This window comes from Gymnoscopelus microlampas, assembly GCF_963454915.1.
Source record: "Gymnoscopelus microlampas genome assembly, chromosome: 3".
Classification (NCBI taxonomy): Eukaryota; Metazoa; Chordata; class Actinopteri; order Myctophiformes; family Myctophidae; genus Gymnoscopelus; species Gymnoscopelus microlampas.
The window spans coordinates 58,573,910-58,645,998 of record NC_139940.1 but is presented as its reverse complement, the minus strand read 5'-3'; the positions used below and the strand labels follow the sequence as shown (position 1 = coordinate 58,645,998).

The following is a 72,089-nucleotide window of genomic DNA, read 5'->3' as shown; positions in this document are numbered from 1 at the left end:
AACACTCACTGTGCAAGGCACATGTTGGCCAGCAGGGGTCCTGTGTTCAGATTAGGACCAGAGTTGGCAACGAGTGGAAGTGTTTCTCTAATGTGCATTTGTCTGTATGTTTACAGGTGAGAAATGATGAGATAAAGTGTATAAAAGTGATAGTGAACATGTTAAATGAAGGTATAAAAAGAGAAGAGTATCTGTGAAGCAAATGTGTGTGTGGAATGCACATTAGATGTCATTAGAAATGCTTACATGTTAATATACCTACTGTGACCTGTAGTTGGGCTAAGAAGCTCATCTGTTAGCCTGGAATGAATGAGATGTGAATGGTGTATTGTGTAAAACGTTTCATTATGGTTCTAGCAACCAGAGTAATGTAATGCAGCTAATATATTTCGTTTTGGGGAACACAAGTATTATTTCTGTAATGTGAGAGTTATGCTAAAGATCTTTATTTTGTTTACAAGGGGAAAAACGTTACTGTTGTTAATGTGAGATTTGATGCATTTACTAGATGTGATTATTTTGGTACAAGAGAGGGATTTCTGTATACTGTTTACCAGTAAGAGTGAGAGTATTGACTGTTGTAGTGTCAGATGCAAATAAGAAGATGCACCTTATTGATATTATTGATATTGTGATATGATGGTGTTCAGATTAGGACCAGAGTTGGCAACGAGTGGAAGTGTTGCTCTAATGTGCATTTGTATATGTTTACAGAGATAAATAAACCACCTAAATTCCTGCACACTGGAAAATGATCATTCCTAACCAAGTGTGTAACACTCACTTCACACTGGGTGTGATTTTTCTCTTCCATTCCACTCTCACTCACTTCCTCCTTTTCTCCCCTATTCCCAACGCCCAGGCAAAATTTATAAATACAATCCATAAGAAACGCTCAGAGGCGTCAATTAGGTATGGCAGGGTATTGCAGCTGCCATACCTAATGGGGGGGGGGTGTACTTAAAAATAAATCCATGAATGTCTCTGTCTATCTGCGTTGATAGCCTATGATGCAGGTGTAAGTAAGACCATTGTGTTATAGGTATAATGCAAAGTTGTCTCCGCCAGGCCGAAAGGCATGGCGAGAGAGTATGTTTTCCACCCCGTCCGTCCGTCCGTGTGTCCGTCCGTGTGTGTGTCCGCCCGTCCGTCCGTCCGTCCGTCCGTCTGTGAGCAGCTAATCTCCGGCACCGTTGGCTTGATCGCAGGGACACTGTGCACACACACTCCCTGGATGCCAATTCAGAACCAAAACACATTTTTTGACAGTACTCCTACAGATTTTGTCCAAACGTCATGCAAATCGGTACACAGTATCTCTATAGTCATTAAACGAAACGGATCTTTCAGATTTCTCATATTCCATCCTGATTGGCTAAAAATGGCTTCCAAAGTTTGCAGGAGTGCTCCGTTTTGAACAAAATGCCTCAAATCATGAACACAGCATGCAATTTCCGTGAAATTTTGCACGCACATTCCCATTGGGCCGAGGAAGAAATGCCACTTGAAGTTTTTCAAATCAGCCTCATGGTGGCGCTATAACAGGCCAGTTTGTGTTTTTACCTATAACTGCACCGATCTGTGTAAAACTTTGTATGCACACTCCCTAGAGGTTAAGGAAAAACTTTTGCCCTGCATTTTTCACATCTGCCTTTTATAGTGCCACCAGGAGGCCGACTTATGTAAAACACATGATGTGATCACGACGGATGTGTTTGATTTTTCATACTGACTGGCTAATATTTACATCTAAAGTTTGCATTATTGGCTTGTTTTGAACAAAATTCCGCAAATCATGAACGCACCGTCCGATTGCGGTCATACTTTGCACGCACATTCACACTATGTTGAGGAACAAATGCCACCCTTTTAACATTGGCCTGTTATAGCGCCACCAGCAGGTCTAATTTAGCAAAACAAATGTTTTTAACAAAATGCCTCAAATCATGAATGCAGTCAGTGTCCGATTGTCGTGCAAGGCCTAAGAGAAATGGCACCCTTTTCACGTTGGCCTATTATAGCGCCACCAGGAGGCCACAATAGCCTACCTGACCTGGCGGAGACCTGTGCTCCGAGGAGCACTTTTTCTAGTTTTCTATGCATTTCGGGAGTTGTTTTGGCGGGTTGATCCGCTGCGCCGCGTGCCCCGGACAATTCACCCTGCCATACCCTAGCTTTTGCTGAACTGACACCAATGAAAACGCTTAATATGATAATTAAATAAAGATAGCTAGGCCTATTCAGTGTGCTCCTTGATGTGGGACCTGAGACGCGTGGCTGCATGACACTTATCTGGACATCTGAGAGAGAACATTGACATGCTGCATGTCAGCGCTGAAATGTTGCATGTCAGTGTTGATGCGTTGCATGTCAATGTTGCACACTCTTTTAGTCCAGGCGTTTCGGGACATATTTTGATGGAATCGTGCACTTTACGATACAAGCATGAAATTTGGCACACAGTTAGAGCATGCCATAAGGAACATTTTTGGCTATAGGGCCATCGCAGATTTGTCCATTCCAAAATGGCCTCCATCTGCTGTTATTTTACCAATAACTCAGGTGCTAGACCACCTAAGATCTTGATTCTGGTGACTAATCCTACATTTTCAAGTATGAGGAATACAGTGGTACTATTTAGAATTGTGCTGTGGTAACCATGGCAGCCATCTTTCAAAATGGCCACCACCTGCTGTAATTTTACCAATAACTCAGGTGCTAGACCACCTAGGATCTTGATTCTGGTGACTAATCCTACATTTTCAAGGATGAGGAATACAGCGGTACTATTTACAACATGCTACTACCTAACTACATATATCTGGCATTCAGTTAATTAAATCATAGTAAACCCATCAAAATATGTAATGGTGTAGTACAGTACATGTTTTCAAACTGACACGTGAGAGTCAAGAATGCAGTACTTCACTGTTTCTTTTATTCGTAGTAGTATTGCATAATTATTTTCAATGGACTATAAGACACAACAAAGGCAGAGTACTCATGAGTGATAGCCTAATGGCATATAGACCAATTATTTGTTTACCAACATTGAGACTGGACGCACAGGTGATTGTTTCACGCAATCAATTCTCAACCTGTTGTTTTGGGGTGCGGTGATTTCAGCACACCCCAACCCCCTCTTGTGTGTTGGCTAGTGAGGAGCGTCCTAGCGAGACCTGATAGAATGGGTTTCATTGCGCGCATACTGGTTCCGTGCAGACTGGTTCTTATCAGTGTGATGTCTGTTAAGGGGTCTATTCAATAAAGCCAGATAATTTACACAATGTTAGTTGCACAGTCCACCACAGTAGCAAAGGGCAGTACACTGAAGTGCTGCCTTAACACATCTGCATTGTCCACTGCATCCCTTTTTGCAACCACAGCGGAGGAGTTCCCGAAAGGCCAGGCTCGCTTCTGTGTGGTCCAGTGCACTTCCCATCCTCCTGTCAAAATTAGAATCAGCTTTATTGTCAGATCACAGGTTTACAAGTGTAAAGAAGTCGATTCAATTATTTGTATTCACCTGTCTCCTTCCTCTTCCACCCCCATTCAGCTAGGGATGAGAGTTCAGGGGATGCAACCATCGCCTGTCCCCATCAGTGGCCAGCTTGGTGGCTGCCCTCTTTGTATGTTGAATCAGTGCAGCTCATGTTGGGGGGAGTCCATCAATTGTTCTGCCCTTCTGGGTGAATAGCTGCTTCCGTGCCCGTTCACTGATGCCTGGCCGCTAGTGCGGTCATAGAGCAATACCACAAATCGCTCCAGAGGCTCCATCCAGTCATCTATTTTGTCTGGGATGGCTGCTAAGGAACTGAAGGCACGTGTGACGTCACCATAGTTTTTCCAGGTCTCCCATGCCGTCTTCTTGCCTCTGCCTCCAAAAGATGACACTGTGTCACATCCAGTAAAGGCATGGAACATGGGTAAGGCTAAGCATCGATCTGAGCCTAATGCCCTTGCCATCTCATGAGCTGCTAAGTTACGGAAACTTTTCCCAGTTCCAAAAGCAACCCACAGCTCAGTCAAGTGGAGGCGTTGGGCAGACGTTACTGCCAGGACCAGCACATCCGTGTCTACTGTAGTTAGTTAGGTAATTACTAGCATGTTGTGAATAGTACCACTGTATTCCTCATCCTTGAAAATGTAGGATTAGTCACCAGAATCAAGATCCTAGGTGGTCTAGCACCTGAGTTATTGGTAAGATGACAGCAGGTGGTGGCCATTTTGAAAGATGGCTGCCATGGTTACCACAGCACAATTCTAAATAGTACCACTGTATTCCTCATACTTGAAAATGTAGGATTAGTCACCAGAATCAAGATCCTAGGGCGGTCTAGCACCTGAGTTATTGGTAAAATAACAGCAGATGGAGGCCATTTTGGAAAATGGCTGCCATGGTTACCACAGGACAAATCTGCGATGGCCCTATAGCCAAACATGTTCCTTATGGCATGCTCTAACTGTGTGCCAAATGTCATGCTTGTATCGTAAAGTGCACGATTCCATCAAAATATGTCCCGAAACGCCTGGACTATTTGCATTTTGCTGAAATATAAACTACTACCAGGCTGAAATAGGCCTACTAAGAAAAAATGTATACAATAACAAAAATAATAATGTCACACCCCTTTCTGTTGTGACGTGATATAAATAAATATAATACATAAATAAATAGACTTATAACATCACACACCTTGGTCTACACCTCAGTCTTCTATTTCATCAAATTCAGCTCAGCTGCTTGTATGACCTGTCCCCTTGTTATCATGTGTCCTCTCTATTCTAATGTTTGTCTCTTGTTTTGTCTCTGTCTGTCTCTCTGGTCTCACCTCTGTTGTGTGTTTGAATATGGCAGCTTGTTCCAGTGAACTCGGTATAAAGAATGACCTGGTGCCGGACGACAACATGACAGCCTCCACTGCGTATAAGTCATGGTTCGAGTGGGGCACTAAATGGTACCCCTACTTTGGCCGCCTGGACGAAGGAGGCCGAAGAAATGCCTGGTCTGCTGAAACCAATAATATCTGTCAGTGGTTACAGGTAATGATAGGTCTCAGTGGGGTAGGGAAGGATGGACCACACGGAGAATTGTGAAAATGGTTGATGAAAATAGTATCTACTAATGCTTTTCAGGGGCAAATTAAATAAAAATGCCTATAGGGACAGTTATATGTTCATTATAACAACTGTAAGATTTGATATAATAATAATAATAATAATAAGGGTAATAATAATAATAATAATGATCGGATGTATAAAACACACTATCAAACAAACTTTACAAAGTGCTTTACGTACAACTGTAAAAATAAACTAAATGAAATAATGACTCAGTGGTTCTCAACGTTTTGTATGCAGGTGGATCTGGGGTGGTCTATGACTATCACAGGCATCATCACCCAAGGAGGCGGACGTGGTTTAACATCATATTATGTCACATCCTTCAAAGTGTCCCACAGTGATGATGGACAGTCCTGGACTGTCATCACAGATGCCAACGGATCACATAAGGTCAGAGCTGGAGTTTATTAGTTGTTGCTGAAGTGTATTCTTGTGGTTTGCAGCTCTGTCTGTCTGTCTGTCTGTCTGTCTGTCTGTCTGTCTGTCTGTCTGTCTGTCTGTCTGTCTGTCTGTCTGTCTGTCTGTCTGTCTGTCTGTCTGTCCGTCCGTCTGTCTGTCCGTCTGTCCGTCCGTCCGTCCGTCCGTCCGTCCGTCCGTCCGTCCGTCCGTCCGTCCGTCCGTCCGTCCGTCCGTCCGTCCGTCCGTCTGTCTGTAACTTTCTGCGTTCTGATTGGCTGCCATTCTGTGCCCTTGTCCAGATCTTCGATGGCAACAGTGACAAAAACACCCACAAGGAGAACAAGTTTGAGTCCCCCATCACCAGCCGGTATGTGCGTGTTCTGCCATGGACGTGGAAAGAACATATCACCATGAGAATAGAGCTGCTGGGCTGTGAGGCCACCCCATAGTGTTCATATTTAAGCTAAGACTCAGTTATTTAACCCATTGAGACCTGAAGCTGATTCTACATGTCTCCTAAATCTCAACAGTATTCTGAAAAGTCAAGTCAAGGACCCCCAAAATGATATGTATTTGGCCGCCGACCCCATCAAAATATCTTGTTCCAGGGACCCCCAGAAGCAAAGATTTGAGTTGAAAATGTTCGCTTTAAAAATATATATATTCAAAGATTTGCACACATTTTCACGATTTTTCAAAAATAGCAGATCTACAAGCTCATAGCGCGGCACTTGGTGCCGCGCTATGAGCTTGTAGATCTGCTATTTTTGAATATTTTTTTAAAATAATGCTTTTTTAGCTCAAATCTAAAAATGACACAGTTCCAGGTCTTAATGGGTTAAACTGCAAAAAAAATCAGAAGAATATGAATAATCTGATTTCAGATCACCACTGAGTGCATTTCAATCCATGCCCGTCCATCTACATGTGACACACGTCATAGATATGTGTTTTCATCTACATGTGACACATGTTCTTCTCTGCAACCCTGTTTATGCATTTATTTCATATTTACATGTTGATTTAAGCTCTGACATTTATGTCAGACATACTCTAGTATGTGAAGAGTCTAACTTGGCTATCAGCCCATTTTGGATAAAAACAATATTTTATGCTTTTCTGAACAATGGCTTTTAGCGAGAAGACTGTCTCTCCTTCATATCCAGTCACATTTTGTTAACCACTTTCAAACTGGCATTCCTATTTTGGGCATGTCAACATAGGCGGACATTTTCAAACAATGTATCTCTTTTCCGCCCCAAAAAATACCAAAAATAGTGGATCCACAAGCTCAGTACGGGTTACAACGCAACATGTTATGAGCTTGTAGATCCACTATTGGTGGTATTTTTAAAATGGGACTTAACGCCCCATTCCCCCTCTCCCCAGCCTTGAAGGGTGGTGGGGAGGGTCAGCTTCACATCAGCTCTGGCTCGAAGGTCCCATGGTTGAGTTGATCTTACACACTTCGTCTATTCATTCATTTTATGAACCAACCAGTAAATTAATACAACAAATAAATCCATACATTTGTTGTATCAGTCCATCTTTCATATATATGATTGCTTTAGGGAGGAAAGACAGACGCAGATGTCATATTTCATAACAGATATTTTATCATTATCAGTGTGGAAAACAATGTTGTACTTAAAATAGATCTCCCTAAAACCAAGCAACATGGTCAGTCCAGATTTTGCTAGATCTCTAATCATGTATTGTTCTCAATAATAAATACTATACATATTTATATATACACATGATCACACACACACACACACACACACACACACACACACACACACACACACACACACACACACACACACACACACACAGCCTTCAGCGAATTTAAAGGCACATTTTTTAACCTGTATGACGTATGAACCTGGAGGTGCCACAGTTATAGTGAGGGGAGGGGGAAGAGGGGCTCCCTCATTGTACTCCTACTGGCCTACTCGCAAAAGATCCATTTAACCGTTAACTTTACAGTGTACACTTTCTATGTCACCCATACCTGTTAAACCCTTAAATGACTCTTACGAGACAATCTTGTCAAGATGAAACCATGTACTGCAATGATTTATTGCGAACTGTTAATAAAGTATGCAATCAATCAATCAAAAGCATGTTGCAGACTCTGAGATCACAAACCAATGTACATATGATACTAACACAGATATGAACCACGTTACATGATACTAACACAGATATGAACCACGTTACATGATACTAACACAGATATGAACCATGTCACATGGACATGATACTAATACACATTATGAACCATGTCACATGGACATGATATAATACTATATGAACCATGATGTCACATGGACATACTGATACAGATCTATCTGTCTAATACTCATATGAACCACTCATAATGGCAGAATGGCTACATACTGTCAGATAGTATAGTAAAATAACATGATAGAATACATAAGAACCTGCACTGAATGACATGCTGACATAATGTAACCTAGATGTTGTAACTGGAGGAGGCTGGGGAGGTGGATGGAGTTAGATGTTACTACAGGAGGAGGTGGAGGGAGTTAGTTACTACAAGAGGAGGTGGAGGGAGTTAAATGTTAGAGGTCACCAAAATCCACGTATGAAACGTTGCCTTTCTAGAAACTCCTCTTGATATGAATTGCTGTAATCATAATAGGTTTGCTCTATAATAAAATAAAACAAGTTCATCTTGTTAACTTATTCATCAAAGTTACGACAGACTACGACGAGTTATAATTTACATATCAGTTTATTCAAATAGTCAGCCAAGCAAAGCCAATTACAAGCGATACCGCGGCAGGTCTGCTAAGGATCTGACATGATTCAGGTTGTTTTTATACAGGAGTTACAGGTCAAATCACGTCTTGGTCAGTGTTTATGTCCTTATTTGTTGGTCTTCTTTTGGTTCTGACCTTTCTGACTGGGCTGTCAGTGGTCAGCTATTGCTGTAAGATGTCCTCATAGTCACAATGGATTTTGTGATCAAGGTTTATTTAGCTCCAGGTATGGCATTCGTAGCTGGTGTGACTCGGTGAGTAGGTGTGGGGTCACAGTCCTTCAGCCTCATCTCAGCAGTGGCGGGGTGTCATTATGTTGCAATCATATCTCCTAATGAGAATATGTCATTAAGAGTAATGGTCAGTCCAGGAAACACTCATACATACTGCCAGGGACTTCCCAGGAGTAGCATGCAACCTTTATCAGAAATCTTGTCCTGAGTTGAGTTGTCGATCGCCTGACTGGTCTGATGACGGAAAGATGCTGCCTCTGACATACTGGGTCACCTTCACCCTAACTAGTCAGCCAGTAGTGCAGGGCCTTTCTTACTATCCTGTCCTATTGTGGGACAATGATCAGATAATCAATATATATATAATACATAATATATTAACAATCTGAAAACACACAAACATAAACTCGAGCATGTGTTCCACATTTATCATGAATGCTCATTACGAATTATGAATGAACTTCTGTTTATTGTTAAGTTGCCCTTAATGATTCAATTAATTGTTTTCTAGGTAGATATTGTCATGAACTGAATCACATCATGACAAAAATGGGAGACGACACACAGGATTAAGTTTAAATGTATTTATTGATAACTCAAATAATCAGAAATTAATACTTAAGTAGCGTGAGGTGTGGATAGTCAGTGGTATCAGTAGTGTAGTGCATGTCTGGATGTGTGAAAATGTAGAGTATGTGCAAAACAAAGGAGAACTAAACTCAGAAGGAACCAAAAACAAACAATGTTTCCTGTGTAGGAGAGAGAGACAGAAATGGCCCTGACCAGCCTGCTTAAAAACTCCAGCAGGTGATTGGAGTCAGTTGTGCCTCGTCGTCTAGGCATAAGATAGGAGACCAACCAGGTACTCCGTAACATTTTATTCAACTTTACAGTTCTCATCAATCATACTAATACCTGACCCATCCATCCCACCACCAGCTCACCCCCTCAGTCACCTGTAGAAACAGTATTAAGAGTGATGAGGGACAGCGTAAATAGATGGATACAGGCACCAATATCGATTAACTGTACTTTAGTCCAGTAATATTTGCACTTGACCTCCAACTAATGGCAACAAAAACAAACTCAACTGATTTTGCGTCCTAAATGTCCTGAATGAGAGGGAAAAAGTCGCAAGGAATTGCATGTAGGGAAATTTCAAAATGGCCGCCATCCACACTGTTATTACACATACAATTATATATCTTGAAAACCGAACACTGTATGAAGTCGACATTTGGCAGGTGTGTTGCTGAGGACCAAGAGAAATGCAGTATCAAGTTTGAACTTGTTTGGATGAGCGGTTCTTAAGAAAGCTGCAATTAAGTGGCCCATTCTAAACAGGCATATTAAGTATAGGTATTCTATGGATAATAGGGGGTTAACCTAGGACAAATTGCAACAGAAACTCTTTCAACTTTTTTTGTTTCATAAATATGTTAGTTATAACATATCAAAAGTCCTAAGAAATCCCAGTGGTGGAACATATTGAAAAATGCTTAAATAGGTGATGTGCTGATGTCACAATTTCCCTTTGACGCCCATGTTAAAAAAGATTTAAGCATGTTTCCTTGTCTAATTTCCACACAAAAGGTTCAATACTGTCCACTATCAATCAGAAACTGTGTTGGATGCATTACAGTGCTTGTTAAAAAAAAAGAACCTAATCTTAACCCTTCAAGTGCCATTTCTGTATGTTATGCATTATGCATTTGTATGCACTCAGTTTTCATGTTCATTTCATATACATTCTTATGTGAAGCACTGCGCATGTGATTTTGTTGATGTAAAGCACCTTTTTGTTGTGAAGATACCATCTTCTCTGTTGCGAAGATGGTATGCCGCCGACACTGTCTTGCCAATGCTGAGCTACAAACGCCACCTGCGGAGGTAGGCTACCATGGTGCCCATGTCTTGGTTGAGACCGTCTTCCATCACCTTCAATTATAATTAGACCTATTTGATCCTGTGGGAGAAATTAAGTTTCAGAAGTGTTCAGTGTATTGTCATCGGGACACATCAACAACTTGGCAGGGCCGGGAATCGAACTTGAGACCTTCTGCTTCTGAGGCTGGCTCTCTACCCATTCAGCTATGGCCATCCTGTTGGTCTTTGCTTCCGTGTTAGTCATCTCAGCATGATGGCTAAGTCGTCCACATAACCATATTTTTTTCATGTTGTAAACGGTAAATCTCAAGATGGCGGACGGGAGTGAGTAGGCACGAGAGAGGCTCCGACTCGGGAATTAAGAAACCTTGTATTAATTCTTCCTTTAGTGACTGCGACTCATAGTCCATGTTGCAACTTCAAAGTAGATATTAATAATGTCTACATTGTCTGGACGAGTCGCATCCACAACCACTCCATGGAAGGGCGGAGTAGGCCGACCAAACAATTCTAAAGATGCCAACACGCAACCAACAGGACATGGAGCAACTACAAGAGCTGATGAAAGATGTGGCTGAATCAAATAAACAACTTGCCAAGCAAGTGTCTTTGCTGTCCACAAAAGTCGACAAAATAGACCTGCTTTCGGCGAAGATTGATTCGATGGAAAAAAAGATTGGCTCTTGGACACTACAATGGAGAAGGCGGGGGCCGATTTGCATGACCAAGGCATTGAACTTGACCATCAAGACAAAAGAATTAAGGCCTTGGAATCCAAACTTGAAGACGCAATGAATGAAATTGACAGTCTTGAGAATCATTCGAGGCTTAATAATTTATTGCTGTTTAATGTACCAGAGAAAAGCGAAAACGCCAATATGTTTTCATACCTGGCAACCCTGCTTTCCGAAAATCTCCAGATCCAGATCCAGGAGAGGGATTTCCAGGCCGCACACCGCGTTGGTGTGGTGAGGCAGACGGGGAAACCAAGGAGGATTATCTTCAAAACGTATCGATTCCAAAAGAAGTTGGACATCCTGAAGGCTGCAAATTCAGTTGAAATCAGAGTCGAAGACCAGCTTTTAAAAATCAAACCGGATAAGTCTGCAAGGCTGAGACGACGTGAGCAAGAATACTGGCCTTTAAGAGAGCCGCTCCACAAAAAGGGAATCAAAACCAAGATTCGCCATCCAGGAATATTACAGCTGTGGATAGAGTCAGAGCTGTTTACGTTCAAGGATCCAGAAGAGGCCAAGAAAGCAATGAAAATAAAATTCCCCGATTTGGAAATTGGCTGATCAGACGCATATTGGCATGCCACTGTCAGGGGGTTTCTCCCTCACTCGAGGTGGTAAGCCCTACTTTATTTAATTAGCATGACTGACTGGGTTATAAACTGACGGTTAGGCCTATGCCCTATGATTTATACATTTCAACTGGAACATTATGGTACGGATATTTTCCGCGGGTCAGCGCCCCCTCTTTCTTTATTTTCCTCCCCTCCCTTGCTCTGTTTGACGTTTAACTTTACTCGTTTTTCTTTTATGAATAAGGAGGAGCTGGAAGCTTCATGTGACTCTTTGTTTTTTGTCTTTCTTTTCATACTGACGCTGTCTCTCACCGACATTGGTGGTGCGCGATCATACAGTCTATGTGCGCGATGCGCGATTTTTGTTTCTTTGTTTTGTTCTCCCCTGTTTTAGCCTTACTTAAAATAATTTAACAATTTAACTTGAATTGAGGATAAGGGCTATCCTTTTTTTTCCCTACCCCCTGTTAGTTTATGGTTCCTGTTTTTATTTATTTATACCTATCTTTTATTTTTGGTGATAAACTGACGACGGTGGGATTTGATTAGTAACTTATAGGTTATTTAGCCCCATGTTTTTGTTTGGTTGTCTGCTTTTTCCTCCTTTTTTTTTTCTTTTATTATACATGCCAATCTCTTATGATGTGGGTTCTGGGTGTCGGTCCCAAACTGGGAGTATATGTAACCAAATGGACCCTTACGGCCCGTTTGGTTGCATATACGCACTCTTATAGTTATAAATAATTAAACCAACACCTGCCCTCAGTGTGCTGAATGTATTGTATGTCTATTTCGGTCAATGATGATAGTAAAAACGAATATCCACAGTGATTATTATTTACTCATTCACTTTTTTTTTTTTTAAGGAGTTCAGGCTTTAGTTTGCTATTATTAAATGGTATTATTATTAGTATGTTTATTTCGATTTATGATGATAGTTAAAACGAATATCCAACATCTCAAATTCCTTTGAGATGGATAAACAATGATTATTATTATTTTTTAGTTTATTTCTTCATTTTTCTGGAGTTCAGATTTTAGTTTATCATTACTAAATGCTGTTATTATTATTATTATTATTATTATCATGTCTTTTTCGATTAATGATGACGTTAAAACGAATATCCAGCATTTCAAACTCCTGTGAGATGGACAAATAATGATTATTATTATTATTTTTTTGTTTCTGAAATTCAGGCTTTAGTTTGTCACTACTAAATGTTGCTATTGTTATTATTATTGTCTATTTCGATTAATGAAGATAGTTAAAACGAATATCCAGCACTTCAAACTCATGTGAGATGGTTAAACAATGATTATTGATTTTTTTTTTCGTTTTTAATTTATACAATCTTTCAATTATATTTTTTTCTGAAGTTCAGACTTTAATTTGTCATTACTAAATGGTGTTGTTATTATTGTCTATTCCGATTAATGAAGATAGTTAAAATGAATATAGCACTTCAGACTCCTGTGAGATGGATAAATAATGATTATTATTATTATTTATTTATTTATTCGTCTTTAATTTATTCAATCTTTCAATTTTTTGGAGCGCAAGCTTTAGTTTATGATTAAATGTTGATTAAATTATTATTAGTACTATCTCAAATTCTTCCTTATAAAAAAAAAAAAGAGAAAAAGGAAAAAAAGAAAAAAAAAGGCTCCTTTTTGAAGGACAGGTTCTGGCATTAACATTACATACTTTAGGCTATGTTTATTTAGAGACCAGGAACATGGAACTCAGAAGAGGGAAAAATTGACCACAAACAAGATTCTCATGTATATCAAATACTTCAACTGCCTTATGGAGTGCTATTAAGCACACATCGATGTGCTTCAGAGATTAAAACAGGGTTTCTTTCTCCCCTTCCCGGGTACTGAGACAAAGCCCCTTTGAGCGATTTGTGTTTTCATGGTGCCTTTTGACACCATAAATTATTGTATGTCTGCGTGTTTATGTTGTGTAGGTTTAGTGTTTTTGTTTAGTGTTTTGTTTGCTATTACTCACTACCCCAAACTCGTTTTGTACTTATGTTTTTTCAAGTGGTATCGCTATGAATATAGAAGTAAATATTACATGTGTGTGCTTCAGGTGGGTGTCAATAATGACCAATTTTATTCTTACTATGTAGCTGCAAAATTAAACTTTACTCCAAGCATATGGATAACTTAAACATAATATCCTGGAATGTTAGAGGCTTGGGTCAGTCCATCAAGCGCAGAACAGTTCTAACGCATCTCAAAAAAAATAAAGCCTCTATAGCCTTATTACAGGAAACTCATTTGACTTCAACAGAGCACTTAAAACTCAAACAGGGCTGGGTTGGGCAAGTTTTCTCCTCTTCATTTACATCTAACAGTAAAGGAGTCGCTATTCTTATTGATAAACAAATTCCCTTCATATTTGAAAACCAAATACTCGACTCGGAGGGCAGATACATTTTAATCACTGGTTCACTGTTTGGTCAACATATGACATTGTTAAATGTATACGCACCTAATGAGGACTGTCCTGAGTTTATGGCTGAGATGATTACACTGTTTACTTATCACTGTAAAGGTGTGGGCTTAATAGCTGGAGATCTTAATCTGATTATGGATCCCTCCGCTGACAAGGCACCTCCTGCACCGCTGAGATCAAGATCCTCCACAGCCCTTAATGGTCTGTGTGAGGAGGTTGGTCTCATCGACGTATGGAGAGAGCTTAATCCCAACTCTAGGAATTACACCTTCTTTTCGAATCCACACAAATCTTTTTCGAGATTAGATTATTTTTTAATTCCAAGCAGCATTGTCCACTTGGTATCAAAATGTGACATAGGACAGATTATTATCTCAGATCATGCACCCATTTTTCTTGACATTAAGCTGACACATCCCAAGCCCCAAACTAAAAGCTGGAAGTTTAATACATCTCTACTAACCGACATCGAGTTCGACTCATATTTTAAAAAAATAGTTAAGGATTTCTATAATGATAACAAACACTCAGAGGTGACTGCAGCCATTTTATGGGATGCAGCCAAAGCCACTTTTCGAGGCTACATAATTTCATTTGCTTCATTTAAAAAAAAGGAGTCTCAAAAGGCCAGGACGCAATTAGAGAACCAAGTAAAACATTTAGAAGCAATTCATAAATATAACCCTTCAGAAGTAAATTGGAAGGCCTTTTCAGCAGCCAAAACTAAGCTGGAACTAGATTATGTTAATGACACCAAAAAGTTATTGTTATTTTCTAGACAAAAACATTATGAATTTAATAATAGAATAGGAAAATTGCTGTCATATCAACTTAAAAAAGAACACACAGAACGTCAGATTAAAGCAATTAGGACACATAATCATGTAATTTCGTATGACCCAGTTGAGATCAACGACACGTTTTTTACTTTTTTTAATAATCTTTATCAAGCGTACACTCCCCCAGCTAGTGAAAGTATCGATTCCTTTTTACAATCTGCTAAGCTACCTAAAGTCTCTGCTGATGACCGTGTCCTATTAAACGATTCTTTCTCATCTGAAGAAGTTTATGACATCATTAAATCTATGGCCGTCGGGAAATGTCCTGGCCTTGATGGATTCCCAGTAGAATTTTACATACATTTCTGGTCTGAATTACAACCACTTTTTATGCCCATGGTAAAGGAATTTGTTGACTGTAGTATTATTCCAGGCTCCATGAAAGAGGCTGGTATTACACTTATTAAAAAAAGGATAAAGACATGCACGAATGTTCATCTTACAGGCCAATTTCACTTCTGAACGCTGACTACAAAATCCTCGCTAAGCTTTTAGCCAAACGATTAGATTATGTTCTCCCATCATTGATAAAGACCAGACAGGCTTTGTTAAAGGCCGTCATGGCGCAGATAACATACGCCGCTTGGTTAATATAATTGATCATGTTGGCAAATATGGTGGCGAGTCCGCAATTATATCGCTCGATGGAGAAAAAGCCTTCGATCGGGTGGACTGGAGCTTTCTCCTCTCCACCCTGGCGCATCTCGATCTTGGCTCTAGGTTTATAAATTGTATAAAAACATTATACACTTCACCAACCGCACAAGTTTTTACAAACGGCTATCTTTCAAAAAAGATTAAGCTAGCAAGAGGGACTAGGCAAGGCTGTCCACTATCTGGATCTTTGTACGCGCTCGTGGCTGAATCTTTTGCCCAAACAGTCCGATTAAATTCCAATATTAAAGGCATATTAGCTGGAAATTTAGAACATAAGATTTCGTTATATGCCGATGACACTTTATTATTTTTATCCAATTTAGACCAGTCAATTCCTAACTTATTATCAGTAATTAACTTATACGGCTCGCTTTCTGGCTATAAAATAAATGCATCAAAATCTACTCTCTGTCCACTTACCCTCATTGATGATGAAAAACTTAATAGCTTATCCCCTTTTAAACATACAAAAGAAGGCTTTACTTATCTTGGTGTCTTTATTTCCCCTGTACTGGACAATTTATTTAAATGTAACTATACACCTCTTGTACAAAAACTTAAAGAGGATATGGATTTATGGACTAACTTACCCCTAACACTTGTAGGTCGAATTAATGTGGTCAAAATGAATTTATTACCAAGACTAAATTACTTATTTCAGTCGCTACCCTGTCCTTTTCCTTTAATTTTCTTTAAGAATTTAAACGCAGAAATTTCAAAATTTCTTTGGAACCACAAAAAAGTACGTGTCTCTTTGACCACTTTATGCAAACCGTATAGGGAAGGGGGTCTAGCCTTGCCAAATTTTGAATTATATTATTGGTCTGCTCAAATTAAACGAATGGCTGAATGGTTTCAGGATTCGGAAGATTCTCTTTGGAAACCAATAGAGTCCCACTTCAGTAATCCAATCCCGCTGAAATCTCTTCCATTCATAAATAAGAATTTGGCAGGGCTTAACAAATCCTTTATTATTGATGGTGTTTTATCCGTTTGGCCTAGCTGCAAGAAATATTGTAAACTTCCCAAGAATATATCTGTTCTCTCACCTGTTTCTCATAACCCGGACCTACCGGCAGCTCTAAGTGAGATCGGTTTGCAGAGGTGGACTAATAAGGGCGTTAACAATCTGGGTTGTCTATTCAGAAACACAGACTTGAAATCCTTTACAGAGATTAAGGAGGAATATGGTTTGCCCACTACAAGCTTCTTTCAGTATTTACAATTGAGACATTTTTTACAATCACAGATTCAGAGAAATATTTTTAGATTTCAAATAGACGAGATAGAACTATTTTTTAGTAATGAATCTATGCTAAAACTCACTTCAAAGATCTATAAAGTTCTCAATAGTAGAGTGACCTCATCCTTCTTACCTCTGAAAAGGATATGGGAAAAAGACTTAAACATAATCATAGACCAAGAAACATGGACAATGGTATGTGCAAACCTACCTTCACTCTCTCCTAGAGTGTTGGAGCATAACTATAAGTTCATTTTCAAAACATTTCTAACCCCAGTTTGTTTAAACAAGATGTCCCAGGAGTATTCACCCTTATGCAACAGATGTAAATTAACTCTGGGTACATATTCACATATGTTCTGGTTCTGTTCAAAAATCAAACCATTTTGGGAAACAATCCACGCCTTAATCGAAATCATTTTTAAATGCAAACTGAGGAAATCTCCTCTTTTGTATCTTTTAGGAGTTGACCTAAATGTAATCATGAGCTCTCCACATAGGAAATTGTTTGATGTATTTAGATTTCTGGCAAAAAAATGTATCCTAATTTTATGGAAGACCGATAATATCCCAAATGAACATATGTGGATGACCCAAATAATGTCGCTGTTACCACTGGACTGGAGAGGCTTAAATATGAAATACAAGATAAGACAGAGGGGTTTCTGGAGGTATGGTCTCCCTTTCTGGACTTCATGGAAGAGAGTCATTGACTCAGACCGGTTCAAGATATTTATTTAGGTTGCTTTGATGAAATAATAACAGACACCCCACCCTCAGTTGCGCACACACATATCCCTTACTTCTGAAGCTTTACCACTTGATACTTATTAATTTTTACCTTTTGTTTTATTGTTCTTGTTCCCTGTCTTACACTTATGATTTTCTGTACGCTCACTCTTTTGTATGTAGGTCTGTCTGAGTCTGTTGTAGTCTGTTGTTGTAGTCTTGTTGTTATTGTAGTCTGTTGTCTAAATGTAAACCTGAAAATTGCAAAAATAAATGATTATAAAAAAAGTAAACGGTAAATGGTGCATTTGTATAGCGCTTTACATAGATTGTGCATTACATTCACTCATTCACTCACACACACACACACACACACACACACACACACACACACACACACACACACACACACACACACACACACACACACACACACACACACACACACACACAAAATGCAGCTTAAAGTGCTTCACATAAAAATGTATATGACAACATTAGTTCATAACAATGCATAAAATGCAGCAATAGCACTCGAAGGGTTAAGGCTTTTTTCTGTTTATTTTTTACAAGCGCTGTACTGCATCCAACAGTTTCTGGTTGATAGTGGGCAATATTGAACCTTTTTTTGTGGAAATTAGACAAGAAAACATGCTCAAATCCTTTTTTAACATGGGCGTCAATGGGAAATTGTGACATCACCTATTTAAGCATTTTGACATTTTGTAGTGTGATTGTGTGCGCATAATTTAATTGAGTTAAGTTTGATCAGTACTTGATCAGTTGTGTGATTATGTGATCATAATAAATTCTTGTCACTGATATTCTGTATCCTTGTTTTGCTACAAGGAACAAATACAGCAAAGTAATATAGCAGAAAGGGCCAAAAAGCATTATACTTACAGGTTATTTTCAAAACTTTCCCTTCATACGATTCCTTGCGACTTTTTTTCTGTGATTCAGGACATACTGTATTGGGGATACAAAATCAGCTGAATTTGGTTTTGTTGCAATTAGTGGGAGGCTGACCCCCATTTTGACCTAAAATGCCTGGACTACTTGGCAGTTTTACATTTTCAAAAACACAGCCTTGGCTGACCAAATAATCTTTAGACTTCAGAATAGCAGTAAGAGGTACCACAACTGGAGAACCTACTTGGTCTTAGGCAATCTTCCATGCGTGGTAAAAGGAACAAGTCAGGTTTTGTAACACTGTTGACTTTTCTTAAGTCTGTGCAAGGTCGAAAAATGGAATCAGGTTTTTTAACCAAACGAGACACAGAGGCCCAACTGCCATTGGAGGGTTCTGCCAAATTGTTATCCAGCATGTACCCAACCTCCTTATCCAGTTGCGCTCGTTTTGCCTCTCCAATATCGTGCAATACCGTCTCTGAACCTGGGTAGAATGGAATTACGTCTTGACGAATAAAAGTACGTAATGCACCTGTATCTCTCAAGATGTTAACTCTTACTGCCTTCATACCAGGTAGTGCTACATAACCCTCCGAATAAAATGCTGAATATTCAGTCTTAAAGTCACCCCCAGTGGAACACCTGATGTCCGAAACATTTTCCATCTTAACATTTAGCTGAGGTGAGGGAATGGCAGATGCAGCCAAAGCGGCCGGTTTGATTTGTGCACCACTTAACAGCTTCTCTCTAGCTTTAAGAGCAAAACAATCCTTTTTCCAGTGCCCACTTTTATGGCCAAAAATGACAAACATTAGAGTCATCCTGTTTCCCTGAACCATCTTCAAACTCAGAAAAACTTGAATCCCCCAGCCCCCCAAAACGTTTGCCTATATGCACTGGACCACCGGTCTGATGCCCATAGGGAGGTTTCCTGTTAGTAAACATGAGAGGAATATGACCGCGCAGCTGCGGGGGGAAGCCTATGGGTGCGTTTGGAAATTACGCACCGGAGCACACTCGCCTATTAGTTTGTATTGGCCAGTGCGCTCACTGCCGCTCAGGGCTGTATTTTCGAACGCGCCTTTCCCCCAGGCATGCGCAGATTGCGCATTCTGCTCTGTGATGACGTCGCGCGGAAATCCGTCTATAGACACCACCAATTACACTTTTGTGTGTTAAACCGTATTCATCAGCCAAAATGTCCGCTTCTTGGGGTGTCTTAACTTTTCTCTCAGTTATGTAAATTGCAATATTAGCGGGTACACAGTTTTCTAATTGCTCCAGCGTTATCAGATCACAAAGCTCTTTGAAAGTGTTAACTTCTGACGCTACACACCATCGGTTGAACTGTACCAACATCTCTCTCACAAATTCAACATACGTTTGCTCTTCACTTTTCCTCCCATTCCTAAAACGTTGTTGATAAGCTTCTGGTACCAATTCATATACACGCAGCACTGTACTTTTTACAACTTCATATATTTTACTTTCTGCTATGGTCAAAGAAGCATAGGCCTCCTGGGCCTTAGCTGTGAAAACACATTGGAGTAGTATAGTGCGCTCACCATCAGTCCAGCCCCTGGCGTCTGCCACACGCTCAAACAGGGAAAAGAACAAATCTGGAACAGTCTCTGAAAACTTGGGAAGTAATTTCAAGTTAGCTCCTACATTAAATTGCTTTGCTTCCCTAACACTCAACTTTAATTTCTCCTGCTCCAATTCCAACTTTAGCACTTCCGTCTTTTGTTTCATTTTTTTCAATCTCCTTCTCATGTTCCAGTTTAATTTCCAGCAATTCCTTTTGTTGTTCAAAAGTTAACTCCCTAGCAGAAAATGAAAATGTTTTACCATCTTCCCCCTCGTCATCCTGGCACCTCCTCCTCCGGTAATATGTCCTGTGTCACCAAGCTGTCCATCAGAAATATCTTGACACTAAATTTTACCCACTTGTCACGGATCTCAATTTTGTAGTGTTCAGCTATTTTTAACAGTTGTTCTTTTGTGCATTTGTCTAGTAACTCCACAGAGGGAGCCTTAATAAATTCCTCGACCAAACTCATTTTTTCTTTAAAAAAAAACTTGTAAAGGTTTCAACAAAAAAGTGGAACAAGACCCCGGAGCCCAACTCCCCTATCTTACCTGCCTACCACAAACTGACTTACTCACTCACCCCTAGACTCCAGTGGCCCTCCTGAGTCCCCCATTCCGACAAGGCATCCCAGTGGTACCACCGCATCCCATCTTTTGTGGAACACAGTCTAAACCCCAAAAAAACAAACAGAGATTCCCATATGGAGAACCACTGTTAAAATCTACCGGGAGTTGGAACCCCAAGTCACTTAACTCCAAAAAACCTGCACTAAGAAAAAAATGAGTTCCTAATGCTCTCTCCCCCCCAACCAAAATACAAACTGTGTGTGTCTCCCAACCCAATTTGTTCAACTTAAGAACAAAACCCAACAAAACCTAAATAACAAACTTAAGTGTGATAAAAAACGCTTACGTTTTATTATCACTAATTTAGGCTAAAAAGTGACGAGCCCCCATATTGTCATGAACTGAATCACATCATGACAAAAATGGGAGACAACACACAGGATTAAGTTTAAATGTATTTATTGATAACTCAAATAATCAGAAATTAATACTTAAGTAGCGTGAGGTGTGGATAGACAGTGGTATCAGTAGTGTAGTGCATGTCTGGATGTGTGAAAAGGTAGTGTATGTGCAAAACAAAGGAGAACTAAACTCAGAAGGAACCAAAAACAAACAATGTTTCCTGTGTAGGAGAGAGAGACAGAAATGGCCCTGACCAGCCTGATTACATACTCCAGCAAGTGATTGGAGTCAGGTGTGCCTCGTCGTCTAGGCACACCCCTGCAGGCTGGTCCCCTCCTCCTACACAGAAACAGAACACCATTAGAATCACAGCAACACTACACACAAATAGGATGGGTCATCACAATATTATATCCACAAGTCAAGAATAACTCACACTACTGTACACCAAATTTGAGCATATTCAAGTATGTATGGCTACATGCAAGGACCAGATAGGGGGATTATATCTCCAAGCTGGCCTTGGTACACCTCAGGATTCCACAGGAAGACGTGGCTAGTGTGTGTGTGTGTGTGTGTGTGTGTGTGTGTGTGTGTGTGTGTGTGTGTGTGTGTGTGTGTGTGTGTGTGTGTGTGTGTGTGTGTGTTGTCGCTGTCGGGTGGAAACCTTGTATTTCCAAAAGCATTACTTTTCAGGAAATGGAAAAAAGTTCTTGTTCATACGTTTCATTGGTTCAGTTTTTATAAAACCCACAGATACAATTAAACATAGTCGACATTAAATACATGGATACCAGATACTTCTGCCTGCTTTCTGCCTTCAGTTCTGTCTGTGTGCATGCTTTCTGAAAAACGTGAAAATTGTGAAAATTACGTATCTGCAAGGTCCAATCCTGCAAAGTATGTGAGCAATATCACTTGCATTCAGGAGCATAGATTGGCCTTTATACAGAGCACACACTTACACAGTTTACACCTAAAATGTTGTCCAAATTGCTGTTCTCAACATTCATTCATTCGTCAGTCAGTCAGTCAGTTGTTCTTTTGTGCATTTGTCTAGTAACTCCACAGAGGGAGCCTTAATAAATTCCTCGACCAATGTGTTGTATGATTTCCTCAGGAAATCATACAACACATTCCAGGAAGTCAAAGTAAGGAATGAGAAACCCACACTAGCCTTAGTAACCACATTTTCTAGCCAAAGTTTATTGGCAAACAGAGCCATCAAAAGCAATTTTGAAAACAGGGGAGGAAACCTCCTACAGAACTTTAAGATAATTTCGGCCTATAGGAAAAACAAAAATCTGAAAGACTACTTGATCCACAGCAAATTGAAGCCATGGAACCAAGTAGCAAGGGCAAGACCTAACTACTTTAGCCCTAAACAAACGGTTAAAAACAGGACAAACAAAAACATTATTAGCCTAAGACAGAACATCACATACAACACCAGAAATTGTGTTTATCTGATTACTTGCCAAGTGTGTGGATTACAGTATGTAGGAGAGACAAGCAACTCCATAGCAATTAGAATAAGCCAACACAGGTACACCATTAATAATGAAAAAGATACCCATTTATTAATTGTTCAACACTTTATGACACATGGGATTGATGCCATAAAAGTATGCGGCCTGGAATTCAATGACTGCTGGACAATTGGACAGAGAAGATTCCATGAAAAAGAATGGATTACAAGACTTAGCACAAAATATCCAGGAGGCCTAAACTTCTAAACTGCCCAAAGTAACTGAAACTATCCACATATTCTTACTAACCTAAACAATAGAGTTGATCACCTACATCAACCACAAAGTTGAGGGGGAGATCTCATTGTTGAGCTAATGAGAATATCAATGAAGGCACATTGATACCAAGAGCCATCAACATTTGGACCATCAACAGGGAGCTAATTGTCTTCCAAATTGGAGGTGGGAACATCAGAACTGTGGATATGCTAACTTGTTTCCAAAACTGTATCCCTTCAGTATCTACCCCATAGTCCTAAAAAATATAGTGTAAACACATCCTTGAATGGAATTAGGAAATAGCTTTAACCCCAGGGTATGCGGTCACCTTGACTCAGAGATTAGACGCCTCTGCCCTGCACAGTCTAATAAAAAGCACAAAGCTTTAAAAAATAAGTCTGCCTCATCCAGGCAGTTGGCCAGGAGCCACTTTGAGTGGTAGTTGGGATAAACGCAGTCAGTGGAGCAAACGCAGTCCGCACCAATAATATTTACGATTCTGTCCCTATCGGTACATAACTCGGACGGCGCTGAGTCGACTAGCAGCCCATCGGCTGGTCGACGCGGGCACTCGCGCCTGGAGGCGCTCGGGCGCGTCTCCTCAGCCTCAAGGTCTGCTGAGTCGGCGCGCCTCCGTCATGGCCCATAACTTATAATTATAAATTATAGGGAAAACACATCCTTAAATGGAATTAAGAAATGGTTTTACCTTTAGTCTAGGTAAACTTAATTATTTGCAAAACATGACATCCCTTATTCAAAACAGATGGCGAATGCATTCTTCTCTTTATAGGGCCTACACAGGTAATAAAATTGCCTGTGAGACCTTCATGAATTGAACCTCACAGTCAGCAGTCAGTCAGTTAGTCAGTCAGTCAGGTATGCGGTCACCCTGACTCAGAGATTAGACGCCTCTGCCCTGCACAGTCTAATAGAAAGCACAAAGTTTTAAAAAACAAGTCTGCCTCATCCAGGCAGTTGGCCAGGAGCCACTTTGAGTGGTAGTTGGGATAAACGCAGTCAGTGGAGCAAATGCAGTCCGCACCAATAATATTTACGATTCTGTCCCTATCGGTACATAACTCGGACGGCGCTGAGTCGACTAGCAGCCCATCGGCTGGTCGACGCGGGCACTCGCGCCTGGTGGCGCTCGGGCGCGTCTCCTCAGCCTCAAGGTCTGCTGAGTCGGCGCGCCTCCGTCATGGCCCATAACTTATAATTATAAATTATAGGGAAAACACATCCTTAAATGGAATTAAGAAATGGTTTTACCTTTAGTCTAGGTAAACTTAATTATTTGCAAAACATGACATCCCTTATTCAAAACAGATGGCGAATGCATTCTTCTCTTTATAGGGCCTACACAGGTAATAAAATTGCCAGTGAGACCTTCATGAATTGAACCTCACAGTCAGCAGTCAGTCAGTCAGTCAGTTATATTCTATTCTCATCTTCTTAAATGCCTCCTATAGACAGGTGTGTTAAGTTGGCATCTCAACCCAGTTTAAAATATCATGTTACCTTCTACTAGATTATCAACCTTTGTCATTTCCAGGATGACCAGTATGAAATGCATTAGACAAGTAAGGCCACACACCCATTTAATATCATTTGTTTTAATCTCTGGGTGGGACACTAATCTACACAATAATATCCTCTGTGTTAATGTAACTCTGAGAAAGTACAAATGGAACCATATGGACCCGTAAGGCTTCATTTGGTTCCATTTGTACATTATACAGTATGTTATATACATAATATTATTATATAATATTAAATATATATTATATTATTATAACATTACATACAGTAGCAATATATTATATCATATCTATTTAACTATAATATGTGAATATATGATCATGCAAGTATGAAAATGTATATTTATTATTGAGACAATATACATGATCACAGATCCAGCAACATTGGACTGACCATGTCGCTATCGTGGTTTTAAGGAGATCTATTGTAATAAAGTACAACATTGTTTTACACACTGATAATATTACAGATATCTGTTATGAAATATGACACATGTGTGTGTCTTTCCTCCCTAAAGCAATCATATAGCTATGAAATATGGACTGATACAACAAATGCATGGGTGTATTGGTTTTATTCATTTACTGGTTGATTCATAAACTGAATGAATAGATGACGTGCGTAAAATCTGCTCCTTGATCTTTGATCTTGGAGCCAGAGTTGATACAACGCTGACCCTCCCCACCATCCTTCAAGGCTGGGGAGAGGGGGAATGGGGGGGATTTGCTGGCAAGGCAGTGCACAAGTGACTCAAAATGAGAATGAAGAGGAGAATGTGAAGGAGGAAGGACAGGCAGGGCGAAGGGGTTTGGAGGTAAAAAGCAGAGGCTTCGTTTATGGTGGGAAAATATATAATAATTGGAGGTGGCAAAAAAAAAAGTGACCACGTAACCACTTAAACCCCAGCATCCGTATTGTGGGGAAAGTTTTGCAGAAAATTCTGCGAAAGCTTTCCCCACAACAACAGAAAACTGAAAATACACTAGTATTGAGCCCTGAGGGACCCCGCTCGACCATATGGGGTTTAAGTGGTTACGCCCCATTTCCAAATGACCAAATAAATGTATGGTTGCTGAGAAAAACATATGTCATATGTAGATGAAAACACATGTCTGTGATGTACTGTAGATGGATGGGTATGGATTGAGATGCATTGAGAGTTGGTGAAAATATGCATAGAATAACTGAATTTGAGCTTAAATGGAAACACTAGGGCAGGGGTCTTCAACGTTTCCAGGACAAGGACCCCCTAGATGAGAGAGAGATGAAGCAGGGACCCCCTCTATATTGTATACAATTGTATTACAGATTAAACTTTTTTTGTTTACTTGGTCTGCTGTTTTCCCCCTGTACACCTATACCTCTTTGCCAAAAATAGCTGATCTACAAGCTCACAACGCTTCACAGCGCGAGGCGTTGTGAGCTTGTAGATCGGCTATTTTTGGCTAAAGTTCAAGTGGTTAATGTAAAAAAAAAAATCATATCACACAAAGATTTGGCGGACCCCCTGTAGTAACTCTGAGGACCCCCTAGGGGTCCCGGACCCCCTGTTAAAGACCCCTGCGCTAGGGGGTGTCCTCACAGCCCAGCAGCTCTATTCTCATGGTGATATGTTCCTTCCACGTCCATGGCAGCACACGCACATACCGGCTGGTGATGGGCGACTCAAACATGTTCTTCTTGTGGGTGTTTTTGTCGATGTTACCCTCGAAGATCTGGACAAGGGCAGAGAATGGCAGCCAATCAAAATGCAACAAGTTACAGCCAGTCACACTATTCTATCTTGCTTTTCCTTTATTTATTTCACGGAAACCCATTGAGAGCAAAGCTCTCTTTTTCAAGGACGCCCTGATAACAACCATTTGAATCACATTACAATGTCACAACTTTAACAATAAAGCAAAAAGAAAGGAAGAAGAATAAAATCACATTAAAATAATCACAAAAGGCGGTGAATCAGACAATACAGTGAGGACATGCATAACAACACAGAGATTTAAAAATCACACCCAGTGTGAAGTGAGCGGTGTGGTCATCACAGTGATGGAAGCTCACTTAAAAAAAAGTGTTCTTTTTTAAGTGCATAGTCCTATTTATAGGTTATTAATTTCATCATGTGTCTCGCTAGCCAATCACAGTGCTGAATAGAGTCAGCCAATAGAGTCAGCCAATCACAGTACAGCTAGGGGTGTACTAATGTAGAGGGGTGTGCTATTATGAGCCAATCACAGTACAGTGTCCCAACCCCACTTATAGGAGCGGCTACACCGCTCAAAAATCAGATGCAAACTAGAAAAAGTGCTCCTCGGAGCACAGGTCTGCGCCAGGTCAGGTAGGTTATTGTGGCCTCCTGGTGGCGCTATAATAGGCCAATGTGAAAAGGGTGCCATTTCTTCTTAGGTCTTGCATGGCAATCGGACACTGCATTCATGATTTGAGGATTTGAATTTTGTTTAAAAAAAGTGTTTTAATAAATTAGACCTGCTGGTGGCGCTATAACAGGCCAATGTTAAAAGGGTAGCATTTGTTCCTCAACATAGTGAATGTGCGTGCAAAGTTTGACCGCAATCGGACGATGCATTCATGATTTCTGGCATTTCGTTTTAAATGGGCCACTCCTGCAAACTGTAGATGTCAATCTTAGCCAATCGGGATGGAATATGTATATAATATATTGATCACATGACTATAGAGATCATGTGTACCGATTTGCGTGAAATTTGGATAAAATCGGAAGGAGTAACGTAAAGAAATATGTTTTACATAAGTCGGCCTCCTGGTGGCACTATAAAAGGCAGATGTGAAAAATGAAGGATAAAGGTTTTTCCTTGACCTCTAGGGAGTGCGCATACAAAGTTTTACACAGTATGGTGCAGTTGTAGGTAAAAACACGAATCGGGCTGTTATAGCGCCACCATGAGGCTGATTAGAAAAATCTCAAGTGGAATTTCTTCCTCGGCCTAGTGGGAATGTGCGTGCAAAGTTTCACGGAAATTGCATGCTGTGTTCATAATTTGAGGCATTTTGTTCAAAACGGAGCAGTCCAGCAAACTTTGGAAGCCATTTTTAGCCAATCAGGATGGAATATGAAAAATTTGAAAGACCCTTTTCGTTTAATGACTATAGAGATACTGTGTACCGATTTGCGTGATGTTTGGACAAAATATGTAGGAGTACTGTGAAAAAATGTGTTTTGCAAAAAGCGGCCGCCTGGTGGCGCTATATCAGGGCCATGTGAAAAAATTGGGGCAGAGGTTCTGAATTGGCATCCAGGGAGTGTGTGTGCACAGTTTCGTTGCGATCAAGCCAACGGTGCGGGAGATTAGCTATCCACAGACGGACGGACGGACGGACGGACGGACAGGGGGTAAAACATACTCTCTCGCCATGCCTTTCGGCCTGGCGGAGACAATAAACAGTGTTACATGAAACAGGTTAGGCGGCTGAATATATGAAAAAAAAGCACCTTACCCAAAAAAAATTTGAACAAAAGGTTTTTCAACTGTTTTTTTGTTGTATGTGGTGTCCTGAATAACATACTAAAAGTTTACCAAAGTTTGCCCACTGGAAATGTGTTATTTTCAAGATGGCGTCCAAGATGCCCCAAAAATCATTAAAACAGCCTAACTCCTTCATTATTTATCCTAGACAAGTACTTTTTGTGTCTAACCCCATGTTTTGGGGGCCTGGGAATCCATTAGACTTATCCAAATTGCAAATATACAATTAGATCATTGTGAAATCTAACATTTTGTTTGTGACCCCATTAAAACCCTCTGAAATGGTCACCCGTTTCAAGTTAACTTAACTTATTATATAATAAATGTTCAACTACTTATATTTCTTTTTTACTGGAACAAGGCTTCAAGATATCCTCAAAACACAACAAAACTAGTATTCACAACTTGCAGTAATTCAGAAGGTGGTGGCAGAGAATATGGTCAGTTGATAGATAGTATTGTTTTTAATATTGAAAGGTTTTGGATAGCTCTGTGGATCAAATTTAGCCCAAACTAAATTCATCTTTGACTTGACCCCAAAAAATGTCTTGCATTATGAACCAATATCTCTGCACCCCTCCCCTTACTCACCCCACAGGAACTTCATAATTCCTCCCCTACATACACGAGAATATTTATTTTACTCGAGGACGCGCAGTGTCATCTTGTAGACACAAGATTTTGAAAAAACATTAAATAGATGTTTATAGAACCTTTTAACACATTAGGAAGGCAATCAGTGTGAGTGTGCAAAGAGGGGTGGGGGTGGTTATGGAGGTTAAGTGTAAAGCTGTCAGAACCGAGTATCTACTGGGTGCCTAGACAGAGATGAGTATGGGGGGTGGGTCTGGTCTAGAGTATAGTGGGCCTAGGGTTCCCCTCAGGTGGGTAGAGGGGAGTATGGGGGTCACTGGATTGCTCCCTAGGCACTTGGAGCGCAGAAGAGCAAAGTTAGGAGGCAAGGAGACCCTGAGCTTCTGATCTCCCCCATGTCCGACGTGCAAAACCTCCAACGGAAATGACACGCCATTTCAATGAAGACAGTTCTGCAAACGACACATGAAAGATAATTTTGTATCTTTGCCAGATCTCACTCCAAGTGGCTTGGGGAGCCTGCGCTCTCCTCGTTCTCAGCTCCTCCAAAAGCAACTTAGCATTTGGGATGCAAACAAGGGTGTCTATGTCGGACTGGCTCACAGGAGAGTCGGTGGTGGCTGACCATTAATATTCCCAGGGGCTCCCAGTGACTTATCATTATGGCTCAGAGCGTCCTCTCCCCTCTCCAGAACAGCTCCAGAACAAAAAATTGGTGTATGCCGAAAGCAATGCTTTTTTGTTGGCCCCTTATGGGCGTGGAGGTCGGTTAGATTGGGATTCTATGGGGAGACTGGAGCCCAGGGCGTCATGGGCTGTCCCCTATACGTACCTTCTTGCTCTTAAAATTATCCAGAAAAAGAGATCAGGGTTCAAGCTTATTGCCAGCAGTACCAATCACAAAATAAGGACATGTGAAATTATTTTTGTACTAAAACCTCACACAACTACTAGTCTCAGGAATAGACGGATTTCCGCGCGACGTCATCACAGAGCAGAATGCGCAATCTGCGCATGCCCGGGTGAAAGGCGCGTTCGAAAATACAGCCCTGAGCGGCAGTGAGCGCACTGGCCAATACAAACTAATAGGCGAGTGTGCTCCGGTGCGTAATTTCCAAACGCACCCATAGGCTTCCCCCTCCTCTGCGCGGTCATATTCCTCTCATGTTTACTAACAGGAAACCCGTCTATAAGGAGATGTCTGTGACAAGCAAATCTGAACCTTATCCACGCCACACTCCTCCACCACCCCTGCCTACACCCAGTAGAAGACACTATACGTTGTGATAGCTCTGTGATGACTTGTACACCCTCTCTTGGCCCATAAGGGGCCATTTCTCTCCACTGTATACCCACAGAGGAGTCCATCTTCCCCATAGACCAGACAAGTGGCCATTTTTTTCCTACTGAGTGTAGTGTTCTCAGCTTGTACTATTTTCACAATGTTGCCTCTTTCTTACCTAATATTTGAGATAATATTGAGTCTTAAGAGTATTTAAATTGTAACTTTAGAAATGTGCAGATACCCTGTATACACTTATACTGTATGTTGGTTTGTTTACTGTTGAGTGAGAAAACCATGTTGCACATAAAGCTAACCATCTGGGGACCCCCAACATCATTTGGGGGACCCAAGTTTGGGAGCGGGACACCTTTACAAACACATTGGTGAAGACATTTCTCTGTAAGGAATGTCTTCCAAGATTTGTGTAATATTCCCAGTCTATCACTTGGCAGCCATGTTTTTACAAATGTCACAGTACCACCCAGTAATAATTAATTTATTCCTTATTGGTATCCAAATACATTTTTAAAGTTTCAACAGATGTGAATTACATGTATAGGTGATTAATTCACCAATCCTGGGCATTATAGTATGTAGAAAAGGGAGAAATGTCCAATTACATTGCTAAATATGCTTATAACCAATTGCTTTGATATATAATTGTACTTATAATCACGTGCCTATTTATATATGCTAATTGGATTCCTAGATCACCAAAACATGGGGCTAGGCACCAAAATTACTTGTGTAGGGCAAATAATTAAGGAATAATGGTCTTTTAAGGAACTGGTGGCGGCCATCTTGGAAATTTGACATTTCTAATGATCAGATTTTGGTAAACTTTTGATATGTTATAAGTACACCTGATACTACAATAAACCATTGAGAAACCTTTTGTTCAAATTATTTTTGGGTCAAACCATATTTTCAGCCGCCTAGGTGCAGACCAAGAACTATCAAGAACAGATGTAGAGCACCTGGTGGTGCCCATAGATATATAAACCTAGATACATCATTGGCCGCTGCAGTTCATTGGATTGACCCTGTATCGTGGCCGCCATATTTGGGAAGGCACGCAGCCACTCAAAGTGACTACTGACCAATCACAGCGTGTCTATTCCGGGACTTCAGAATCTAGTTGTATAAACATATCACGCAGCCGAGCCTTCTAATGCGTTCATGTCCATAGAAGCAGGTGGTCTCTCTACTATTAAAATCATCACAACTCCCTGAATGTTCAACCTATTTTCAAGCAGTTAAGTTTGTAACAAATGCCAGACATGGAGTTATGGGTCCATTAGGCCTATACTTGGTTACATCTAAAATGCTAATTTTCATACCAAAATACTTAATTTTATCTAATCCAAGTACTAATAGTCACAAAGAATGTCTGTCAGTCCAGTCACTGAAATATGCCTTTTCTGTCTTTATCCAACATCCTCATCATGCTATTCAGGTCAGAACACAACTATCCATGGATGTTTTAGCTCCAAAACATGAAATAATAAATACCACAATTAAATAGATAAACAACAATGAACTAAATATGTATTTATTAAAGTTTTTGGATCAAACAACTTCTATTTGTTATCAACTTTGAAAGACTGAAATAATTCACCATCATTGAGGTTTGTTTTTTTCGTGTTTACAAAAACAGCAAATAGGCCACAAATGAAATCGCTTTGAGACAGTTTCTGTTCTATGCCACCGTCATTTTAATGCCACTGAAACATAACATAATAACACTCCAAGACCATTGAGACCTGTTGCTACCTATACGTTGTTTGACCTTTCAATCCGGATGCCACCTCTGTGTCTCATTAGTTGTTGATATTCTGCATCTGGGTTACGAAAAGACCCGCCCCTATCTGCCTCTGATTGGCCTACCGAACGTCCCCTTCTGTAACGCATGCGGAAGCTTGGCTTCCCAAAAATGGTGCCCGAGTCTACCATTATATATCTATGGTGGTGCCAACCCCGGGCTCCACTCAGACCCACTCTGTCGCTCAACTTAAACTGTACCTCTGTACAAATTGCAAACTGTTAATAAAGTATTCAATCAATCAATCAATCAATCAATCAATCAATCAATCAATCAATCAAATGTGTGCATTATTATATTATGGCCATATATTTAACCACAGAAACATCATTTAAATATCACTGAATAACTTTCAAATTCATGGTTAAAGTTTCTACCTGAAGGGTAATGAAAACAGACCAAGTTCAAATTTACCAACGAGGTAGAGTTTTTTATTCATCACCAACAGGTACAAAATGTCGGAGGAGGCCATAGGCCTATTAGGCCACTGACTGAACACAAGGCTTGTTTGCAAAAGGACTCACAAAAGCACTGTTTAGATTCTCCTGTGGATGGCATATTATCCATGGCATAAGGATAATATGCCATACAGTAAGTAGGCCAGGGGTAGGCAACCTTAGGCATGGGTCGGGTGCCATTATTGGCACGGGGGATGGTAATCACAGGATTTTCTTTCTTTCAAAGACCAAGGAGACAATCAAGGCATAGTCAATAAAACATGATGTGTCCAGGTTTGCAAACTCTGAACTCTGACGGATGAATAAAATGGGGTGGCAGTCTGGGAGATATGTGGGGGTTATTCCTAGAAGTGTAATGAGTCTAATGCTCATTACAATGTCCTGATGTGTAGCTCACCCGGGTTACACAAATTACTCCCGAAACCCCATTTAATGGAATTGCACCCTTATGTCTCTATTCTATGGGGTGGAGTTGTACAATGTTGTTGTACAAGCCCATACCTTCTTCTGATTGGTTGAAATGACGCGGAACTGTCTGCGACAGAGGTGCGCCGTCTGAAGTGGACTTGAGCCACAAGAGGCACCGCCGAGCGAGACTACTTGGTCCGCGGCCAAGTAGGCCTACATATAATTTTGGGGCGTCCTTGACATGAAAAAGTTTGAGCACCACTGATATAGCAACATAAGTATTTCAGAAAACTATCAGGCAGGCAGGCAGGCAGGCAGACAGACAGACAGACAGACAGACAGACAGAGCAAAGCAGCAAACCACAAGAATACACTTCAGCAACGACTACTAAACTCCAGCTCTGACCTTATGTGACCCGTTGGCATCTTCGATGACAGTCCAGGACCATCCATCATCACTGTGGGACACTTTGAAGGATGTGACATAATTTGTTGTAACATAACCTCCGCCTCCTTGGGTGATGATGCCTGTGATAGTCTTAGAACTCCCCAGATCCACCTGTATAAAAACATATTGAAAAACACTGTGTCATTATCTTTATTTATTTGATCTCTTCACGTAATTAGGTCAGAGAGGCTTAGAACGCAAAGAATCGGCCGAGAACACGAGAGTCTATCCTAGTTACAATGCATGAGACTATTGCATGAGAGATGGATTGCTGAGGAGGAGCGCCACATCTACCATCAGCTCCCAGTACTTACCACACAACTTCCTTGCCACACCCAAGAAGTGCTATTCATACGCTGAGGTGGCGGCGCTCAAACCCATGACCTTGAGGTCCAAAGGCGAGAGCTTCACCGACTGAGCTACCCAGATACAATGATTCACTTGTATGTAAATCATTTAGTAAACTTATATTGATAAGTACTTTATACAGTTTCAAATTATTAGTATTATTATTATTATCTAAAATATTACAGTTTTTATAATGCACACTGGAAATGTCTAACTGTCACTATAAGCCTTTTTTTATTTCATTTGCCCCTGAAAAGCATTACTAGATACTATTTTCATCAATCACTATACTCTATGTGCTCCATCCTTCCCTACCTGTAACCACTGAGACCTATCATTACCTGTAACCACTGACAGATATTATTGGTTTCAGCAGACCAGGCATTTCTTCTGCCCTTTTCGTCCAGGCGGCCAAAGTAGGGGTACCATTTACTGCCCCGCTCGATCCATGACCAAAATGCACTGGAGGCTGTCATCTTATCGTCCGGCACCAGATCATTCTTTATACCGAGATAACTGGAACAAGCTGCCATATCCAAACATACAACAGAGGTGAGAACAGAGACAGAGAGACAGACAGAGACGAAAGGAGAGACACACATTAAAATAGAGAGACACACATTAAAATAGAGAGAACACATGATAACAAGAGGACAGGTCATACAAACAGCTGAGGTGAATTTAATGAAATAGAGGACTGAGGTGTAAACCAAGGTGTGTGATGTTTTAAGTCCATTTATTTATTGTATTTATTTATATCACATCACAACAGAAATAGGTGTGATATTATTGTCTCCGCCAGGCCGTAAGGTGGACAGCTAATCTCTGGCTCCGTTTGCTTGATCGCAGTGAAACTGTGCACACACACTCCCTGGATGCCAATTCAGAACCTCTGCCCAAAATTGTTCACATGGGCCTGGTATAGCGCCACCAGGAGGCCGCTTTTTGCAAAACAAAATGTTTTGACAGTACTCCTATAGATTTTGTCCAAACGTCACGCGAATCGGTACACAGTATCTCTATAGTCTTTAAACGAAACAGTTTTTTTCAGATTTTTCATATTCCATCGATTGGCTAAAAATGGCTTCCAAAGTTTGCAGGAGTGCTCCGTTTTGAACAAAATGCCTCAAATTATGAACACAGCATGCAATTTATGTGATATTTTGCACGCACATTCTCACTAGGCAGAGGAAGAAATGCCACTCGAAATGTTTCAAATCAGCCTCGCGGTAGCGCTATAACAGGCAGATTCGTGTTTTTACATATAACTGCACCGATCTGTGTACAACTTTGTATGCGTACTCCCTAGAGACCAGGGAAAAACCTTTGCCCTGCATTTTTCACATCTGCCTTTTATAGCGCCACCAGGAGGTCGACTTAAATAAAACACATTTTTGGATATCACTCCTTCAGATTTTATCCAAATTTCACGCAAAACGGTAAACATGATCTCTGTAGTCATGTGATCAAGACGGATCTGTTAGATTTTTCATATTCCATCCTCATTGGCTAAGATTGAAATCTAAAGTTTGCAGGAGTGGCCCGTTTTGAACAAAATGTTGCAAATCATGAACGCAGCGTCCGATTGCGGTGCAACTTTGCACATACATTCGCACTACGTTGAGGAACAAATGCCACCCTTTCAACATTGCCTATTATAGTGCCACCAGGAGGGCAATATTATTATTTTTTAAATATTACTCCCACAAATGTTGTCCAAACATCACGCAAATCAGTACAAATGATCTATTTAGTTAAGTGATCAAGGCGGATCCGTCCGATCCACCTGATTTTTCTCATTCCAGCCTGATTGGCGAATTCCAAACATTGCTGGACCACACTAACCTACCTGACCTGAAAGAGACTTGTTATGTTTGTTATTGTACACATTTCTTTTTAGTAGGTCTATTTCAGCCTGGTCGCCAGTTTATGTTTCAGCAAAATACAAAGAGCGTGCAACACTGACATGCAACATTTTAACACTGACATGCAGTATGTATGATGTACGCCATAAAATATCATTCAGTGTAACGTTAAGCGTTTATTTTAAATCAAATAAAATGATGCCCATTTTCACAATCAAAAGGTTGTATCAATACTTATTACTTACACTGTCAAAAATGGTATTACAAATTTCATTATTGTATTGTCAATACCGCATATTTGATGTTTCACTGGTACAACGCAGATTTTTTTTTACAAAAACGTTCTCCCTTACGAAAAGGCTATGAAAAATATTTTCTAACTCAATCTTTGAGATTTGTTGTTGTCCAACGTAGTCAACAAAACAAAGTTATTGTATTATTATTATTATTTAAATACTGATATTACACTGAATGACAATTTTGTTACCCTGAATGACACATATCACTGCAGTCCATAATAACAAGTATGGCCCTATGAACTAGGCTATTATTACTAACAACACAATTATTTTTATTTTACCTATTTCTCTGTTATACATACTATGCATAATAGCAGGATAGGATTGTAAAAATGTGCATGCTTAATTTACACAGATGTATTACTAATAGCTAAAGAGAAACAGTATTGCTGCTAGTAATAATAGTTCATAGAATCATTATTGTTCTTGCTGAATAAATACCATTTAATCAATATGTGTGAGCTGTAGTGATATGTCATTCAAAGTAACAAAATGTCATTCAGTGTAACACCAGTAAAACTGTGACACCAACTGGACTGAGTTTTTACCATTTCCAATTATGTGTGTTTAAATGCGATTGCAATTGTGCACGGTAGAGATGCGCGGATCGCGGTTTTAGCCGCGGTTGCCGCAGTTAACCGCAGTTTGGGTGGATTTGGGTCAATCAAATATAATTATTAATTAATATTGGATAAACAGCGGGTGAAATAATGCGGGAATTAAATTAATGATATCAATCTATAGGCCTATAATAACTTTTGAAAAGCACAAAATTTCAAATTCAATGTCATTTTACACCAGGCACAAAATAGCCGCTCACTACACGTTGCTTTGCAGCCAGCCGGTGTTGCCAGGTAGGTTGCGAGAGAAATAAGCAGCCAGGTCTATGAAAACAAGCCCAAAACAAGTGCCAAACCTTTACAGTCTATGGTGCCAAACAAGCCCAAAAGTCGCTTATAAAAAAACGACATGGCAACAAAGTGGTTGAAAGTGAAAGTAACTCAATGAAGACGTGCGCTTGTTGTTACCATGGTTGTGGATTGTATACAGTCACTGCATCGCAGCAGTGGTGAGTGACATTGTTTATAAGAAAACTAACATCAGGAAAATAACAATTATTTGGTGCGGCTGGTGCGGATCTATAAATAGGATGATAAAATTACCGCGGGTGGATGACGGATGGATAATGAATTTGTTAACGCGGATTCGTATGACAAAAAAACCCATCCGCGCATCTCTAGTGCACGGTATGATTTATGTTATTGTAGCATTGGGACAGGTATAGACGAATCCACAGACGCGCTGCCTGTAGGCAGCCATAGCTGCAGTGTCAACCATAGATATATATAAAGGCTAGATGACTCACCCGCGCTGCTGGCCAATGGAGTACGACGTCGCCACATGGCGGCCATCTTGGGACGGTCATTCATAACATTATGTCTATGGTGCATATACTTTGAAATAACCATAGCGTGCTCAATTTTCATCCGATTTTCAAACGGTTTGGTGTTTTGTAAACACCAATGATGTAGTTATGATATTATTGTATTAAAAAAAAAAACATGATTATAATTATAAGTATGCAGTATCATAACTACATCTTTGGTGTTTACAAAACAAAACCAAACCGTTTGAAAATCGGATGAAAATTGAGCACGCTATGGTTATTTCAAAGTATATGCACCATAGACATAATGTTATGAGTGACCGTCGCAAGATGGCCGCGGTTGAGCTACGCTTGCGCCGCCCCCTTGAGCCATCTAGCCTTTATATATATCTATGGTGTCAACGCTCTGCACCGCGACACCGCAGCAATGGCCACTTACAGGCAGTTAGTTAAGCGTGTCTGTGGATTCGTCTATAGGAGAGCTTTTAGCCAGGCCTGCTCGTCGGAGTGTGAGGTTATCCAAAACGGGTCCTCCTCTGCCCCCTTGTGGTGAACATGCGTGAGGTGAGTTTTGTTAGCCTGACATGACCAGACTAAATCACTGCAAGATATTAGCCTGGAATCTCTGTACGGAACCTGTTTTCCAGAGGGCCAAATAAAAAAAAAGTCTCTGGTGATAAACCCGCCCCATATTTGCATACTGGGCTCTGATTGGTCCCTCACAGGGAGACAAATAAAATCTCTATTGAGAGGGGCCAGCCCTAATCTACCAAGGGTCACTTTTTTTTCCAATGGCAGATTCGTCTGGAACCAGGCTAGAGTTTTGCAGTGTAACATATGCTGCCTTTGTAGGATGTTATTTCTGCTTGTGGGGCGGCCGAAAGCCGAATAACCAAAGGCCGGAGATTGTGTGTGTGTGTGTGTGTGTGTGTGTGTGTGTGTGTGTGTGTGTGTGTGTGTGTGTGTGTGTGTGTGTGCACGTATGTGTGTGTGTGTGTGCGTGCGTGCGTGCATGCAGACCTACCGTATGGGCGCGGTGTACTCTGTATACTCTTACTCTCACAGGTTGGGATGACACCATCCCATCCATTCAGCGCGCAGCGACGTATACTGACCCCATAGACCATTTGGTAACTACAATGAATGGGAATGAATACAACATGTTAACGGTCATGTCTTAATTCAAGTGTTTACAACATTATGTTACTCACTATTCAAATGAATGCTGTTTAATTCAGTGGACAAAAGACTAAATAAATGTTCAGGAAGAGATTCAGAAAATGAAATATGCACAGGAATCGATACAGCAAATGTGTCATCATACCCTGTTTGGCAGGTGTACTTAACTTCTGAATCAAGTACATAATCCTCTCCCCTTTGCTCTCCCTTTGTAAGATTGAATTCTGCAAACTGAACATCACCAGGGGGACCACATGTTCTCTCTGTAAGCAAAAAGCACGAGTGATTGCAGCTGAAGACATTACTTTTATAAATACAATTTTGTAAATCAAAGAATGTGATAATGTATTTATGTTGTTGCCTATTTATTTATGGTTAGGTTCAGCTGTGTACTTAATTGTAATAGTCTATAACATGTAAATGAGCTGATTAAGGTCAAAAGTGTCAGATCATTGCATCTCTTCAACTAATAGAGGTGATACATAGAGATTCAGACATTATTACACTGAAAACAAGATGTTCTGTTCAGTGTTGAATTTAGAATTTGAGAAGATGAGTTTTGGTCAGAGTTGAACCAAATATTGTGGCACTTTTCTCTCTCTCTCTCTCTCTCTCTCTCTCTCTCTCTCTCTCTCTCTCTCGCTCTCTTTTTTTTTTTACAGTAGCCTACAGTACCTTTGCATGTTGGAGTTGGAGCACTCCACTCTCCATTCTCATCACAGTAGATCTGTTTTGTGCCATTCACTTCCAGATGATTCTGCTTGCATCTAAACCGGAGTACGTGGCCATAGCTAGCCTCCAGGTGCTCTCCAGTGACTTGCATGTTGTTTTCTGCGTGTATCGCTGGACACTTTTTGGCTGGACACAAATAATAAGGGAGCATTACTTGCGTGACCTGTGGAATCCTAATGGCTGCAGTGGTGTAAAGTAACTAAGTACATGTACTCAAGTACTGTACTTAAGTAAATTGTTTAGGTATTTTTTACTTTACTGGAGTATTTCCAATTTTAAGTACTTTTACTTCTACTCCATTACATCTCAGAGGCAAATATTGTACTTTTACTCCACTACAATTATTTGAAAACTTTAAAACTTTAGTTGTTATAGCATAGACTTCAACAACTGCTTACTATGGGATATCATCGCCCTCTGGCGACCCTTATCCAATGTCCATTGGATAAGGGTTGTGTGACGCAAACCGGTAGTGGTATAAATACCACTGCGTCACATGGGCTCGGTCTCTTCTTCCACTCTGCCAACGCGAAAGCACACAGAGCCAACGAAGCATAACTAAGGAGAAACTGACGAAATCCAACAAATACCCAGAGCGAGGGCACTACCGTGCTTCTCTACGGGCGCTTTCGTTAAAAAACAGTTTCAGTTATTATAACTCTCCCGTTCTCGAATTTCGACGTTTTATTACTTTCTTTTCCTGTCCTCTCCGTTTTCATTGCCACGAGGCACCGCGGTAAGCTAAAGCTAACAGCTAGGCTAGCAGCCTAGCCTTTTGTTTGCCTCGTGTCTCGACGGAAGAGGGAAAAGAAATACATGTAAAAAATGTGCCTCGTGTGTGTGGAATAAACCTATTGCCAGAAACACAAATGCTCATTTTTTCCAGTGCCATGAAAAGTCAAGGCAGCCTGTTTCCCGGTGGGAAACAGGGCCCTCTGCAACATTTCATGAGCCCTCAGTGTTCGCTATGTCCCCCAACAGAACGGGGCGACATCCCAAACACTGTAGGGACAGTTCCTGTGCATGCTGTAAACATTGTGAATCAAATACAGGTAGAGAAACCTTTAATTTTGAATCAAATGTCTCTAATATGCAATGTGAAAGGGGGGTTCTGTGTAAACAAAACTTTGATTCCAACTGCGACACAGCAGTTGCTCCTTCCGTCCGGCAGAGGGCGGAAAAGCGCCTCTGCAGGACGGAGGAGGCACAAAATGGCCGCCTCCCAACACCTCGCCAAAATGGCAGAGGTGGGGCGGAAGTTTACGTCTCAGAGAAGTTACACCGGCGAAAGTCCCCAGGGGGAACAATACTTTCGCTCCGGGTACATACACCACACAAGAGGTCCGTTCCTATCGACCTCACCAACATGGCGGACGAAGTTCAACGGAAATCGCCTCGACGGGCCCCGGTGTCGCTCCGTCAACACTCCCCTGGTCGGAGAGGTGTTCGGATCCGGGTAAGTACTACACCGGGGCAAGGTTCCGAGACTACGTCTGGAGAGCCGACAGCGTCCCGTGTCCCCATGGGAACGGGCGCGCGCTCTGTGACGAGGCCAACATTAGCCCAGCTAGCGCTACCGAGCAATGCTACAGGGCGGATGTCTACGGTGTGTGGAATTCCCCGTCTACGTCACGGGCTTTCCCCACCGTCAATCGGTCAGAGCCCGACGGGGCAGGTGACGTCAGCAGCCCCCACCATCCCCACGAACCCTCTCGCTCGATGCTTTTCCGAATGGAAAGCATGCAAACCGAATCCTTGGGTGCTGCGCACCATGTTAACAGGATACAGGTTGCAATTTTCGAGCAAACCTCCACTATCGGGCAAGATAGTGTTCTCCCACGCGTCGGGCCAAGCGGCCATAACGCTGAGGGAATAGGTTTCAGCTCTCCTGAGCGAGGGTGCAATCAGTGAATTATCTCCGGATCAGAACCGGCTGGGTTATTATTCGGAGTTTATCCTGGTGAAAAGAAGGGGGGGGGGGGCGTAAGACCTACTCTGAACCTGAAGGGTTTGAACAGAATTCTGAAGGTTTTCAATTTTCGTATGCTCACAACAGCGACGCTGTTGCAGACAATACGACAAAGCGATTGGTGGACGGGTATAGATCTCAACATGCCTATTTTCACGTCCCAATCTAACCGCCGCACCGCAAAGTTCCTGCGCTTCGGTTACGAAGGCAAGATGTACGAGCATGCGGTGCTCCCGTGCGGCATGTCACTAAGCCACAGGGTTTTCATGACTGTGCACGGAGGCGGCGATAGCCCCGCTGCGGCAGCAGGGTCTGCGTCTGGCGACGTATGTAGACAACTGGCTGCTGGCAGCGGACTCCAGGTAGGAGGTAGCTGATTCTTTCCCAGCTAGCCACCTTCGTGGGAATTTTGGATTCCACCACGATGGTAGCGCGCCTGTCTCAGGACAGGACAGCGAGCTCCTTGGCATGTGTGTGTAACACAAATGATATGGAATGGACTACACAACTGAGTGGTGCAGAATACCTGCACATTATCTCCCACTGACATTAGAGTGACAAGTGGTTCTGGCCAATTTAGCAGTCAATCAGGTCATGCTGACCTACAAAGGCAGCCAGTTACACACACCTGCAGTCCTGCACTAATCAAACCACTCCCCAATCAAGCTAGAGTCAGTTCAGCTGTTGAGGTTGGAGACAGCCAGAAAAAAAGCCACTGTTGCACAGAACAGACAGCACAGAACACAGAGAGGAGAAGTGAGATCTAGAAGAATATAAATATATATGCAAACCACAGAGAAGCAAGGTAACTCACCCGTTGTTATAATTTCATTTGAAGAGTAACAATTTCATTTGAAGAGTAACAAATAAGTTAAGATTACTTTGGTTTTGATGTGTGGTATTGTTTGACTTCTAGAACCCAATTGTGGATTCACTGGGGCAGCCATTTCATGTTTGTGCCCAGCCTGTTTCACAGAATCGGTGAGACTGTTCATTCTTTTTAATTTAAGGGATGATGTTTTTGCAATTTGAGTTAATGTTGAACACATTCAAATGTAACAGTTTAAACATGGAGTTTGTTTTCAAGTGTTGATTACAAAATGTATGTAATCCATTTTGCATTGCATTTGACAAGAGTGTATTGAATTCATGTGAAGATGGTTTTGTTTAAAATACATATGTTGTTTAAAAAGTATGTACAAAGATTTAAAAATGCACAGTGTTGCATATAGTATGCACAGAGTGTTGCAAACAGTATTTAATTTATTGTTTCATTTAAAAAGTTTCATGTAATGTTATTTCATGGTTAAAAACTGAATAGAAAACAGACAGTAGATACTATGATACTGATTAGATTTCTCTGACCCTGTCTGATGACAGGTCAGGTTTTTTGTTGGATTGGATCTTTTCCAGTGACCGTTCCAATTGATGGCGAGCTAACCCACCCAGGATCTAGAGAGTGATTGACAGCGATCACTGGACAGTTCTACTGCACTCTACTGTGTGGTAGGCCTACTGCAGACTCCCCCACTCTCAGCTGCAGTACTCCCAATTCCCCCTCTCTCCCACTCTCCCCCACACACACACACACACACCCTGGAACTCTGAACCCAGATACTTACCTCCTAGGTATTGGAACCCACCTGGAACTCTGACACGTATACTGATATCTACCCTCCTGGTTTATCCTTGGAACTCTGATCCCTTAACACATACACTGAAACTTACCTTACCTCCTCGAATTGGGAACTGACTGAGTGAACAATTACCTATTGTAAAAGGGTGGATTTGTATTTTGCAATTGTCCTATTGTCATTGTTGATTTGATATAACTGGAACAGAAAAGAGCTTGAATTTAAAGGTGACTACTGAAGGTTCAGGTTAGAAGGGTGCACCCAAATTAGAGAGACACAGTGAACTGTGATATGTGAAGTGGCCAAGCAATTGCCACAGTGTTTGGTACCAACCATTGTGTATTTCCCCATTGTTGATGTTGTATGTTTGTTTGTTTTATGTTTAATGTTTTCAATATAAATAGTCGGCAATCATTTAACATTTTGTATCTGAGTCTCATTAAGTATTCTCCACAGCTCCAGCAGTCGAACCTAAAACTAGACTAGCCCAGATTACACGATTACACAAGTTACAACTAGAAGTGTCACTCACCGACTAGTGGCACAAGTGAGCACTACATGTGTGCTCCCTGCGCCTGGGGTGTCGGGTCACGTACAGGACATGCATGCAAGCCGCGGGTCTCATGGCTTCGGCCATACACCTGACCCGGTTGGGCAGATTCCACATGAGACCTTTCCAGCGATGGATGCGGTCTCTGAGGATACCGCAGACCATGGGCTCACGGAAAGTGGTAGTGACATCACAGTATGTGTCGTCACTCGAACCGTGGACACGCGCGGCCTTCCTATCCAGAGGGGTCAGGATAGGCGCAGTAGTGTCCTGGAAGGTGATTACCATGGACGCCAGCTTCTCAGGTTGGGAGGCTGTCTGCGAAGGCTGCTCAGCCCAGGGGCTGTGGGACTCCTTTCTGAGTAGGCCCCACATCATCTACCTGGAGCTGCTGGGAGTCTTCCTCGCTCTCGAGGGTTTCGAGAGCCACATCGTGGGGTGCCATGTCCTGGTCAGGACGGAAAATGTCACAACGATGTGTTCTGCCAGCAAGCGTGCTGACGCCTTGGAGCGTGCAACGCTTGGCTTCGCTGCGCGCCACCCATGTACCGGGCCACCTGAAACGCCGGTGCAGACCGGCTGTCCAAACGGGGGCTCCGGTACGAGGACTGGCCACTATGCCCGAGGGCGTTAGACCTGATCTGGGCCCGGTTCGGCCGGGCCCAAGTTGGCCTGTTTGCAATCCAAGGAGAATGCGAAGTGCTCGCAGTTCTTCTCGATCGGTCGCCTGGTCCAGTCCTTGGGAGTAGACGCTTTGGCACACGAGTGGCCGAGCGTGCTACTCTAAAAATCCGTTTCCACCCCTAGACCTGATCCGTCCAACACTGGAGAGGATCAGGATCCAGGGCGGAGTGGTCCTGCTGGTGGCACCAGCGTGGGGCTCTTGGAGGTCGGAGATCACTCCCCTCCTTTACGACGAGCCATGGCCTCTCCCCCGGTTCAGGAACCTCCTGAGACAGGGCGGGGACGAGGTGTTCCACGAGGACCCCCAGAGACTAGACCTGTGGGTTTACCCCGTGAAAGGTTGAGTCTGAGCTCGCAAGGGCTGCCCCCTGACGTGGTGACCACCATTCAGGGGGCGAGAGCAGACTCCACCGGACGTCAGTACGACATCCGGTGGAATATGTTCGAAACATGGTGCCTGGAGCAGTCACCTCCGGTGGTTGCTTTTCAGGCACCCGTGAGAAGCGTTCTGATCTACCTGCAGGGCAGGTTGGACCACGAATTGGCCTTCTCCACCTCCAAGGTGTACCTGGCGGCTATCTCCGCTTGCCACGATGGGTTCGATGGCAAGTCGGTGGGTATGCACTCGCTGGTGCAACCGTTTATGGCCGGTGCTAAGCGAGCTAGGCCAGTGAACAGACCTTTGTTCCCGAAGTGGGACCTGACCGTGATGCTGGAAGCACTATGCCGGCCCCCTTTGAGCCTTTTGAGACTGTAGATCTGACAATCGTAAGCCTCAAAACGGTGCTCATGGTGGCTCTTGTATGGCAAAACGCGTCGGTGACATGCAGGCACTCTCGGTGAGTGAGGACTGCATGTGGTTTTCGGACGGCGGCAAGAGAGTTTTGTTGAAACCCAACTTGGCCTTCGTGTCCAAAACCGGCGTGCTCTCTCTCTCCCTGTCACAGCTTAATTGGTCGTCTCTCGACCTTTTTGCACCTTTCTTACTGGTGGGGAAGTGTAAACTTACCTTGGGGCATGTTTCTTCTCCCTGTAAGTATGAAGTGGCCAGTTTCATGGTAGGGAATGCGAGGGGTTCCCGAGGGCATGCTTCTCTTCCTACCTGGCTGGCCTTCCTTGCCCTCCCGGGACCGGCTAGGCATGGTCCAGGGAGGAGGAGGCCTTGGGTTCTCTGTCGCTGGGTGGATAATCTAGGTTTTATCCAGTATTGGTGACAGGGACAGGACTTGTCCGTCAAGGTCTTGCCTTTAAGTCCTGCGCGTCCCGACCCGAGGAGTCTGGGGTGCCTGTAGGTCAGGGTCCTGCCGGGGGCAGGTCCTGAGGCCTTGGGCAAGCGTTTGGGTAAGGGTTGTCACAACTGGGGGCTCCCCCGGGGGACGTGTATGTGTCCCATAGTAAGCAGTTGCTGAAGTCTACGCTAAAACAACCTAGGGTTACGTATTGTAACCACGGTTTTATTAGTAGCGTAAGCAACTGCTTACGTTTTGAACCCCCTCTGTGTGCTTTTGAGCATGCAGAGTAGAAGGTTTCAGAGACCGAGCCCATGTGACGCAGTAGTATTTATACCACTACCGGTTTCCGGTTTGCGTCACACGACCCTTATCTAATGGACATTGGAGTTCCGGGAGTCCTGTTGTTGCTCTGTGCAATCGCCAGAGGGCGATGATATCCCATAGTAAGCAGTTGCTTACGCTACTAATAAAACCGGGATTACAATACGTAACCCTGGGTTACTATTTACTTTGCAGATATCAATTATTATATTATAAAACATACATTAACTACTTTTGACATATTTTATACATTGGCTATTTGAAAATAGCCGATCTACAAGCTGACAACGCGTGAGCTTGTAGATCGGCTATTTTCAAACACTTTTTCAAAGTACTTTTGGTACTTTAAGTACATTTTGATACCAACACTTTTATACTTTTACTCAAGTAAATTCCTTTTACTTGTAACAGAGTATTTCTATATTGCAGTATTGATACTTTTACTTAAGTAAAATATTGGAGTACTTTTTCCACCACTGAATGGCTGTAGTAGATAAACATTGCACACATGAATCAGGAAGACTGCCAGACCTATGATCACCAATGAGTCATGTTCACTCACTGGATGTGTTTGTCTGTACAACTTCACTGAGCACTGTTTGTTTAGTTTCTTATCCAGTGCGTTTGACCTTGGATGACATGGTGGACAGTCACATGGAAATACAAACAAAAACAAGGCTATGGTGAAACCCATTAGGCCTGCATGTCTGGCCCGTCCGTGTATGAGCAATGGACATGATTGAGGGTCATTTGTTCGCGGGGTATTCGGTGTAAGGTTAGATATCTTCACCTTCTTAAACTAATGGCCAATGTTTTTTTTTTTTTTACGTTTTTCAGAAAAAAAATTAAAACTGGACCAAAACAAAACTATATGATATATCTTCATCATTTCACCCAAAACGTTTATAACAAATGATGTCAATTAAGATAACAATAACACTGTCTGTATGTTATGTAACATTTTAAAACGATTTAAATAGGTTTAAATAGGATTAAACTTGACTTGATAAAATTGAAATGATTTACTGATTTACTCCAGACTTAGGCCAAAAAAATGGCCTATTTTGGCCTAAGTCACACTAGGGAGGCCATTATACTAAAAGGGGAGGGAACAGCATGATCCTTTTCAATTAGGAGATAGGCGATTTTACCAGAGGTGGCCAGTGTCATGAGCTGACTTAGGCAAAAATAACATTTTCCTCAAAAAAATCACTTATGCCATTAGTTTAAGAAGGTGACGATATGAAATGTTTATCTGTATTTATTTGAAGCGTCCATACACCAACCATAAGATTAGGTATAGGAAAAAGATGTGCTAGTTTGTGAGATTAGACCACAAACATTCCTAATCACAGATATGCTGACCTGCACAATAACCAGTGGTGGAAGAAGTGCACAGATATGTTACTTAAGAAAAAGTATCAATACTGCAATATAAAAATACTCTGTTACAAGTAAAAGTCTGGAATTAAAAGGTACTTGAGTAAAAGTGCGTAGTAAGAATGTATTGTCATCAAAATGTACTTAAAGTACTAAAAGTAAAAGTACTCATTATACAGAATATCCCATTTCAAGTTTTCAAATGTACAAAAATATTTTGAAAATAGCAGATCTACAAGCTTGTAGATCGGCTATTCTCAAATGTTCTGAGGTCTTTTTTTGTTACTTTATTTCGGTTTTAGGGTTAACCTCTGATCCACCCTTAGCTCTTGAGTCTGACTCTTGCCAAGTCTGCTTATTTGGCCTGTGGACCACCCCACAGGGTTTTCTAAATCTCACCTGCACAACCCAATATTATGCTGTTGTTACAAATGTGTTGCTTTTAAATGTGCAAATGATTTTTTTTTTAATCATTTAAAATATATATATATATAAAAAGAAAAAAAATCATATATATATATATTATTTTTTTTCCTTTTTTTTAAAAATAGTGAAAACTTGCATAGAAGTTTAGGGATAATGGGTAAGGCACAGGCAAAAATAGGGCCCTATAAGATCTTACCTTCGCAGACTGGGAGATGTCCATCCCATCCACTGTGCATGCAGCGCCGTTTATTGATCCTGCTGACCATTTGGTAACTAAAATGAATGCAAACAAATAAAAAATAACATTAGGGCAACAGATAAGGGACAACTTATGATATTTGCATAACAGTCCATATCTTTAAAATATATATATATTTTCCTCCCCAATTTAGTTGAATTACCAATTGATTCCTCCCCACACACATTTCTGTGTCACCACAGTTATAACCCACTGACTAACCTGGCATTGAGGAGCCCCCACTGGGAGGACGTATAGAGCCTATGTCCTAACACTCCCTGCCGCCCCAGCCTATGGTGCAATAACTATTATCACCCTCCCCTGGCTGCACTCCCCTGGACACGGGCCAATTGTGCTCATATGGATGCTTGACAAAGCCAGATGCACCACGACATTTTGGAACAGAAACTGTGGTAGCAGAATGGCATTGCGCATACATACAATGATGAAAACCACTGATATAGCAACATACGTTTTTTTCAAAAAACTGTTAGAACTTAGAAGACATTTGTAGAAACCCCAGAACAACCCCGGGACAACTGGATCTCCATATATGCCTAGATATCGTAGGTGACGCGTGCACCGACTTTGAAGTCGGTCGGTCGGACGGTTCCCAAAGATACGTTAACTACAGGCGGACAGACGAACACACGGACAGAGATTTTTACACATTTATAGTAGGATGTGTTGCTCTGCCTTTAATTCAAACAAGACAAATTAGAGACACTCGTGCTGTTTAATGCAGTAGACAAAATACTAAACAATGTCCAGGAATCAATAGTTTATCGCTTTATGGCCGGGAACGCATTTGTGTGTCATTTTGAGATTTCTTTGGCTATTCAAAAATGGCACCGAGTTCATAGCGCGGAAATGAGCTTGTAGATCTGCTATTTATTTTATTTTATTTTTTTAAGCGAACATTTTGAACTCTGTTACACCTTCTGGGGGTCCCTGGAACGATAAATATATATATATATATACATATATATTGAGATGGGGGCCCACGGCCAAATACATATAATTTTTGAGAAGTACTGATATTATAGCAACATACGTTTTAAAACAAAACAGGATTTAGAAGACATTTGTAGAATCTCCAGAAGCAAAGATTTGAGTTAAAAATGTTTGCTTTAAGAAATATATAAAGACCCACAATTTTCAAAAGAAAATAACAGATCTACAAGTGAGCTTGTATATCTGCTATTTTTGAATAGCCAAAGAAATCTTAAAATGACACAAATGATGCTTTCCGGGTCTTAAAGGTTTAAATGTGTCATCATACCCTGTTTGGCATGTGTGCTCAACCTCTGACCCAAAGACGAAATCCTCTCCCTTCACAAGGTGGAAGTCTGCAAACTCTGCATCACCAGGGTGACCACATGACTTTACTGTAAACAAAAAGCATCTTCTCAATAAATAGAGGCAGATTAAGTCATTATTACGTTATCTGTTCAATGTTAAATTTTGATTTTGAAAAGGTTAGTTTTGGTTGAAGCTGAATTAAATCTTCTGCCAAGAACAACACAGTAACACTTGCTATGCACCCCAATGCGTTGTAAACATATTATGCATTATAATCTGCTTCCAACACTGTATAATTATAGTTCAAGGGATATTTCACTTTTAAAACATTTTTATCGTCTTTTCTAGCTTTTGGGAGCACCCCGGACAGTTTTTAAGTTGCTTGATTCAATCCTTTAACAGACGATAGGCTTGTGTTCTCATTCAAAGAGGAGCACACAACTTAACATGTGAAGCAGCACATCATTATTCATAGAATTCTTTACACAAACTGTAGTAGAATTGGTTGAAACTTACGTTCACATTTAGAGCCTTGAGGTACCCATCTCACCCCCACGTCACTCAAACACAGTAATTTAAAGGAGCCCACATAGCCGACATGACAAGGCACTCTGACTTGTGACCCCAGTATATAGGAGTCCTTCAGACCACTTGTGTCGAGATTTGAGTCATAATGATCGCTGGATAGAAACGATGCAAGATGACAATCTGAACAATAAAAAAAGAGAATCATACATTTTATTGTGTATTCATTTTACACCCTCAAAACAAACAAATCGTTGCTGCCGGGCAGAAAACCTTTATCTCCATGTTTATTTGTTATGTTTGTTTGCCTTTTCTTTCTTAAATGAATACCCTATACTTCACCATATAACAATATGGTATAGCCGGCAAAAGTATAGCCGATCTTATAGATCGCCTATTTTTGAAAGATTTTGAAAATTTCCCCCTACATGCACAAAATAGCAACGCCAGGTAGAAAGTGTTTAAGTGTGTCTGTGGAAGAGTTTGTGAATAAATAATAACATTTGATCCTTTGGTATTCAGGTTCTTTTTTTACATTTCCTAAAAAGTAATAGGTTTAGACATACAAGGTTTCCACCCGACAGCGACAATATATCACAAACAAACACGTTAAAATAAAAGATATATAAACAGAATGGTCCTACCTTGTGCTCTCACTAAGTTGACTGTTTGCATCCATACAAGTATGAAAAGCAGAACGCTGTACGGTTTCATGTTTTTCTGCATTAAACACCAATGAAAATGATTGTTCAGTGAGTGACAGCAGTGTGTTGTGGAGCCTCCAGCACACAGTGAATAGATGGAACACACATCACCTCATATGACACACTGATGATTGAGAAACATCATGACGTCAGCACTTTGGACTGGCTAAGACAGGCGTTCTCAACCAGGGGTTCATGAACCCCTAGGGGTACTTGCCAGTACTGCAGGGGGGTCACACAATCGTGAGGAAAATTGTGATTTTATATTTCTGTACAAAAATGTGCTTGTAATGACTTATAATTGAACTAACAGAGTGTGAGACTGAGTCTAAAGTGAGACCGAAAGTTATAAAATGTTCGCTACATGTGTAGCCTATCTTTTTTTTTTTTTCTTTAAAGGACTGCAATTAAAATCTTTTACAATTCAGGCATTTAGCAGACACTTATCCAGAGTGAATTTACAATAAGGAAGGTAAACACATCAAATGCAGAGAGACAGAGGTGTAAAGTAACTAAGTACATTTACTCAAGTACTGCACTTAAGTACAATTTTTTGGCATTTTTACGTTACTAGAGTATTTCCAATTTTAAACACTTTTACTTCTACTCCACTACATCTCAGAGGCAAATATTGTACTTCTACTCCACTACAATTATTTGAAAACTTTAGCGACTAGTTACTTTGCATATATACATTATTATATTATAAAACATACATTAACCACTTCAGCCCTATTCTATACTATTTGAAAATAGCCGATCTACAAGCTCACAACGTGTTGCATCGCGACGCGTTGTGAGCTTGTAGGTCTGCTATTTTCGGTGTGCATGCAACTAAGAATAAATTAGGTATCGCGTCGGATGGTATCCATGTAAACTACAAGTCTAATCTATGTGTTCTTTCCAATGACAGGACAGAAACTTGTCATCAGCCTGCAAAAATGAAGGAACTGCAGATGAAGACCTGGGACTACAGCCATATATATATATTTTTCTAAATAAAACGGTTACATTTACACACTGCTTGCTCTACTCATTGGTATATTCTACATTGTGTAAGCATTTATAATGACAAAATGTATGTACACCCAATTCTATAATAGCCTGACTCTGCCAAATGGGGGCGGTATTGAGTAACTAGGTTCCTCAAGACAGCATCCGAATAAGCTGTGAAACAAATGTGAAACAAGCTTTCGGATCTGGCAGTGTCAGGTTAATTCTATAAGGGTTCTTTTGAACTGTTTCATGATATAGGATATGAGATGGTCTTTCATTTGGCAGAATGGTACATAATTACATTACTGTAAGTGATAGAGTTAAATCTTGTTATCTTGATTATCATAATTTGTCTAGTGTCCTAAACCTGCTTTAAATGTCAAATTAATATAATGGTGTCATATTGGCCTAAATTCAGTCATGTACTCTATTCTGCTATTTCTCTGTCTATGCAATATTGCATATTGAGTATTGCTACTGTTATTTAAGTAAAATATCTGAGTACTTCTTCCACCACTGATCACAGGTAAACCAAGAACCTATAGCATCAGTCCAAACAATATACTATCGAAATATTTTCTGTTCATTGAAACTATAGAGTACCAGGTAAACAATGAGCCTAGCATCTGTCTCAATAACATGCTATCTAAATTTAACATCAAACATTGTGTTCAAGAAAAAAACTAAGTCTAAGTAACAAAAACATGAGAACAACGGACCACGGTCTGCATGGTAGGTCAAGTGCTAACGGCTGAAGAGGAGTCTGAAAAGGTGAGTATTCAGATTACGGCCGAACATTGGGAGTGAATCTGCAGTTCTGACTGCAATGGAGAGTTTGTTCCACAGTTTGGGAGCCAGGAGGGAGAAGAGACTGGTATGAGATAAAAAACAAACATGTATTTTTATTGAGAAGTGCTCAGGAAAGGTGGAGAAGTCCTGGGCTAAGACACTGTTTGTCAATGACGGGTCCGTGAAGTTGTGGAAAGTACATCTACTCAAGTACTGTGCATTTTTTAGGTACTTTTATTTTATTTGAGTATGCCAATATTTTCAGTAGTTAATAGTCCTACCCCGCTACAATTATTGAAAGCTTGAAAACGAGTTACTTTGTGGATTTAGATTATTATTACAAAACATTAACCAATTAAGACATATTCTGTGCTTGGTCTACCACAAGGGGTTCCAAATGGACCCTTACGGATCTGTAATTCCGGGAGTGAAATAATCACTGAGGCGTTTACAGAGTAGATTGGGGTTGATTTATATTAGGGTTATTTATATTAGGTTAATAATGTATAACAAACACCACACTTTAAAATGTAATTTGTGTAATTCAATGTATATGTTTGCAAGAACTTCATTCATACTCAGTATTCGATCGGGTCCGCCTATAGTTAACGGCTGTGTAATAGAGGCAGTATAACCATGTTTCATCCTGTACTTTCTTTTCCTTATCTTCTTTGTTCTCTACTCTGACGTTGCTATAAAAGGGTCTGCACCCTTATATCAGGGTGCATTCTGTTGGTGAGACCTTTTGCAAACGTATGGGAACGTTCAAATACATAGTCGGAAAACACTTCTCTGTTTGTGATACTTTTTGGTGCCTTTTTTATTTTATATTTCATTACATTACATTACATTACATTTTTTATTAATTTTCCTTTTTTTCCACTTTTTATCATTATAGTTGGTACATGTAAAGTGTGCCCTGACAATGATTCTTTGAAGGGTTTTCAAATCCCCCCTGACGGGTGTGTAACTCTGAGAGTGTACAAATCTTATGGGGGTCCTTGAAATTAGAAAGTTTGAGAACTACTGTGCTACACTAAATGGAACAGAGCCTCCATTAGTATCATTGGTAAGACCTGTGAAGGAAGTAAGGAAGAGGCCCAATTTATGTCTAATATGGCTGCTGTGTATAGAGCCTATTGCGGTTGCTAATGATCATGTGCTGTAAAGTTTTGAAAAGTTTATGTTTGAGTGACTAAACAAACAGAGTATTCCTGTAAAGGTTTGTTTGTCTTTTTCCTCTGTCAGTCTGTGGCAATAATCAATTGAGCAAACACAACAGTTTGTACTTCACCATAAAGGTAAAGAAACCCTTTCCCCTGTGAGGTAATCTGAGAACAAGACATTGAGTCTAATAACAACATGGCATCCATGTCCAAACATTATCATCATGCATGTACTGTACAAGAGATTTAGCATTCAATATGTTTTATTGTTACAGTGTATCTTATATACAAATACATTAGGGTATATACATTATTTGCTTTTGGTTCCTCAACCTTTGAAGTAGCAATAATGAAATTAGAAAAGCGAGTGAATATCTCCGCCAGGCTGGGTTGCCTAGCCAGGGCTGTGTAAGGGTTGCAGTCATCAGGGCGTGAGAAGCTGAGGGGGATAGTATTTCTACCACATACGGGCAGAAGTACTATTTTGGTACACTCTATAGTTTTTTGTTTGTTAGGCCCCTCCTACTAATTTTGCAAGCTAATTACAATTAGTTATACATGATTTCAGGAATCATGTGTAACTAATTTGGATGAGACTCGTACAAACAAACAAAAAATAACAATAATAATACAAAATAATACAAATGTAATAATAATTTGCTCTGCAACATACAGTTCAAATGTTCACATTATTGGTGTAACCCTAACCCTAAGTAAAATATATTTTATATTTTATATACAGTATAGGTCGCTTTGAGAACAGCACCCTCAACACGTGGGGATTCATTGTTCATGTTTTTTGGCTCTTTTTTTATTTTTATTTTTTTGTATAGGCCCCTGCCACTAACCTAAGTGGGAAGGGCATACAAATGATCTAATTATCTGTGACTCACTAAGTATGTTAATATGCAATAACACTATAATGGCATTTGCTGCCCCCTTGTGCAAAGACAAAGCATGTGAAGGAATGACTGAGGAAGGAGGAGAGGAGATGGTGGAAAAATTAGTAGGTGGGGGTGGGGTATTAATCATCACAGCCCAACAGCTCTATCCTCAGGGCGATGCTCTTGTGCCAAGTCCACGGCAGCACACGCACAAACTGGCTGGTGATGGGCGACTCAAACATGTTATTCCTGTGGGAAGAGCCAGAGATGCCGCCGATGTCAACAGTGAAGATCTGGAACCAGAATGACAACCAATCAGAATGCAGCAAGTTACGGCTAGTCGCACTTTTTTTTAATTATCAAGAAACAGTAAAACAATTAAATAATAAATAAAATAAAAAGTGAGGTCGTCGCGACCAACTTCACTCCTCATACACACAGCTCCGCCTCCAACACCGACCGAGAACAAGCAGCAACACAAGGCCTTGCCGAGGCTGAGCTTTTGTTACTCCGAGAGCGAGAGGGTACAAATACATGGACCCAGAGGTGTAATGTAACTAAGTACATTTACTTAAGTACTGTACTTAAGTACACCTAACGTTCAAAACTGCGCTACTGATAGCCTTGGTCTTGGCCAAGAGGATCGGTGATCTCCACGCACTATCAGTGCATGAGGAGTGCATGCAGTTCAGTGATCGGGCGATGAGGGTGGTGCTTAAACCGAGACCTGGTTATATGCCCAAGAACCCTCTAACGCTCAGCACCCCTGTGACTTTGGCGGCGCTCCATCCGCCTCCATTTTTGTCACAGGAGGAGGAGAGACTACATCATCTCTGCCCAGTGAGGGCACTGAGGATGTATGTGGACATATCCAGGGCTTCTAGGAAGTCGGATCAGTTGTTTGTGTCATGGGCGCCGCGGTTGCGGGGTAGACCCATCTCTAAACAAACACTTTCCCACTGGGTGGTACAGGCATAGAGTTAAAAATAATAGAGAGGGCACCGGATATCGCCTCCCATCCACTTGCATTGAGTTGCTCACCGAGCGCATGAAGCGAATTCACCCCTTCTTCCGGGTTGTAAAGTGTGATGGGCGTAGCCTATTTGGGGCCACTGTGATACGTTCTGCGTCACAGAAGTGACGCGTTTTACGTCACAGAGGTGCGCGGCCCCGTGCGCAAGCTTGTGCGCAAGCTCGTGAGTCAAGCCCATTGGTCGAAACCGTTTTCGCTCGTACATTTGCAGTGGCCCCATCCGTTTAAACTGCAGTACCTACGAATGGCCAGCATGTCCATTTCGCTTCAATGCAAGCGCTGGGTTCTGGGGGCTTGGGTACAGGCCATTCAGTTGGCTTACTCCAGTGGTGGCACTTTGCCCCCGGAAGTACTTTTTAACCTTTTTATTGAAACCTCTAAATGTACAATAGTAGGTTTATAGCATGTCCATACTCATCCATACATAAACTGTGATTTATTTTTTCCACCTATTGAAGTAGCCTACACTACAGTATGCTAGATTTACCACCAAGAGGGGGAAATAATAATTTTACAACAAACAGAAAAAAGTGTACTTTGTATAAAGTATTCACCTCCTTTCATCACTTCAACTAAACTGCCTGAGGAGCAAACCACTAGAATACACTTCAGTGACCAATGACCTAGTCATAGATTGTCCAGCTGAACTGACCTCTGATCTTTTGGCATCTCTGATAGCGGTCCAGGACTGACCTTCATCACTGTGGGACACTTTGAAGGATGTGACATAATATGATATCAAAGCAGTTATGCCCCCCTGGGTGATGATGCCTGTGATAGTCTTACGACGCTTCAGGTCCACCTGTGTACAAACACAAGTCATTATTTTATTTAGTATATGTCTGTATATGTAACTTTGTTTTGAGTCCTACACAAATGCATTTATTTATTTTTGTCATCATATCCTCATCATTATTATTATTATTATTATTATTATTATTACCCTTATTATTATTATTATCATTATTATTGTAATTATTAGGTTTTACAGCTATTATAGTGCACATTGAAAATGCCAAATCTGCTTGTTACATAAGACTTTTTCTTTCTCTTTCCCCCAAAAACATTAGTAGATATTATGTTCAGTTTGTACTATTTTCTATGTTCCTTACCTGCAACCACTGATCTTGATTGTTGGTTTTAGGGGACCAGTAGTCACCATTGCCCAGACGGGCATAGTAGGAGTGGTAGGTACCATAACCCCATCTAGTAAACTCACTGGAGGCCGTCAGCTGGTCGTTCAACCACGGCCTCTGTTGATACTGTATACCGAGTTTACTGGAACAATCTGCCATGTTCAAACACATAACAGAGGTGAGACCAGAGAGACAGAGAGAGACAAGAAGAGAGACTTTACAATAGAGAGAACACGTGATAACAAGAAGACAGGTCATACAAGCAGCTGAAGACAGCCTGACAGCCAGTGATGTGAACAGTAATGTGATGAAATGGGAGACTGAGGTCAGTTATGCTAACTGATATATCAATGACCTCAACTGAAAGGTCTTCCTCCATTTTATTATTTTACTATTGTATTTTTAACAGGCATTATAAAAGGTATTTATGTTAGGGCAGGTTTGTGGAGAAGTAAACACTTTAAGTACTAATTGTAGTTTTTGTTTTTTGTACGGTCAGCGGACAGTTTGCCTCTCCTCTGCAAATGTTTACAATGAAACACACATTAGATGAGCTGAGAGATAGACAGTTTAACCCATTAAGACCGGGAACGTATCTGTGTGTCATTTTTAGATTTCTTTGGCTATTAAAAAATAGCAGATATACAAGCTCATAGCGCGGCACTCGGTGCCGTGCTATGCTAGCTTGTAGATCTGCTATTCTTTTTTAAATCGTAAAGATTTGTGCAAATCTTTGAATATATATATTTTTCAAAGCAAACATTTTTAACTCAAATCTTTGCTTCTGCTTCTTTGATTCTACGAATATTTTCTAAATCCTTACAGTTTTTTGAAAAAACGTATGTTGCTATAATATCAGTGGTTCTCAAACTGTTTCATGTCAAGGACCCCCAACATGATATGTATTTGGCCGCGGACCCCCATCTCAAAATAGGTTGTTCTAGGGACCCCCCCAGAAGCAAAGATTTGAGTAAAAAAAAAAACCTTTAAAAAATATATATTCAAAGATTTGCACACATTTTCACAGTGTTTAAAAAAATAGCAGATCTACAAGCTCATAGTGCCACGCTATGAGCTTGTATATCTGCTATTTTTGAATAGCCAAAGACATCTTAAAATGACACAGATGCGTTCCCTTCCCAGTCTTAATGGTTTAAGAGAGGAACGGTAGAGGAAATTAACGTAGGGTCACATCTCAGCCATTAAACTATCTCTGGGCACATGTAAGCTAAGTCCACATATACATCACTAATGTGAATCAAATATACAGTGACGTCTTTATCTGTCTCCATGCATCTGGCCCCAGATGCTACAACCATCAGAAGCACAGAGACAGACAGAGAGAATACAACCACAGTGGTTCAGCTAATGAAAATAGATGTGGACCAGTCAGATGAATAGATGCAGAGATGGATGTGCAGGAAGCAGGTTAACATCTCTACCAGAGCTAGATACTTAGACCAACTATTATGTATGGGAGGTCCAGATGTAAGGAGCACCAGTGTCCATCCACTTCATATTAGCAGTAAATATGTTTTGCAAATAGCCACAAGCAGCAACAAAAGAGGTCCAAGCTCAGTACATCAGTAGAACTGAATTACTTTTAGACAAGAAGTAGATTTTTTTTTTTAATTTAAACTGTTCGAGGAGTTCTACGTTTTTGTAGCATCCTTAAAGGGATAGTTCACCCCCAAAATGACTTTTTTTTCCTATCGATTAGTCACCCCATGGAGACTTGAATTCATGGATATTATTTTTGTTTTTGTCGTATTCCTAAGCCAACAATTTGATGACCGGCAGGGGTTCCGGCAATCATAGCGGAACCGCTGCCTACTGGTCGGCTTGTCATCAAATTATTGTCTTAGGAATGTGACAAAAACTATCCATGAATTCAAGTCTCCATTTTTTTTTGGTTATCCCTTTAAGAGGAATATACCACATAACTCTGGGAGCATCGACACAATGTCCCACTGATGGCACACACCAAGTTTGGGGAAAATGAAACCTTGAATTCAAAACATATAGCTCCTTAAGTCCTTGAGAATGTTTGATTTTTAGAATTGTAAAGAGCAGAAGATGTGTCTGAGGAACATGCAGACATTGATGAAGACTCATGTCAGTGAAGAATGACTTGTTGTTTGTTTTTATAGCATTCATGTGATAGAAGCTGGATTCATTATTAAGTGTTTCACAGCTGCCCATTTTGACCTTAGGTTTACTCATTCAAAGAGAAGCTGGATTTGCATGAGTGTGTGTGTGCGTGTGCGTGTGCGTGTGCGTGTGCGTGCGCGTGTGTGTGTGTGTGTGTGTGTGTGTGTGTGTGTGTGTGTGTGTGTGTGTGTGCTCTTACACTGACATACTGGGTCAGCACCATCCCATCCATTAAGCGTGCACTGGCGTTTCCTGGACCCATGGACTTGGTAGCTATATAAATGTGAATGAATACAACACGTCAACGGTTTCATTATAACAAGTCAAAATAAATATATATATTACATTTCATGCTGCTTAATTCAGTGGACAAACGACTAAACAAGTGTTCATAAAGAGATGTGAATCAATAATATTCATATAATACATTTACTATATAATAGTAAATGTGTCATCATACCCTGTTTGACATGTGTACTGAACTTCTGACCCAAAGACGAAATCATCTCCTTTTGTAAGATTGAATTGTGCAAACTGAACATCATCAGGGCGACCACACGATATGACTGTAAACAAAAGGTGTGAGTCAGTGCAAGTGATGACAATGAAGTATTATTAACCCATTAAGACCTGAGGAGATTCTTAATTTTTTTTTCTAAATACAAATAAAATAAAATAAAAATAAAACGTTTTTTGAAAAAAAAAAAAGAGAAATATGTTTTCAAGATTTTTCAAAAATAGCAGATCTACAAGTTCATAGCGCGGCACTCGGTGCCGCGCTATGAACTTGTATATCTGCTATTTTTGAATAGCCAAAGAAATCTAAAGTGACACAGATGCGTTCCGGGTCTTAATGGGGTTATGGTTTTTAATATTTTTGTAAATCGAAGACTTTGGTTTGTTACTGTTATGATTATTATTATCATGTATTGTAGTAGCCTACAGTACCTTTGCATGTTGGAGGTTGAGCACTCCACTCTCCATAGTCTTCACAGTAGATCTGTTTTGGTCCAGCCATTTTAAAATGATTCTGCTTGCATCTAAACTGGAGGACGTGGCCATAAGTAGCCTCCAGGTGCTCTCCGGTTACTTGCATGTCGTTTCCTACGTGTATCGCTGGGCACTGTTTAGCTGTAGGGAAAGATTTAAATAAAAGGGGCAAGATAATAATAATATTAATAATAATAATACATTTTATTTATAACACACTTTACATTCTCACGAATCTCAGAGTGCTACAGATTAAAAGCAAGGCATAAAAACAGCATAGGCAACCAAAACAATTACAATAGACCCAACTAGGCTAAACTAAAGGGCCAAAATTTAGAAATTAAAACTCAGTACGAAAAACAAACAAAGTCCATGAAAATTTGAAAAAATATTTTTTTAAAAGGTAGGTTTTTAGTCCATTTTTAAAAGCATCAGTGGACTGTGGTGCTCTCAGGTGGTCTGGGAGGGCATTCCACAGACATGGGGCTGTGTAACAGAAGGCCCGGTCGCCCATGGTGCGGAGGTTGGTGTCAGGGACAACAAGAAGGTTGGTGTTGTTGGAGCGGAGGCTTCGGGTGGCAGGTTTTGGGGTGAGGAGTTCCCTCACTGGCATGGCCAAAGAAAACCATGACATTTAACCTCTACTGTAACCTACATATCATCTTCATAATGCATAGCTACTTTGAATAGGCCAGTGGTTCTAAAAGTGGTGTCTGCGGACCCCCAAGGGTCCTTGAGTGGGTTCCAGGGGGTCTCCAGAAAATGTGTCAATGTTGTATCAAAATCATTTGAACCACTTTTATCCCTATGCACTTTGTCTGTTTGAAAATAGCCGATCTACAAGCTCACAAAGTGTTGCAATGTGACGTGGCGTGCGCTTGTAGATCTGCTTTTTTTCACCCAATGAAAAAAATTGAAAATGTTGGAATATTTTGGAATAATTTTCTTGGATGTATTTCCTCTTATGGGGACCCTGACACACAATATTTTCAGATGGGGTCCACGGCCAAATACATTTGGGGGTCCTTGACATGAAAACGTTAGGAATAGGCTCTACACATCTTTTTTTTTTTTTAAATACACATCTTTGACGATCACACTATTGTGTAGGACAGTGGTCCTTAACCTTTTCAGGCCGTGACCCCTCAAAATAATCATAATTGAACTGGGGACCGCACAAAATAATCAAATTTAAACTGGGGGCCCCCCACCCTGACAAACACTTGGAATTGTAGGAGTTGAGGCATTACATTTAGTTTGACTCGGTTCCACAGATAAATATTGTGAAAATAGCAGATCTACAATATATTATTTGACAATTTGGCCAATGTTTTTATAGTATAGTTTGTTGTTTTGATGTAGTAATGGTATTTTTTTGGGGGGTATTTTTTCTGTCTTTTTTTTTAAAGTATTAAATAGGTCTTAACAGTCATTAAATTGTCACTTCACTGCCATCTAGGCACCCTCCCCAAGATCATCTGGGAACCCCCTTGGGGGTTGAGAACCACTAGTGTAGGAGATTGGCGGAACTAAGCACACTTTTTTTTGTTTGCTTGACAGATCAGTTCTCGACCCTGCAAACTTTGGGAGCCGATTATAGCCAATAGGCTCTATGCACAGCAGCCATATAATCACTTCCTTCACAGGTGTCACCAATGATACTAATGAAGGCTCTGTTCCATTTAGTGTAGCACAGTGGTTTCCACGACCCGCATAACTCTGAGAGTTACACACATGTAAGGGGCCATTTGGAAGCCCATGAGGGTCCCTGGACCCCAACTGTAGACCCACTGGTGTAACAGAGTGTTTCCAGTGGGTCTACAGTTGGGGTCCAGGGACCACTGTGCTACACTAAATGGAACAGAGCCTTCATTAGTATCATTGGTAACACCTGTGAATGTCTTCATAATATGGCTGCTGTGAATATATAATATAATATATATAATATATAATAATAATAGATAGAGCCTATAGGAATTGAATATGAAACTTTGGAGTGGTTCATGTTGATCGCATGACTCCAGAGAGAATGCACACTGATTGGTGGGAGTTTTGGACAAAGTCTGTAGGAATAGTAGCAAAACGTGTGTTTTTTAAGAAAATGCAAAAATGCTTGTAGGCAGTGGTGTAAAGTAACTAAGTACAATTACTCAAGTACTGTACTAAGTACAATTTTGAGGTACTTTTACTGTACTGGAGTATTTCAGTACTTTTACTTTTACTCCACTACAATTATTTGAAAACTTTATAGTTACTTTGTAGATTTTGATTATTATTACAAAACCCATTTCGGCCATTTGAAAATAGCCGATCTACAACCTCACAATGTGTAGCGATGCGACGCATTGTGAGCTTGTAGATCTGCTATTTTCAAAAGATGTTTATACATTTGAAAATTTGAAATGGGACATTCTGCATAATGAGTAGCCTACTTTACTCAAGTACATTTTAAATTCCGGACTTTTACTTGTAACAGAGTATTTCTACATTCCATCTTTTGATGGTACGACAAAGAGTTATAGGCCATCATGTGAAGCGGCCTGTTATATTGCCTGTAGTAGTGCCATAAGACCGGCGGGAACACATCTGTGTGTAATTTTTAGATTTCTTTGGCTATTCAAAAATAGCAGATATACAAGCTCATAGCACCGAGTGCCGCGCTATGAGCATGTGAATCTGCTATTTTTGAAAAACATCTTTAAAATGTGAGCAAATCTTTGAATATGATATATTCATTTCTAACTGAAATCTTTGCTTCTGGGGGATTCTACAAATGTCTTTTAAATCATATATATATTTTTTTTTAATAATAATGTATGTTGCTATAATATCAGTGGTTCTCAAACGTTTTCATGTCAAGGACCCCCAAAATTGTGTATTTGGCCGCGGACCCCCATCTGAAAATATACTGCTCAAAAAAATGTAGGGAACACTTTGATCCCTTATTTATTTTGAGTTTTCATGAACTGTGTACATACTGCTAACAAAAACTGCTCAAAAGAATTAAGGGATCAAAGTGTTCCCTTAATTATTTTGAGCAGTGTATTTGGTTCCAGGGACCCCCAGAAGCAAGTTCATGATTTAAACATAAATAAATAGCAGATCTACAAGCTCATAGATCTCATAGGCACAGAGTACCACGCTATGAGATCTCATAGGCACAGAGTACCGCGCTATGAGATCTCATATAGCACAGAGTACCGCGCTATGAGCTTGTAAATCTACTATTTTTGAGTAGCCAAAGTCATCTTAAAATGACACAGATGCATTCCCTTCCCAGCCTTAAAGGGTTATAATAGTTCTTCCTTGGTCTGCTAGGAGTGTGCGTACACTGTTTCATGCCGTTCGGTCCAGCCGTGCCCGAGGTTATCTGTACACTAGTCTGGGAGGCTTGGCCTCGGAGCTTGGACAGCAGGGGCGCGGCCACTACGTTCTGATTCAAATCAATAGCCAATGAAGAAAAGGGGGCCGGGTCCACATGCAGTGGGTGTTGCATGTAAATAGGAGCGACGGGAAGCAATTTCTCCTTGAGAAATTGCGGCCGCCATTGTTGTGTACTGCTGTTTGCCTCTCGTTGGACTGTTTAGACGAGTTGCACAGCTCTCAGACCGGTAAGAGGCGTGTCCGCTCAGATTCTGAGCGTAAGTTACATCCCGCCCACAAATACAGGGGTTTTGGCCCAGAAGTTCCTCGCCCCTCCCCTTTGTATGCGAGAGCTGGCGAAAACTTCTGGGAACTCAGATTATCTGTACACAGACAGACAGACGAACCCCCCCGGGGCCTGTTGGGAGATATACAGTAATGATGAGTGAACACATGAGATCATCTTACCTTGACAGACTGGAAGGAATCCATCCCATCCACTTGGCTGGCAGCGCCGTCGATTGCTCCTGCTGACCATTTGGTAGCTGAAATGAATAAATACATTGAGTGCAAAAAACGAGAATCGACGTTTCTGCAGATACACCCGTCGAGTGCCATAAACGAGAATCTACGTTTTTTTCATTTATTTGTATTATTTATTTTTTCCCACAAGGGGCGCTCTAACACAACTTAGGAATGATCCTACTACTCTTTTAAAGGGAATGGACGGATGTGATGTCAGACCCCCAAAAAAACGGACGCGCATCCGTTGCCATGATAGGATCTTGAGAAAAAGGTCCATATCTCCATATCTTTTTTACAGTGGTCAAAACAAGCCATTTTCGACGGGCGAACTCTCTGCAATGGCGGAACGCGGTAGTAATATTATTGTTCCAGTCGGTAGACGGGACCCTCCGCCATCGCCCAGCCACCCTTTGTTCACATCCGGGTCCTCGTTTTGGCTTCTATACAGCTCTAAAAAGATCGCCGCAAATGGTAAGAAACGCTGGCACTGGATGTACCCTGTTTTTAAAAAAACTCTGGCACTCGATGTGTTAATTCAGACAAGTATTAATTCTCGGTGTTTACTGTCATGCAAATTAAAAAGTCATGTCACCATTATAGGCTCTATGCACAGCAGCCATAGTGGAAATACATTGCTTACTTCCTTCACAGGTCTCACCAATTATACTAATTAAGGCTCTGTTCCATTTCGTGTAGCACAATGGTTCTCCAACTGTTTTAATTTCAAGGACCACGTTAACTCTGAGAGTGTACAAATGGAACCAAATGGACCCGTAAGGGTCCATTTGGTTCCATTTGTACACTCTCACAGTTACACACCCGCAAGGGGCCATTTGGAACCCCCCCCCCCCATGGAACCATGAGGGTCCCTGGACCACACTTTGAGACCCACTGGTGTAGCAGAGTGTTTCCAGTGAGCCAACATGACACAATATCAGCACCCTGACTCTGTTTGACCCGAATGGAACAGAGCCTTCATTAGTATCATTGGTGACCGGAAGTAAGGAAGAGGCCCAATGTCTTTCCAATATGGCATTAAAATGTACATAGGTACTGAAAGTATCACTTTACAGAATGTCTCAAGTTTCGAACTAAACATGCTTTGAAAATAGCCAATGTACAAGCTCACAGCGCGTCGCTTTTGCGACAATATTTGCCTCTGAGATCCAGTGGAGTAAAAGTATTGAAAATTGGAAACACCAGTAAAGTAAAGGAAAATAATTCCTCAAAAGTGTACTTAAGTACAGTACTTGAGTAAATGTACTTAGTTACTTTACAACACTGATATGTGTCATCATACCCTGTTTGGCAGGTGTACTCGACCTCTGACCCAAAGATGAAATCCTCTCCCGTCACAAGGTGGAACTCTGCATAGTCCGCATCACCAGGGTGACCACATGACTTAACTGCAAACAAAAAGTATCTCTTCAGCAGTGGTGGAAAAAGTAGTCACATTTTTTACTTAACCCATTTACAGTAGACCTGAGGCCCAATATGATTATTTCGGGGTCACGGCCTGAAAAGGTTGAGAACCGCTGATATAGATCACTGTACACTTGACATAGAAGGACGACACAACGATTAAAGAAGCACATCGCCCATTTTCAACCTTATATTCATGTAATAGGCTCTATGCACAGCCGCCATATTGGAAAGAAATTAGGCCTCTTACTTACTTCCTTCACAGGTGTTACCAATGATACTAACGAAGGCTCTGTTCCATTCAGGTCAAACAGAGTCAGGGTGCTGATATTGTGCATGTTGGCTCACTGATAAACACTCTGCTACACCAGTGGGTCTCAAAGTGTGGTCCAGGGACCCTCAAGGTTCCTTGAGGGGGCTCCAAATGGCCCTTTACAGGTGTGTAACTCTGAGAGTGTACAAATGGAACCAAATGGACCCATAATTTGTACACTCTCAGAGTTATAGGGGGTCCTTGAAATCAAAAAGTTTGAGAACCACTGTGCTACACTAAACGGAACAGAGCCTTCATTAGTATCATTGGTAACACCTGTTAAGGAAGTAAGGAAGGGGGCCCAATTTCTTTCCAATATGGCTGCTGTGCATAGAGCCTATTGCTCCTCACAATGCTCTTTGTAAGATCGCACCATTGCTGTATACTCCTGTAGTAGGCTGTAGTTTCTATTAGCTTGGAACCCCCATCGATGATGTCACTTGTAGGCAGGTTTCTGCAATGTCCACACTAGTCTCTCAAGCCACTGTTGACCCACACAATGTCCAAATTCTTCCGTTATACAGTTTGTGCAAAGGAAGCACTACTTTGCGGTAGCGTAACTTTGTCCTTGTGTAAATCAAATTAGTCTAAAGCATATACCTTGCTGCTTTATCAGGGAATTCAAAAATATGTTTAAAGATATTTCAAAATGGATTTTCATGAACGGAAATGACAGCTTCCTTTCTTGGCTTTCTGTAGGAGTAGTTCCAGACTCTAGCACTCAGAGATTGTGGAATAGTTGTCTAGTGTCAAAACTGGCCTCAAAGAGTACCTTCAGGTGGCTGCAATAGGCTCTATGCACAGCAGCCATATTGGGAATGAATTGGGCCCCTGCCTTACTTCCTTTACAGGTGTTACTAATTAAGGCTCTGTTCCATTTAGTTATTTTCAAGGACCCCCATCACTCTCAGAGTTACACACCCACCATAAGGGGCCATTTGGGAACCAAAATGGAGTGTTTCTAGTGAGCCAACATGCACGATATGAGCACCCTGACCAGAATGGAACAGAGCCTTCATTAGTATCATTGGTAACACCTGTGAAGGAAGTAAGAAGAGGCCCAATTTCTTTCCAATATGGCTGCTATGCATAGAGCCTATTCAAAACTGGCCCACTGTAAAAGTTCTACCCCCCCCCCCCTTTTTTTATTCTCGAAGTTTTTACTGTACATCATTTTGTTTTTCTTATGTTTCGATTTGTAAACTGTTTATATGATGTTCTGCATAGTAGTGTATATCTGTCTGTCATTTAATGTCACTATGAATTGAGTGGAAAAGGACCAAAAAGAAACAAGCCATAGGCTTTCACGGACTTTTCAATCCTATTTAGTTTATTTAAACTGTACTTTCATGTGCTTTTTTTCTGCAATGGGACACAGTTGACATGGTGCCAGCTTATAATGAGCGTTAGTGTCCTGTGGTGACCCTAGCTTTGTGTACTTAGTCAAAGAGGAACACACTGTCAGTGGTGGAAAAAGTGTTTTACTTAAGTAAAAGTATCAAAACTGCAATGTAGAGTAAAAGTCTGGAATAAAAAATGGACTCAAGTAAAAGTACAAAAGTATTGGTATCAAAATATACTTAAAGTACCAAAGTAAAAGTACTCATTATGCAGAATGTCCCATTTCAAGTTTTCAAATGTATACAAAGTTTTTGAAATGGCAGATCTATACAAGCTGAGCCTGTAGATTGGCTATTTTCAAATGGACAAAACGTATATAGGGCTGAAGAGGGTTTTGTAATAATAATCAAAATCTACATAGTATTAGTAACTAGTAACTAAAGTTGTCAAATAATTGTAGTGGAGTAAACGTATAATATTTGCCTCTGAGATGTAGTGGAGTAGAAGTAAAAGTACTGAAAATTACAAATATTCCAGTAAATAAAATATACCTCCAAATTGTACTTAAGTACAGTGCTTGAGTACATTTACTTAGTTACTTTCCACCACGTGCACACTGTTTCCATTTGACACAAGTGACACATAAAGCAGCAAGTCATTATTCATAATATTGTTGCACAAACTGTAGTAGAATAGGCTCTCTGCACAGCAGCCATAATCACTTCCTTCCCAGGTTTTACCAATGATACTAATGAAGGCTCTGTTCCATTTAGTGTAGCACCGTGGTCTCCACGACCCCCATAACTCTGAGAGAGTACAAATGGAACCAAATGGACCCGTAAGGGTCCATTTGGTTCCATTTGTTACGGGTCCATTTGGTTCCATTTGTACTCTCTCAGAGTTACACACCTGTAAGGGGCCATTTGGAAGCCCATGAGGGTCCCTGGACCCCAACTGTAGACCCACTGGTGTAGCAGAGTGTTTCCTGTGGGCCAACATGCACAATATCAGCACACTGACTCTGTTTGACCAGAATGGAACAGAGCCTTCATTAGTATCATTGGTAACACCTGTGAATGTCTTCATAATATGGCTGCTGTGAATAGAGCCTATTGGTGGAAACTTACGTTCACATTTAGAACCTTGGGTCACCCATCCAGTGTTTAAACACACTAATTTAAAGAAGCCCACATAGCCAATTTCACAAGGCACTCTGACTTGTGACCCAGGAGGATACGAGTCCTTCAGACCACTTGTGTCGAAATTTTTGTTGATGTAATCATCGCTGGATACAAACGATGCAAGTTGACAACCTGAACAATAAAAAGAGAAAGACACATTTGATTGTGTATTAATTAATATTTCCGAGTTTGTTGGAAAAAAAAAAGTGTCACTGTCAGGCACCTTTCAATTTTAACCCATTACAAATGGGAAAACATCTGTGTGATTTTAGATTTTAGCTATATATATATATATAGCACATTGGTTGGCTGATTCAAAAATAGCAGATATACAAGCTCATAGCGCGTCACTTCGCGCCGCACCATGAGCTTGTAGATCTGCTATGTTTGCCAAAAAAACCTTTGAAAATCTTTTTTGAACATTTTTTACTCAAATCTTTGCTTCTGCGGGTCCAGGGAACACAATATTTTGAGATGAGGATCGGCGGCCAAATACATATAATTTTGGGGGTCCTTGACATGAAAAGGTTTGGGCACCACAAATATACGTTCTTCAGAAAACCGTTAGGATTTAGAAGACACTAAATCCTAAAGGGTTAAATGAACGTCCAATACTTCATTAGAATCCAATGGAACACATAATTTTTTACCATTTCTAAAAAGTAACAGGTTTAGACATACAAGGTTTCCACCCGACAGAGACGATATATCACAAACAGACAAGTTCAAATAAAAGATATGTAAACAGAATGGTGCCTACCTTGTGCAGTTTGACAGTTGATGGTTTGCATCCATACAAGTATGAAAAGCAGAACGCTGTATGGTTTCATATGCATGTTGTTCTGCATTAAACACACACCAATGGAAATGAATGTTCAGTGAGTGACCGCAGTGTGTTGTAGAGCCTCCAGCACACAGTGAGTAGATAGAACACACATCACCTCATATGACACACTGATGATTGGGAAACATGCTGACGTCAGCACTTTGGACTGGCTGACACACTGTTTATCCACAGCTGGGGGTCTGGCAACCAAAAGTGGTGAAACGTATAGACAGCGGGTTCTCAAAGTGTGTGTGTGTGTGTGTGTGTGTGTGTGTGTGTGTGTGTGTGTGTGTGTGTGTGTGTGTGTGTGTGTGTGTGTGTGTGTGGGGGGGGGGGGGGGGGGGGTCCTTGAGGGGGTTCCAAGGGGGTCCCCAGCTAAACGATTGATAGTTAGGAAGCAACTGGACTCTTATGGGTCTGTAACGTGAGAGTGACCCTTGCAGGTTCTGTAACTCTGAGAGTGTACAAATGGAAACAAATGGAGCCTTACAGGTCTGTAACTCTGAGAGTGTACAAATGGAACCAAATGGACTGAGAGTTAAATGAACACAGATTTTACAGTGTAGATTGGGCTCCCAGATTTAAAAAAAAAAATGAAATAGGAGTCCATGGCTTAATGCCTATCAAATGGGAGGGGGGGGTCCTTTAAATAAAAATAAATAAATGGTAAAAGGTGCATTTAGTATATAGCGCTTTTATCCAAAGCGCTTTACATAGATTGTGCATTACATTCACCCATTCACACACACATTCATACACCGATGGAGGAGGAAACCATGCAAGGCACCAACCTGCTCATCGGGAGCAATTAGGGGTTAGCGTCTTGCTCAAGGACACTTCGACACTAACTTTGGGGGAGCCCCGGATTAAACTGGGAACCTTGCGGTTTCCAGTTCACTCTACCCGGCCACTCTACCCCTGAGCCACTGCCGCCCCCCTATACGTTGAAATGGTTGAAGAATCACTGTTATAAAAAAAAATCTCTTATGGGGAGTCCCAGACATATCTTTTCAAACGGGGGGTCCACCGGAATATATGTATCAATTTGGGGGTCCTTGACATGAAGAGGTTTGAGAACCACTGCACTGACCCCCACAGTGCACACTGTTATGAAGCACGCGCAGTGTGTGGACTTCACAAAACACACATACACACATGTATGATCCAATAGGCTCTATGCACAGTAGCTATTTTGGAGACAAATTGGGCCTCTTCTGACTTCCTTCACAGGTGTTACCAATGATACTAATGAAGGCTCTGTTCCATTCTGGTCAAACAGAATCAGGGTGCTGATATTGTGCATGTTGGCTCACTAGAAATACTAGTGGGTCTCAAAGTGTGGTCCAGGGACCCTCATGGTTCCTTCAGAGGGTGTAACTCTGAGAGTGTACAAATGGAACCAAATGTCAGGGAACAATTCCTCCCGTTTTTCAGTTCCAACCAAAAAATAAATAAATATATATATACTGTATATATATTTATTTATTTTTACTTTTTTTTTTACTTTTTCCACACAGAACCAGGAGACAACATGCATACAAACTGGCTCAATAGGTCCCGTGCCAAACAGGACAATGTGGTATTGCAGGTGAAAGTGCTTTATAAGCCAGAGAGAAGTTAGTTGGAATGAGTATCTGAGGCTTGATTTAGGCTCAAACCTTTTGAAAAACGTTTGAGGGACATAAACAATATGATATTAAATATTATTATTATGTTTTAAATTCATGGTGTAGACCCTTTAAGTATAATCAAGCTTGACTGGAGATGCGGCGTACGGCATGGATTTCTACAGAGGGCAATTCTTTCAAGATAAAATGCTGCATTCAAGTTCAGGAGAGTAAGAAAGGGGCAATTCTCTTGAATGCTGCCTTCGAGCACGGCATGGAGAGGGGGCATTTGCGTTTTTTTCACCATAGTAAATGCTTGCATCCATGGTCTAGAGAGGGCACGTTTTTACCGGCGGGTAAAAGTGCAGGGGCTCTATAGCCCCCTTTCAAATTTGGGTAGCTTTGCTACTTTGCTGCTTTCATGTTTGAAAGGCATGATCGCTCGATTTGCTCTGCTTGCAAATCTTGACATTTGATGTTTAGATTTTGCCCGCCAGGTAGCGTATATCGTCTCATCACATGAAGAAATAGAAAATAAGAAATTTGTCATTCAATTACTTTTCAATGGTTTGTTTAGTTTAGATTGTATAGCTCCGTAGCTTATCAGACAATTGACCAAAAAAAGGCTGTCTGATATGGGTTTGTGTTTTCAAGGTTATACGTGTAGCAAGCGGCAGCACTGCAATAATCATAGTTAAATATGTTCTTTACTACTTTGAGCACAGGCGAGCTTTTGACCTTTGTGTCTGATTCACAAGTCACAGTTCCTAATTTGGAGTGACTAAACACAGTATTCCAGTAAAGGTTTGTTTGTCTTTCTCCTCTGTCAGTCTGTGACAATAATTCATTGAGCAAACACAGCAGTTTGTACTTCTCTATGGTGGTAGAAACCCTTTCCCCCTGTGAGGTCATCTGAAAACAAGACATGGGCCTCATTCACCAATAACTTTGTATGTACACCAGTACCCATATAAGGCATTACTGCATGGCCCTGCCTGCAGTCACACCTGTGTGATGCTAGGGGACTCGCTTAAGAGATTTGTGAATTAAAAAAGAAAAAACAAATGTTTCGAAAGTAGCCGATCTACAAGCTCAAACGGGTAGTAATTTGATGCATTGTGATCTTGTAGATCAGCTATCCTAAACAGTCTAAAATAGAGTTAAAGTGGTTAAACTGTTCCTTGTTTTTGCTGTGGACCCCCTGGAACTCCCTCAAGGACCCCTGGGGGTCCCCAGACCACAATTTGAGAACCACTGCTCTAAAGATATGATACAAATATTATTGTAATTTAAATCCTATATTATACAACTATAGAATTGAAGAAACCTTGAGAATTAATTATTTTTGCACAAACAAGTCACACTTAAAGGCCACCCTAAGAGTGCTCTTCAGAGAGAAAAAGTTACTTACATGTTATGTTACTTACACATAGCAAATCGTTGCTGTGGGGCAGACACCTTGTATCTCCATATTTCAATAAAAATAAATGTGGATTATGTGGGTAAATTGATCTTTCAAAAGTAATGAAAATAGCACGCAACTCGTTGTGAGCTTGTAGATCGTCTATTTTCACTATTTTAAGTTTAAACATAATAATAAAAAAGGAACAGTTTTGGAAATACAACGTTAATAAATCAGTGGTTCTCAAACTTTTCAGGCTGTGACCGCCAAAATAATCATATTTGAACTGGGGACCCCCCAAAATAATCATATTTGAACTGGGGTTGAGGGTATTACATAATGCATATAAATATTGTGAAAATAGCCGATCTACAAGTTCACTGAGCTTGTAGATTGGCTATTTTCACATGTAGGCCTATACCTCTTTCTTGGGGGATGTTACAATTTGGCCAACGTTTGACAATTTTTTTGTATAGTTTGTTGATAACTTTACTTCATTTTAGAGGTATTAAAAAGGTCTTAAAAGTCCTTAAATTGTCACTTTAGAAAATTAATGTGCAGATATATCCTAAAATATATTTAAACTATATGTTGGTTTGCTTAAGGTTGCTTGAGAAAACAATGTTGCACATTATGCAAATCATCTGGGGACCGCCCAAAATCATTTGCGGACCCCCCTGGGGGTCCCGACACACAGTTTGAGAACCACTGCCATAAATAATCTCAACTAAGGAACTAACAGTTCTTAACTATTAGGCTCTTTGACACAAATGATGCAAGAGTTGAAACACGTACAGCTGTGGAAACATTTTGGGCCTGCTGTTATTTCACAACGTGAGTTCATACCAAGTTCATTAACAACCCTTTAAGACCTGGAAACCATCTGTGTCACTTTAGATTTATTTTGCTATTAAAAAATAGCAGATATACAAGCTCATAGCGCGGCACCGAGTGCCGCGCTATGAGCTTGTAGATCTGCTATTTTTGAAAAATCTTGAAATATTGTTTTTTTAGATTTTTTTCAAAAAACTGTTAGGATTTAGAAAACATTTATAAGAATCGCCTCAGGTCTGAAATATTAGTGCAAAGTATGGTCATTTTATGACTGATATTTGCATTACACATGTTCCAACATGTTGACTACAATATGTGTATATATATATATATATATATATATATATATATATATATATATATATATATATATATATATATATATATATATATATGTATATATATA

The 72,089-nt window shown here is 40.8% G+C and overlaps 2 protein-coding genes across 2 annotated transcripts; one reads left to right on the top strand and one right to left on the bottom strand.

Moving 5' to 3' along the window:
• Positions 1-4,851: 4,851 nt before the first annotated feature.
• Positions 4,852-5,972, top strand: LOC311041950 (lactadherin-like; the record flags this gene model as incomplete). The annotated part of the gene is made up of 3 exons (XM_084052441.1): positions 4,852-5,043; positions 5,362-5,514; positions 5,823-5,972. 3 exons carry the CDS (start codon positions 4,852-4,854, stop codon positions 5,970-5,972), a joined length of 495 nt encoding a protein of 164 aa, XP_083908567.1.
• Positions 5,973-52,518: 46,546 nt separating this feature from the next.
• Positions 52,519-58,835, bottom strand: LOC311041949 (lactadherin-like; the record flags this gene model as incomplete). Its single annotated transcript, XM_084052440.1, has 5 exons — positions 52,519-53,852; positions 55,245-55,394; positions 55,705-55,880; positions 58,079-58,152; positions 58,828-58,835. The coding sequence occupies 5 exons, from the start codon at positions 58,833-58,835 to the stop codon at positions 53,700-53,702; spliced, it is 561 nt and encodes a 186-aa protein (XP_083908566.1). The 3' UTR covers positions 52,519-53,699.
• Positions 58,836-72,089: the final 13,254 nt, after the last annotated feature.